Source organism: Leucopleurus acutus (assembly GCF_964270905.1).
Source record: "Leucopleurus acutus genome assembly, chromosome: 3".
Lineage (NCBI taxonomy): Eukaryota > Metazoa > Chordata > Mammalia > Artiodactyla > Delphinidae > Leucopleurus > Leucopleurus acutus.
This window is the reverse complement of record NC_139145.1, coordinates 171,044,289-171,116,377: the sequence shown is the minus strand read 5'-3', so window position 1 is coordinate 171,116,377 and position 72,089 is coordinate 171,044,289. Positions and strand designations below refer to the sequence as shown.

The 72,089-nt window shown below is 47.8% G+C and overlaps 1 protein-coding gene across 1 annotated transcript; it reads left to right on the top strand.

Annotated features, from left to right (window-relative positions):
• Positions 1-26,898: 26,898 nt before the first annotated feature.
• Positions 26,899-70,552, top strand: UBE2QL1 (ubiquitin conjugating enzyme E2 QL1; the record flags this gene model as incomplete). Its single annotated transcript, XM_082835845.1, has 2 exons — positions 26,899-27,675; positions 70,421-70,552. The coding sequence occupies 2 exons, from the start codon at positions 26,899-26,901 to the stop codon at positions 70,550-70,552; spliced, it is 909 nt and encodes a 302-aa protein (XP_082691971.1).
• Between the last annotated feature and the right edge of the window lie 1,537 nt (positions 70,553-72,089).

Sequence of the window (72,089 nt, the reverse complement as noted above, 5' to 3'; positions counted from 1 at the left end):
TGTTCATAGGGTCCTGTTTTAAAGAAGGAAAGAGGGTCTAAAAAGAAAAGAATGTTTATTTTAATATCAGCTCAGAAAACTCTTGGGAACAAGCCGGTGGTCATAAGGGAGAAAGGTGTATTTCCCAGTGAAGGAATGACTACAGTTCCAAGCTCAGGTCTCCTTCTGAGACTTCACGTGCGGGCTGCCGGTCAGCAGAGCCTGGGGCACCCTGCACCCTTACCTGCAGCACCATAGGTCCGGGGCCAGGACGAAGCAATGGCGTAGTAGGGAGGGTGGCAGAGGGACACGTCAGCTCCTTGACAAAAGCGACCCTTGAGATGGAATAAGTAAACCCCTCAGACCCTCTAACTTCAGACACTTGGCAGAGCTCACCGAGAAGTTCATTTCTTCTCCCCCATTGGGTGGCCCCTTTGAGGATTTCAGTGGTCGTGTCTAGAATGGATTCCTCTCAATATTCCAATTCCAGAGCAACCTCATTTAAGAAAAAAAGCCAGACCAGACTATCAAGACTGATCAAGCAGGCATGAACGAAGCCACCACCGTGGTTTCTTTACAATTACGATAGGACGATGGGACACCCACAATGTCACCAGCCCTGAGCATCACTGAGGTACAAACCCTGCCTCCTCGCTCGGGACATCACCACCTTGCCACAAGCCTGGGCTGACCCGCCCAAGTGAGTATCAGCCTTGTTTCCCTTTTGCCTCCAAGAGTGTAAGGGCACAGCCAAGGCCATGTGGAATCCATGGGGGTAAAAAGTGCTTCCTCTCCTATGGAGAGATTCAACATCAAGCCAGTGTCACGAGTAAAAGCTGCTGCACTGGGGGATTTTAAATCAGAGAAACAAAATCCAAATCTCCCAGGTGGAGCTCAATGAATAACTTCCAGACCCGAGTCCATGTTTTTGATAACACTGCTGATAATCCCATGCAAACACCTAACAGGAAAAAAATGCACCTGTAAAGGTTGGGTTTTCAACAAGATTGTTCCCAGCACAGGGAACTGAAATAAATGATAGACAGAAAGTGGATTTGAACTGTCACAACCCAGCCCCCCAGACCTGGATAGCCCTTTAAAGACATAAGGCTCTGTAGCAAATGCAGGAGGCTTTTGACACCTAAGAGAGAGTTTAACAATAGTTTGTGACAGATAAGTTTGAATGTGCAGAATTGGAAAAGATGACGTTTCTCCACTGTTTCTTTAATGATAGCTTTGAAAGAGGAGGTTGTCAGTTCCACCCTCATTCAGGAAACTGTCTTGTGATGTCTCTGTTTGCTACAACTGTCTCCATATTGTCAGGGAGGCTCCCAATTTCCCAGCCTTGCAGTAGGTCTCAGGCTGGGGCAAAACCTTTGGTCGGTGCGGTTCTCCAAAAGAGGGCAAGGTGGACAGGCCATCCACTCAGAATCCTGTAGCCCCCCTCTTGCCTTTGACAAGAAGCCCCATCAGCACAACTGCCACGGCGTGCCTGTAGCACGGGCCCCCTGGGAACCAAGCACCAATGTCTGTCATGGTCATCACTGAACAAGAACCGCTTGCGCCACTGATGTTTTCATCGCCTGTTGTCTGCAAAGGGATAAGTTCGGGGAACATATGGACCCACCTCCCATAAAAGCCCTGCTCAGGAAAGATTCCAAAAGGTCCATGTAAATACGTCCCCCTCAGCGGGTAGAACTTAACTTCATGCCTGCCCCACCAGGGTGTGAGCTCAACTCCATGACTTGATTCCAAAAGACAGAATACGGAAAGAGGAGAGAATAATGTTATGGTGGAGAAATCTGGCAGACTCCAAACGGTCAAGGTTATGATGCCCGGGGATGTCATGTCCATACCAGGTGCCCCTGATGTGCTGCACTACAGGGGACTTTCACCTTTCTGGTATGCTTTCCCAAAACATCCCCAGCATCAACATGAGAAAAAAACCTCGAAGAAGCTAGATTGAGGGACATTCTACAAAATACCTAACAAGCACTCCTCACAACTGTCAAGTTCATCACAAACAACAAGACGACTGAGAAACCATCACAGACCAGAGGAGTCTGGGGAGACACCATAGCTGAATGCAATGTGCAGTCCTGGTTGGTATCTCAAGAAAGGGCAGGACTGGGGAAACTGGAGAAATCCAGAGTCTGAGGTCTGGTTAGTAGTGATGCAGCAGTGTTAACCTTACTGCTGGCAGGTGCACCATGGTCATGTAGGATGCTGACATCCGGGGACTCTGGGTGAAGGGTGTCTGGGAATGGGGCTGGGACCAGGCATCACCAAGCAAAGCACCTGGGTGCAAATTTAGGGAGGGACCCCCTCTGGGGGTCTTTCATGTACCAGCCACGTGTGACCCCGTGTGGAAACTCTCTGTGCTATATTTGCAGACTTTCTATAAACCTAAAATCATTCCAAAATAAAAAGCTTATGAAAGAAAAAAGTTCTGTTTGGAATCTTTCAATATCCTTATTAGGATATGGAACAGAAATCTTCCTGGCAAGGAAAAGGGAGAATCTGGCGCAGTGGCCATGCAGGGTCTGCTCTGCTCTAAGCCTGTGAGTGTAGGGCTCAGCCTATTACACCTGCCGTGCAGATACACACAGACAGTGACATTAGGCAGTCCCAGCGATGGATAATAATCCAGCAGGGGCTCCCCAGGTAGTACCCGTGTTTAACAATACCCAAAGGGATACCTTGGCTCAGAGCTTTACAAACCCAAAGAAGCCGTTGAGTGTGAGAAGTGTATTAACGGACTCCACTTACAGCTCATGACTGACCAAGCATGACATGTTGTGGATTCTGCTAAGAATCCTCAAAGAATTAACTACAGCCCCAAATCAGGATGGACAGCATCCCATTGGATCCAGACTTGTGCGATCCATGTTATTCTGCCCACACACTGTCTGGAATGGTTGAGTGGTACTATTGCCTGGTGGCTCCATGCCTGTTGACCATGGTGCTCTCAGCCTTCTCTTAGGAATCACAAGAAGGAACCACATAATTCTACAAGTATCTCTCCCACCTTCCTATGTCTGTGGTCCCTCTCAACAGGGGACGTTTCATCGGCTGTGTCCTTCTTAGGTTGCAACCAGGCATGGGGCAGGAAGGAGGGAAGGAGGGAGGAGAGTCACCTCCTACTTGAACTGAGAGCTTAAAAAATGTTCTCCCATTTGTGCAGTGGCACATAACTTCCAGTGTGATGTCACAAAATAAACCCTCGTGGAACACAGAGGCCAGTTCTTCCCCCTCCACTGCCCAGCACCAGGGGAGGACCGAGGGGAGCTGACCCAGCCCTGGAAGCTGCCAGTGCTGATATGGATGTGGCTACAACAATGAACAAATAAGCAGTTTTTAAATTGACAAGGTGAAAAACATGTAGGATTGGGGACTGTTGCCAGAGAGAAAGCTGAATGTCAGTGAGGAGAAAGAACACTGAATAAACCCAAAATATGTTTTAAGGAAACCCTGAAAATGCCTTCTGTATAACATTAGCTCCCTCTGCTAGAACTGCCAATTTTTAGTTTTCTCACTATTTTTATTTTCTTGAGAACTGATCATTTTTATAAATAGCTTTCTAAATGTCAAACTAACTTGCATAATTTCTCTCTCCTTCTTATGCTGAATAACTTAATCCTTGCTTAATTATCTTAGGCTTGATTAAAGGGGGGCAGTCATCAATGGCTGGAAAGTGGTCCTCTCTTTGATGTCCTGTTGACTTTGGTCATTCAACAGTCACAGCCCACAACCAAGGTCAGGTAACACAGATTGAAGCCACCAAGGAGCCACTGGCCAGGGGCCACGGGAGTGCTTCCCCTGTAGCCACAGTGAGACTGTGACCCCGTTGCTCAAGGAGCGGAGGCCACTCTCATACATCTGCCCAATCCAGGGCACTGTGGACATTTGTCCACTTGGGTGTTCTGGTCTCCTCTTTTGGGGCTGCAGAACCAGCCTGTGGCCAGGATGAAGTCCAAGAGATTTAACTTGAGCTAGAAGGTTGTTCTGCAAGGGCATGCCTCCAGCATCAGCATCACCTGGGAACATGTTAGAGATGCATTGGCTGAATCAGGAACTCAGGGTGGGAGGGAGACAGTGACCTGTGAGTTAACATACCCTCAGGGCCACTCCGATGCACCTTCAAGGGTGAGGACCTCTGGTCTGCAACCCTGGTTACCTGGTTCTCAAACCTGGCTGTACATTAAAAAAAAAAAAAAGCTGATGTCTCTACGGAGCCTATGATTCATTAACATGACGTGTGGCATGGACAAAGGTTTTCAAAACTCCTCAGGTGATTCTGATGGGCAGCAAAGTTGGAGGACTGCTGGTCAGGAACAACCCAGAAGCTCTGAACCCAGGTCCTGCCCCAACTCGTGCACCGAGGGAATCCTGCAGTGTCTTCTAGGTCCAAAATACTCATTTTTCTCCAAAGATTGTTCTAGAACAGGACTCACTATTCTCCTGCACATTAGAATCATCAGAGGAGTGCTCAGAGATTTTCATTTGTTTTTAAATTATTATTTCTCAGGTCATTCTCTTGTGCAACCAGGGTTAAGAATCAAGGGTTAAGGACACATGCCCCATTCTCATCTGGGTAGGAATTCTCCTTTCCCAGCCAGACTTTGAATCACCTCAGAAGTGGGCTTAGGTGGTGTGATACTGTGTTTTTTTAATAAGAAATAGATTCTTTGTCTCTCCCTGATTCTGGCACAGAGCTCCTAAAACCCTTGGAAGTTCTTGTGTCTCTTGTTATGTTAATGAGGTGACTTTGGAAAGTCACCACCTGAGGAGGAGGGATGGTTACCAGGGGACCCATCCTTGTGTTTTAGATGATGAACCTTTCATTCCCACCTCCGACCCCTGGGGAGTGGAGAGGGGCTGGAGATTGAATGATTTAGTCAATCATGCCTATGTAGCAAAGCCTCCATTAAAAAACCCAAAAGGACTGTGTTGGGAGAGCTTCTGCGTTGGTGAACAGGTGAAAATTCAGGGAGAGTGGTGCTCAGGGGCCTGAGCACTCCCTTCCCCTTCCCCACACCTTGTCCTATGCATCTCTGCTTTCTGGCTCTTCCTGAGTTATAACCTTTTATAATAAACCAGTAATCTAGTAAGTAAAATGTTTCTCTGAGTTCTGTGAGCCATTCTAGCAAATTAATCAAACCCAAGGAAGGGGGCATCATTGGAACCTCCGATCTATAACCAGTAGGTCATAAGCACAGGTGACCTGGCGTTTGAACTGGCGGGGTGGCAAGGGTAGGCGTCAGTCTTAGGACTGAGCCCTTAACCTGTGGGATCTGGCACTATCTCCAGGTAGATGATGTCAGAATGGAGTTGACTTGCAGGACCCCCAGCTGATGACACAGAATAGCTTCATGGGGCGGGGAGCCCCACACATTCCAACTAGAGTCAGAATAGCCAGGTGGGAACTCCCGCCAGAGCACAATGGATTAAAAGTGCCGTTTGCTTTGTTTGGGTCGATTGAATTTGAGATGATTTGGGTCTTAGTCATTCACAAACCACCCCTCCTGAGTGACATTTTAGATGAGCCTTGGGTTCCTGCACCTGCCCTGAGACCTGGGATCACAGAACATCAAAGACACCTGAGAAACGCCTTCCGGGGTCTCCCTCCTGGGCTGCCTCTCCGGCAAAGCCCTTTAATTCACCGCATCCTCGCTTCTGTAGAGAGACGAGAAAGATTAATATCTCCCCCCTGAATGATCCCTGTTTGTATTCAGGGGCATCCTTAATTAGGGCAATTTTACTAAAATCCTTTAAATAAATAATCCCAAATTTCATTTTAACATAACCAGTTTCAATGTAATTAAAGTGCCCTGGTAGATGTGAATCACCCGGAGGAAATCAAGGTCTCCATTTAAATTTCTAAAACAAGTGTGCAAATTCTTACTTAAAAGCATCTTAATTCAACTGTCACTTCCTCCAGGAAGCCCTCTCTGACCACCCCCAAAGTAGACAAAGCCCCTGGTCAAGGGCTCCCCGACTCCGTAGACATTTCTCCCTGTCACTCAGCATCTGTAGCCATTGATCCCCCTCTGCCTGCTAAGGACATGGCCAGCTGGGTGGCCCTCTCTTGCATCTGTGGGGTTTGGCCCAGTGGCTGGCACAGTCATCAAGGAAAAAGAGAGCTCTTCCTTCTACTCCAAAGAGCGTGTGTCCTTTCTCCCACCTTGCAGCCTCCTCCAAGTAGGCGAGACGCATTGCACATGAAATCAAGAGGGACGCGGGAAGTTCATCACCGACAGGGAAGCTGAAAGCCAGGTGTGGGAGGAATGCTGCCACTTCAGGAGGGCCAGCTGCACAGCCGGGCAGGGCCGCTCGGTTTCATTCATTCCATCTTGGGTCTTATTGCTCAAAATGATCAAACACGAAGCAGGGGACATGCCATAATTTGACAGGTAGGGAGCCCCAAACAAGACATTAATAAATGCTAACAAGGGGAGGGGGACGCTAAGAAGAACAGACATTATTCAAAGCCGGGGCTCCTTCTCCTGATTCCCTGTGATTGATTGTATCTTGGAAATTTCTGGACAGAATTATACTCTTAGCATTTGTCCTTGACTGAATTGTGTCCTCCACAATTCATAGGTTGAATCCCTAACCCCCGATGTGACTGTATTTGGAGGTGGGGCCTTTAAGGAGGTGATGAAGCTTAAATGAGGTCATAAGGGTGCGGTCCTAATCCAGTGGCGTCCTTAGTAGAAGAAAAGAGACACCAGAGTTCTCTCTCTCTCTCTCTGTCTCTGAGCACACACAGAAAAGGCCACGTGAGGACACAGCAAAAAGGCATCATCTGCAAGCTGAGGAAAGAGGTCTCTTCAGAACCCAACCTTGACCTCAGACTTCCAGCCTCCAGAACTGTGAGAAAATAAATTTCTGTTGTTTCAGCTGCCCTGTGTTTTTCTGCTATGGCAGCCCTAGCAAACTAATATGGGATTTTTCATTTCTGCTTTATCAAGAACTCCGTATTTGATTTCATCATATAAACATGGGAAAATAAACAAGATGATTGACTTTGGAAGGTGGAACTGTTCAGAGGTGAAATGTGTGTTTGGTTTCCTCAGTACTCCAGCATGAGGCATTTTGTATCAGCAGCTCAGAGTTGGCCTTAAGTCTTCTGTCCTTGCAAAATCCTTTACCCTCTTCCTATAACCCAGAGTTTTGCAACTGGGGGCAACGCTGTCCCCCCGCAAGGTTACTTGGAAATGTCTGGAGACACTTCTGATTGTCACAGCTGAGGGAGGTTGCTACTGACATCCCCCCTGGATAGGGGACCTGGATGCTGCTAAATGTCCTACAATACAGGACAGCCTCCCAAAGAATGACCCCACCCCAAGGATGATCGTGCTAAGAAACCTGTCCCAACCACCCACAGATTCAGGTTCTAAGTTGTCACTATGTTTTCAGACCCCAGATTCATCCGACCAAACCAATCATTATTAGCTGAAGAATGTAAATAATTACATTATAGAGACCAAAAGAAAGTCATGTAAGAAAATAGAAAGCAAGGAAATAAGTAACCATCAACTTTCCAGTTGGCATTTATTAAACTTAAACAATGTCTTATCACATCATAGTGCAAATAAAATATTAGGTACCAAATAAGACGAGTGTTCCTTTTTCGCTGACTTTGTCACCTTGACATGTTTTCTGATGAGTCTCACATTAACAACGGTGGCAAGAGCCCATATGACATTTGCCCTGTAAATCCAATGTCAGCTGACAGAGAGGCATGTAATTATACCCACAGGAGACTGAGCTTACTTTTCCAGCTTCACATGTTACAATTTAATAATACCTCATGTAATTATACATTGTTACAGCATGTGATGTCACAGACTCACTCAGAACTCTTCTTTTGGGGGGATTTTTCAGTTCCTAAGCTGTACCCAAACGCTTTCCCAAGCTTCAAGATGTTCTAATCCTTTTATAGATCTAACTAATAAAAATAAAGAAATAGCAAGGCAGCTGCTCAAAAGGGTCTCTTTACATTGACTGTCTGTGCCCTCACTGGTGCTTGAGTGCCATGGTGTTTATGGAAGTGATGCTTGTCTTGTACTGACCATCATGTGGAAGGTACAGTGGAAACAATCCCCAACTTGGGTAGCATCTGACAAATCCGTGGACTGATCCCTGCTTTTGTGATGCCCCAATACCTGTTTGTGAGTTTCCTGGGGCCGTCGTAGCAAAGTACCAAAAACTGGGAGGCTTAAACAGCAGAAATATATTGCTCACAGTGCTAGAGGTCAGAAGTCCTAGATCAAGGTATGGACAGGGCCATGCTCCCTCTGAAGGTGCTAGCCTGTCCCAGGCTTCTCCCCAGGACTTGTAGATGGCCATTTTTCCCCCTGTGCATTCCTGTCCCAGCATCCAAATTTCCCCTTTTTATGAGGACTCCAGTCATGTTGGATTAGAGCTCACTCTAATGACCTCATGCTATGGACAAAATGTTTGCCCCCAAATTCATATGTTGAAGCTTAAATCCCCAATGTGATGGTATTAGGAGGTGGGGCCTTTGGAAGGTGATTAGGTCATGTGGATGGAGCCCTCACAAATGGGATTTGTGTCCTTATAAGAAGAGGCTGGAGAGAGCCGCTTCCTCTCTCTGTGCCCTCTGCCATGTGGGGATGCAGCAAGAAGGCAGCCATCTTCGTGCAGGTCCTCAGCAGACACTGGATCTCGTCTTGGACCTCCCCCTGCAGCCTCCAGAACTGTGAGAAATAAATGATTGTGGTCCACAGTATTCTGTTATAGCAGCCTGAGCTAAGACACCTCACGTTAACTTAATTAACTCTCTAAAGAGCCCGTCTCCAGATAAGCTCACATTCTGAGGTCCTGCTTGCATTGGTTTGTTCCTTGATGAATGTGCTGGGGTGGACATGGTTGCTGAGGGCCAACAGAGCACTAGGCATTGTGCAAAGTCCTCTGTACACGTTCTCAGAGTTGACCCCTCCACAAACCCAAGGGGGTAGGTTAAATTTATTCCCCCTGGTACAAAGAGGCCGAGAGGACACCTAAATGAGCTGATCCACTCACACAGCCAGGTGTTGTAGAATCAAGATTCAGAACTGCGTCTAACCAACTCTAAAGGCCATGCCTCTCCCCAGTCCAACCTGCTGCTTCCAACTGCTTCTCTTTATTCTGGTAATTAAAGTTAGGTAGCTTTAATTGAGCCCTTATAAGGAACTGAGAGCCCTCAGCGCCCCTAGAGAAACCCAGAAGCCCCTTATATGTCACTAACGTGTCACCTGGAGACCTACTTCCATGATTTTATATTTTCAACATAGGAGACAAGTCCAGCCTTTCAGCTTTGCAGTGATTTTTCTGAGTCTTGTCATTACGGTATTGGAGAGCCGGCATCTGATTATTTGCTTTCTGTTTTTTCTAAAGACAGAACTTCTTGCCTTTGAAGCAGGAAGCAGTTCTGCACAACTCCAGGGGGTAAGTTCATACTGTGATGCCAGTAAGGAAAGCTCCCAGGGCAGTGGGTGTTGTCATACGGACCTCAGATGGATGGGGCCCTTAGGGGCCCGGACTTTGAAGAACGTGCCTGAGGTCAGGATTCCGGGGGACGTCATCGCTTCTTCCTTCCTCGTTTCCACTCTCACCTGCCCCGTCCCCACTTCCCAGTCCAGCCAAAATGCAGCTCGACTCGGAAGACAAGACTGTGTACTTAGCCCCGCAAATCAAGACATTCGCCTTCTGCCGATTTAAGTTATGTCCATGACATAATACCATAGGGACAAATGGAAAATCACTGTCCTGGGAGTTCAATGTATTTCACGGGGCAGTGGTAGCAGGTAGAGGGCTTCTGATGGTCAGCAAGTTCATATAACAAAGGCCCCCTCCCGGGCCCCCAAGATTCTGTTCACCACCAATGCCATCTCCTTCTTACTCTTTCATTCGTTGTTTGCCACCTTCCATCCGCTGCTATTTTATTTTTTCTCACCTTCTGTTGTGGGTTGAATCGTGCCCCCCCAAAAGTCCTAACCCCTGCTACCTGTGAATGTGCCCTTATTTGTGAATAGGCTTCTTTATAGATGTAATCGGGTTAAGAAGATGCCCTTAGGGCAAGTCTAACCCAAAGAGTAGTGTCCTTAGAAGAGGAGATGCCATGTGAAGACACAGACACACAGGGAGGTCACCCTGTGGTCACAGAGGCAGCTGAAGTGACCCAGCCGCAAACCCAGGAACGCCAAGGACCGCCAGCGCCACCGGTAGCCAGGAGGGGGCAAGGAAGGACTTACCTAGAGTTTCAGAGGGAGCTCAGCCCTGCCGACGCCTTGATCTCATACGTCTGCCCGCCGGAACTGTGAGGGAGCAAATTTCCATTGTTTCGAGCTGCCCGGTTTGTGCCGCTTTGTTACTGCCCCCCCAGGACCTAATCCTCCTTCTTTCAGCCAATCACCTTGCCTGTTGTGAGTCAGCTGGGGTCCAGTGGGGAGGCACCGACCATTTAAATAAAATTCATTGGAGAACTTTTGCTAGTGGTAAGAAACTGAATTCATCGTAGACTAAAACCAAAAGCAAAAACCAAAATAACACCTCCTTTGAAAATGACTGATTTCCTAGTATTATGGGCTGGTCACAATATTGCCACTGCTCCCTGCCCAGCTGTTTTTTCAGGAGCCGGGACTTGAGCTTGTGCTCGTGGTTGTGGAGTCTCTGAAGGGGACCTGGGACGGTGGTACAGATCAGTACCCCGGGCAGAACACTGCCGGGTCCTCAGTGGGAGACCGTCCATGGGCACTTTTATCACCAGTGGACCGGCGGCCTCTCTCTCCTTCAGCCATCTTCCTGAGTTATTGCCAACCTGCCTGGATCAACTTCTTCCATTAAGAAAAAGCTCTCACCGGGGCGAGGTTTTGTAGGTCATGAAAATGAATATGGCCTCAAACTTTGAGGGTCAAAGAGAAGGTCACGTAGAAAACAGGAAAGCCCTTACTGTATGTAGTCACCTACAGCACTGCTTCTCCATCCCACCTCGGACCTCCCCACCTGCAGTGTGCTAGGAGGGGCTGCTTCTGTGGAGCACTTGTGTGTCTATCAATCTTCTTAATAATGGCCATTCATTGCCCAACAGTTTCCATCTAGGACAAAACAGAGGAGGGAGGGAGTGCTGATTAATTCTTTTCCCAAGAAGCTTCTAAACAGCGACCCGACGCTGCCATCTCTGCAGCCCTTCTTCTTCTCGGCAGAATTCCCAACTCAGGTCCATGGTCACCGGGGCAGCAGCGGATAGCTCACTGCCCTGTCTCGGCCAGGTGCGTGAGTCCTGTGGGAGACACTCTACACCATCTAGGACAATTGTGTCTGACTCACCACCAACGCCTGGAGAATAGACCAGGAGTGACCCTCGGGTGACCCGCCAGCACGAGCAGTTTATGCGATTGTAGTGTTGAGTGACACGAGTCGTCCCTCTCTCAGAACCTGCCCTGTGCCCAGCTAGTTGCCTTTGGGGTTCCAGAGCCAGTGTACGGCCCTGGAGGAGAGCACTGTCCACTCGGGGCCACACTTGGTTCCAGCCACTCAACCACAACACTGGACATTTAAGTCACTGCCCAAGGCACAGAGGGTGATGGTTTCCTGCCTGTCTCACCAGGCCAGCAAGCCCAACCTGGCTACACGTGACACTGGAGGAGTTGTCAAATTACCCAGATCTAAGCCTCACCCAGGAGGTTCTATGTTATTGGCCCTGGAGGAGTGGGCATCAAATTTTCCCAAGACAGCCCCACATGCCCACCCAGGTGAGCCTGTGTGTAGCCAGGTTGAGATGGCTGAACTAGAATATTAACCCCTGAAGTTATGGTGTTGCAGTCTATACATTTCTTTTAATTATTGATATAAAAGCCGAGCCTAGTCTATCACATTTAACAAAAATATTCCTTGAATGAATGAATGAACAAACGAATGAATGAACGAACAAACGAACAAACGAATGAAGCCTTATGTGCCTTCCTCAGGTTAACAGGAAGAGTTTGTATGTGATCTGCCAATTCTGAGATGTAAAGACGAAGGTTACTTTCCTGCTAAACTGTGATTCGCTAAAGTTTGTTATTTGACAGGAAAAGGGCAATGCTCTATGAAAAGTGAATAACACATTTTTCATGCCTGCAAAATTACCTAACAGCAGACCTCGTTTGACCCAAATAAACCAAGAGTAATTTGACTTTGGAATAAGATTAAATATGGAGAGTTGCAGACATAAGCCACAACCAGGGAAATGGAGGCAAATGGAGATCTGTGAGTAAAACGGAATTTCTAATAAACCATTTGTAAGTGTGACCGTGGCAGTGAACTTCCAGGGCCGTGCTGGAACTTATTAAACTTTCTCATTCTTTGACCAGGAAAAACCTGGTTAAACGACATCTTACTTATCAAGCTTCAAACAAACAACATCTCATTAAATTCAGCTCTGCATCTTTAATTCCTCTGACCATTCCATGAAGAATTTGGGGCTCCTACATTGGTTGATATCACATAACTTATTCCTACTTTCCTTCATTACTTACACATTTTCAAAATTATTTCTCAACGTCTTGATTTTCTGAAGGATGTTTTCCTACTGTGTAAATGTTTGAGTCCAGAGGAATTAAAGACGCAGAAAATTCCCAGTACCAAGTATTTTCTTTAGGGATCGTCACAGCCTCAAAATCACATGATTTGACCCAAATTTCTAACAATACCATTCAGTCACCCAGTAGTTTTCCATGGAGTCTCTTTTCTGTGCTAAGTACCCATTCTTCTCTTGGCAAAGACAGGCTACCAAGGAGACGAGGGAAGGAGCTACAGATGTGGCATCTGGGGAATTCTCCAGACTGGCTCTATTCCTGAAGTTCCATAGCTAGAAACTCTGCCCTTTTAGGTTAAAGCAGTGTTCTCGCCCAGGAGCGATCTTGCCCCCAGGGGACATTTTGTGAGGTCTGGAGACATTTTGTCATCACGACTGGAGTAGGGGTTGCTACTGGGATCTGGTGGGTGGAGACCAGGATACTGCCAAACATCCCAGGATACACAGGGCAGCTCCCATAACAAAGAATTGATTGGCCAAAAATGTTAATAATATCAAAGGAGAAAAACCCTGGATTGAATCAGTGAAGTTTTAGACATCTGGAATGAAAATAAAGCTAAAAAGGAGCATTAATGATGTCTTTTAGATCACTAAGGGAGGGTCCACAGATATTTACTGAGTGGCTAATATGGGCTGGGAAACTTGGAAAATTTATTGTATCTAATTTTATCGCAATCCTTTGGAGGTAGGTATTATCCTTACTTTATTGATAAGGAAATTTAAGTTTCACGGAAGTTAGATAACTTGCCCCAAATTATGTAACTCTTATCGTGATGCTCCAAAATCAACCCAACCATTTCACCAAAATGTCTCTATTTATCAAATCAAAAAGCTTCAACAAAGCATGAAAGATGAAAATCTAAGACTGAAAGAAGGATGGCCTCACATGGTTGTGAGTAAGTTTATGGAACTCAATACTCACAAAAGTCAGTACCAGCTAAGCATAAACACAGCCACACAGACACTATATAAATTCATTTATAACATTACTAATGGCATTCTCATGGGAAGATAGGCTGTTTGGAGCACGCTTCTGAAATTGACATCAGAAAGGACAATCACCTCTTTCCGGAAACTACCTTGAGATTGAGGCCACATCCTGCATCTCATACTCAATAGTCAAATAACAACTGCGTGTCAAATTAGTCTGAAATTCTTGATGTTCTGGTCAAAGACAAGATTCAGTGGAATGGGTCACAGAGTTTTACTTGACAATTTCTATGTTTATATGTTCTTAGCTGGAAGGAAGGGAGAGAGAGGCAGGGAGTGGGGAGAGAAGGAAGGAGGGAAGGAAGGAAGGGAGGGAGGGAGGGGGAAGGGAGAAAGAGAAAGAAAGAAAAAGAGAGGAAGGAAGCAAGGGAGGGGGAAGGGAGAAAGAAAGAGAAAGGAAGGGAGGGAGGAAGGAAGGAAGGAAGGGAAAGAGAGAGGGAGGAAGGAAGGAAGGAAAGGAGAAAGAAAGAATGAAAGGAAGGAAGGAAAGAAGGAAGGAAGGAAGAAAGAAAGGAAGAAGGAAAGAAAGAGGGAGGGAGGAAGGATGGAAGAGAAAGAAAGAAAGAAAATTAAACTGAGAGTGGATGAATTCCACTTGTATAGTGAACAGACATGGGGTAGCTAAGTTGAGGAACACATAAACATGTCTCAACTACCAGTTCAGGGAACTCCTCTTGAAGACAGGGTAATGTCTACAAGCATATCAAGACTTTCTCTATTTACATATTTTTTCTAGTTTAACACTATTTTCATACCTGGATATTTTAATATTAGTCCCAAATCTAAATATTATAAAATGTTCCTATTTTACAAAATCCAACAAATCCTAGACCTTTAACAAGGGAGTTCTCAGGTGTCTTCATGACCTCAGACTTGGTGACGTTTGCAAATAGTCATGAAATGAATCACATTTTCCACTCTGCATGCAGACTGTTCTATGTCACAGACACAGCTTTTGCGTATTACTTTTAAAAATAGCTCACTCTGTTTCCTGGGCTGGCTCGTCCTTCCCCTGGGCTGGCTCATCCTTCGCTTCTGCATTCCTCTGCAGAGGTTCCCAGGCTGGAGGGGCGGCAGGGCTGTGTGGGAGACTCCGGAGCACAGCCCAGCCCAGCCTGGCCCTTTGCGGCCCAGGGCTCAGGGACCCCGCCATCAGCCAGAGGTCCAGGGCACTGCTTTGACTTCCACCCCTGAAGCCTTTCCACGAGGAACTTCCAACTAGTAGGAGCTTATCTCTGAAATCTGGGGTTGGACTAGATATGTTTTCAGGGCTCATCCATTGGCAGATGGGGGAGCAAGCTGCTCGTGGCCCAGGAAGCTGACTCTCCTCCCCCCACAGGTGCCAGCCTTAGCTTAGCAGGGTGACCCCTCTCTCTGCCTTCCTTCCCTTCAGAGCCCTTAAGGCCTGACCCTTCCTCTCTTCAACAACAGTGCAGCAGGACAGGGGAGAGAAGATATTTTCTCTCTCTGGGTGCAGTTGTCCACGTTAGGGGAGAAGAGGCCGGAAGGTCCCCTCTGCTTCCACACCCCCCACTGAGGTCACAGCCTCCATCAGCACAATCCCTGGGTGCCTGGTGCGCACCTATGGGCACCGGGTGCTCTGCTGGGCATTGAGGGCTGCGGAGGGGAAGGTGAGGTCGCGACTCATAGGCAGTCAGTTCATAACCCTCTTGGAGAAAAGAATAGCAGAACCATCAGTTAAAGTGATGTGCTTCTAAACAGCAAGGTGAAGACAGTCCTGCAGTACTCAGCTCCCCCCGCTCTGCCCCTCTGTCCCAGGTCCCACCTGGGTGGCACCCAGAGCCCCAGCACCACCTCCTGGGATGAGCCCAGGGGAAGCTACAGCGGTCCCAGCAAAACACAAAGGGTGAGCCATCCAGGGCTGGGGATTAAGTGTGTGTGTCTGCCTGAGGGTTGTGAGGAAAGGCGCAGAATGAATGGCCAGGGAAGAATTCCACATTTCAGGTTTCGAGGACCACTGTACGGCGGTCTGGGCACATACTCTGCACACAATAGTGTTTTAGGGACAAATAAAATGTGTGCTGTAGGGGCTTCCCTGGTGGCACAGTGGTTGGGAGTCCGCCTGCCGATGCAGGGGACGCGGGTCCGTGCCCCAGTCCAGGAAGATCCCACATGCCGTGGAGCGGCTGAGCCCGTGAGCCATGGCCGCTGAGCCTGCACGTCCGGAGCCTGTGCTCTGCAACGGGAGAGGCCACAACGGTGAGAGGCCTGTGTACTGCAAAAAAAAAAAAGGAAAAAAAAAAGAAAAAAAATGTGTGCTCTAGCAGACTTAAAAGTGAGCCTTGGTGACACAGTGCTTCCTAGACTAGCTGGAGAAGAAGTTTGGAATTAGAAGCCATGGCCATGCAGAGCGGGCCAGGACTCTGTGCTGAAGAATCCCACCCCCTCTGTGCAGGGCACAATGGGGACTCATTGGGCCAACAGGCTTCTTCAAGGGTGCGGGCGTGGGTGTATTCGTTTACTAGGGCGGTCGTAACAAAGTACCATGTTTTCACAGTCCTGGTGGCTAGAAATCCAAGATCAAGGTGTTGGCAGAGTTGATTTCTTCTGAGGCTCTCTCCTTGGCTTATAGACGGCCACCTTCTCCCAGTGTCCTCATGTGGTCATCCCTCTGTGCCTGGGATCTGTATCTTAATCTCCTCTTCTTACAAGGACACCAGTCATATTGGATAGGGGTCCACCCTAATAACCTCATTTTACTTTTATTACCTCTATAAAGGCCTTATCTCCAAATATAGTCACATTCTGATGTATTAGGGGTTAGAACTTTAACATGTGAAGCAGGGTTGAGGGACCCAATTCAGTCCGTAACAGGGGAAAATTGTGAATGGGTGTCTTGAGGCATTCATAGACCTCTCCTCACCCCCAACCCAGGCTCAAGTTGACTAATTCAAATAACTGGCGCCCCAGGGGGTCACAGGTAACTGGGGAAGGTGAGCTGAGGGGTCTCCGGGAGCTGTGAGCCTCTGGGGCTGGGGGCGTCATTTTCAGGCACAGAGAACATAATCGGGTTGGGGTGGGGTGAGGGACAGGCCGAACCCAGAGCAGGGAGGAGCTCTGCAGGAGGGAAGGGACAACGGGGCTGCAGCGTGGAAATAAGGTCTGGATCCCACCTGCTTGTCGTTAGCTCAGAACTGGCCCTGCTGCTTGGATGAAGCTGGTCGTTCAACATACACATCTGAAATGAGTGGAATGACTGATAGCAACCAAAAGGGATCCACACCTCAACTTGAATGGCTCCTCTACCTCTTGAAAAACATATTCGCAAAAATGTTCTGCCCTGCAAGACAAGATTCTACATTCAAATTCCTCTATCCCAAACCCCAAACATTGTTTATATAATGAGTCTGAAAATAAAAGAAAAATGTTAGAAGACATTCTTCATGAATTCTGATAAGGATGTGATTCTTTTTGGAGGCATCCTAATTAGAAAGCTACACAATAAACCCCAATTCCAACAGAGTTATTCTCCTCTATCGGGTAGATGGTAATTGCTTTTAAAAATATATATATGTGCACCACTCGTGGCTCATCTGCTTAAGCTATCTGTTTGGGGGAAGTAATATCTAATCTTCTTAAATTGCCTAATTTTTTATCCTGCAGAGTCTCACTCAGAATAAAATCTCTTTCCAAGAAAAAGATTGCTGCCTAGATGAAACAGCAGCACTGAAAATATAGAATATTTTCTCAGAAAAGACAATAGCAGATTGTCAGAGAAAAGTAGTTCAGTGAACACACACGTGAAACTTCTGCCACAGAGGCTGGAACTATTTCAGACTGAATGAAGATAAAGGACAGGATGGGGACCCCAGACAGTCACCGAGGTGATCCAGGCTGTGTCACAACAGGCAACATTGGAAGATGCACCCAAAGTTAGGAGAAAGCATGGGTGCAGCTGGAGATCCCGGGATGAATTGGAAGCTGCTTCCCTGGATGACCAGTACCAGTTCACTCCTTCTGGAAGCGTGCCCTTCACCCTCAATCACGGAAAACAAATTCAGAATCAGCCTTGCATCAGGTTGCAAAGTAATAGATTCAGAGGGGGGTCTTATAAGTGTTTGCTCCCCAGCTACTTGTGAATGCAAAGAGCAGCAATGAAGTTTTAGGCTCTTCAGCCGCTCGGGCTCAGACACATTGGGCAGCCTGGGATGGGGGTGGCCTCCAGGCTCATCCAGACCCCAGGAAAGGGGTGGGGGAGTTCCAGGCATTTTAGGAGTAATCCAGTGTTGATTACCCCCAGGGTCATAGAGGACCATGACAGTAGAAATGCTGCAGTGCCTGGATTTCTACCCAAGGACCACTGCACAAATACAAACATTTCCAGCCAGGCAGTATCACCGGTGGGATTGCTTTGATCAAAACACAGGCTTTTCTATTTGAATATTCATGACTGGATTAATTCATTTATGCATGTATTCGATCATGCAGTAAAAATATGTTCAAATATGCCATCCACTGAAAGACAGAATAAATTTTATCTCACATTGCTTTTGAAGATATTTGTTATATATCTTAAAATCTCTTCTGTTGTTCTTTGAGCTTTGTTTCCTTGGATGTTAGTTCTTTGGTTAGGGTTGCTTTTCCTCAAACATTTGGTGGTGTTTTATTCTCTGTGCATGTGGGATTGCTCAGGAATCCCTGCTCACCCCCTGGGGAAGGCTGATTCTGAATTTGTTTTCCGTGATTGAGGGTGAGGGGCACGCTTCCAGAAGGAGTGGACTGGTACTTGTCATCCAGGGAAGCAGCTTCCAATTCATCCTGGGATCTCCAGCTGCACCCATGCTTTCTCCTAACTTTGGGTGCATCTTCCAATGTTGCCTGTTGTGACACAGCCTGGATCACCTCGGTGACTGTCTGGGGTCCCCATCCTGTCCTTTATCTTCATTCAGTCTGAAATAGTTCCAGCCTCTGTGGCAGAAGTTTCACGTGTGTGTTCACTGAACTACTTTTCTCTGACAATCTGCTTCAATCTGCTATTGTCTTTCAAGGATGCCTCCAAGTTTCATGTCCACTAATGATTCTCTTTCTTGTTTTCTAGCAGTAATGCTGGTGGAAGTGTAAAACAGTTCAATCAACATGGAAAAGAGTTTAGAAGTTTCTTGCGGAGTTAAACATATGCCTAGCCTTTGACACAGCCATTCCACTCCTTGTTATAACCTGAGAGAAGTGAAAACATATATCCAAAAAGTCGTGCACCTCGGTGAGCATAGAAGTTATATACACAATATTCAAAACTGGAAACAACCCAAATGTCCTTCGACAGGAAAATGGATAAACATATTGTGGTATATTCATGCAATGAATACTACTGATCAATAAAAACAACTACTGACACATACACGACATGGACGAATCTCACCGTGAAATCATATACTGATTATATATCACTGACAGAAGCCAGATATAAAAAAGTACATACTGTATAAGTCTATTAATATAAAGTTCAAAAACAAAAAGCAAAACTACTTTATGGTGATAGAAATCAGAACAAAGGTGCCTTTGGTGGAGGGTTAGGGTAGGCTTGACCTCAAAGGAACGTAGGGGAACTTTCTGGAGTGATGGAAATACTCCATATCTTGATTGAGGTGTAAGCTACACAAGTGCATACATTTTTCGAAACCCACTGAGTTGTGCAGTTAAGATCTGTACACTACACTGGATGTAAATGAATCCTCTATTTAAAATTTTTTGAAAATAAGATACTATCTGAGTACCAAATTTGCAGAGTTCATTTTTCATTCTATTTTTCAAAGCTGACATGAGAGCAATAAGACATGTATTGTCATACACTGCTGTTACGATAAATAGCAAAAAAGGTTCAGAAGATTCCGTCATACTCTAACGCTTTGAAAATGCATAAGATAAATATAATACATGTTCTCAGTTTCAGCTAATTACAATGTTTCACTCACCACCCCTCAGCTTGCCAGGAAGCAGAACTGACTTTTCTTTCTCAGAACACTATATTTGGACCTATCTTTAGACCTAATATTTAAGGTAACAGTGAGTAGAGACACCACCTTGACACACAATATCAGCTGTCCTTTCACACTTCCACACAACCAGAAAGTAACTGTCTTTGCCTCAAGCAAAGATGAAAAGGACAGGAAAAACGAGATGATTATCTCTGGAAATCTCTCCAGGACCAAGCAGTTTCTTCTTCAGAAAAGAATGCATGACTCATTTCATCGGTCAAGCATGCCTTCAACTGCCAGAGAAAATCTAAATTCCGTTATTACAAAAGCCATCTTCTGCACTCAAAAAGCTAAGTAGAGCCCAGGAGGAAGCCTTCAGAGATCGTCATGGCGACAGTTCACACGGGTCCTCCAGGCAGCCCGCACGCTGACCCGCGTTTGGACTGGACCACCTGACTTTTGGAAGTCCTGAATGAACAAAGGGGTCAGGATGCTCCGATAGCTTCTGAAAGTTGCTGCAGAGGGGAAGCAGCAGCAGGCTGAGGTAGCACATGGGGACAGCACACAGCACCTCTACAGCCATTTCTGGCACTGATGGCATTTCTGGGAGGTGAGCGGCTAAAACCTAAAGGCAATACCCTTCTTTCTTTTGGCTTCCTCAGCATCCCTGTTTCTTCTTTTCTCAAACACTTCAGTGGCTTTGTAACCAATTATCTGGATTAAATATCTCCTGTTGAAACACTTAGCCTAGCTCTGTGCTCCTGATTAGACCCTAACTAATACAGGGCTTAAGACCAGGAGTGGGTCCAAAGATTGAGATGACCAGCTAATGGCTTTGACCTCGAGCACAATGATGGAATCGATGCTGGCGGAAAATGGAAAATTGGTAGTTAGTGTAAAGCAGCATCACAGCTCCGTAATGATCACCCCCTGTGGTTGCCTGAGATGTGGGACATACTTGAAAGGAAGGTTTGGGGAGAGCAAGTAACTGCTGCACTTTACCGTGACGGTAGAAACGCTGATGACAGTGGAAAGGCAGACGATGAGCTCCTCTGAGCAGTGGAGAGAGAGCTCGCAGAAGGAAAACAGCAAGCTCAGAGATCAGAACACTCAGTCCAAGAAGAATCAGAGCAGGCGGGACACTCCACAATGGCCCCGTAAGACTGTCATAACCCTTAGAGCAAAAGGACTGGTACGGCGCAAGACCAGTCCCCAAATATGATTCTTGAGGATACAGGATTAGGAAGTACATTGAACTCACAGCCTTGCCAACGCTCTGATGTAAAACTCTGAGCATCGACTGGGAAGAAATAGCAGCCTGAGAACTGAAACGGGCCCCTGTGGGTGACTCAGAAAGCTTTGAGAACCCGCAACCCTGACACTCCTTGCCTGTGAAAGTAGTCTGTCCACACCTGAGTGAAGCACTAGCTCCTTTGCCTGCAGACCCCATGCTAATCTTGCCCAAGGGAGCTGCCTTGCAAGGGAAGGCCTGTTCTCCCCAACACTCAGCCACCGCCCCTCACTGCCACCAAACCAGAGCCCAGCTCACCCCAAGGGGACACAGGCCATGTCTGACCCAAGAGGAGAGAGCTTGTACTCCAAAGAAATTGCAACACAGTGTGAGCTTACACCAAATCCGAAGGGCAGAGTGAAGAACTGCTCAGGTACAGGCTAGAGAAAATGCCCGATAAAGATCACGTGCACACACACGATCTGAACTTCTTCCCTTTGGTTTACTCTCCTAAATTAGCTATTAAGTACAGGTGGTAGAGACTTCCACCGGCCCCCCAGAATCCATACCTCCCTGTTTCTTTCTAGAGAGTTTAACCTGGCACACGCTAGCCAGTGAAAAACAACATCTCCCGTGCCGCCTTGGAGATGGGTGTGGAATTGGCTAGGAGTGGTCTATGGAATTCCCTGGACATTTAAGTACAGCTACATCCAGAATGAGCAAAAGGCAGCAGGTGAAGCCACCAGGGAGGCCATGTGGCAACTGCCTTGTCCTATTACATACAAGAGAAATCAACTTCTTATTCGAGCCCCTAGATTACTTTTTGTTAAAGCAATCTAACCAGTGCTCTACCTAATACAAAACATATTATTTCAAAATAAAAACACTGCTGTATATTATTTAAAGTTTCATGTGAGTTAGTTTGACCAAAGTCCGCGCACCAAGACCAACCCCCATGGAGCCTCCATCTTCTAACCTGAAGTTCTGTTTTGATGTGTCGGATTGGCTGAGGCCAGGTCCCATGTCTGTGCCTGGATGCAAGGAATCTGGGAAAGCACGTTTCTGGCTTGGAGGAAGTGAGAATCAGAAAGACCTGTACTGTATTGGTTATCTATTATTGTGTAACAAGTTGCCCAAAACATGACGGTCTACATCAGCAGTGTTCTTTCTTACCCCTCACAGTTTCTTTGGGTGGGAAAATCCGTCAGGGCACAGTGGGGATGGCTGCTTTCCGCTGCTCAGTAACTGGGGCCTCAGCTGGAGGGCTCAAAGGCTGGGGGCCAGAACCGTCTGAAGACAAGTTCACTCACGTCTGGTCCCTGCTGCTGGCTGTCTGCAAAGACCTTAGCTGGGTGGATGGTTGGACACCCACATGTGTGGCCTCTTTGGGTTTCCTCAAAACATGGTGGCTGGGTTCCCAAGGCGAGCATCCTGACAGAAAGCCGTCAGAGCCCTATCTTCTCATAGCACAACCTATGGAATTTGAAGACTGCATTGTGATAGCACTGGATGAGGCATCAGGCCTGGGGCTCCGGGCTCCCTCTCCATCACCTCCTGTGACTCTGGGCAAGATCCTCACTGCTGTGACTTCAGACATCTGTGCTGTAAAATGAAAGGCTGAGTTTTCAATTAAATAACAAAATACATCTGCTTCCATCATGGGTCTTGAGCAAATGCAGAGGTGAGTATGGAACATTCCTTGACATCCTCAAGCTCTTTCCTTTAGAGCCTGCTAGAACAATTTTCTATCAAGTGCTCAGAGGGTGATAAAGACATCCTCCCCAGAGCCCCAGCTCCAGGAGGGCAGGATTTCTTCACTGCCGTCTCTGCAGTGATGACTGCATGTAGTAGGTGCCCACAGAGCAATAGTGCAGCACCATATGAAACTGTCTGGGTTTGAATCCTGGCTTCACTGACCACTCACTGTATCATTTTGGACTAGTTACTTAATTTCTCTGTAAAGGAAGGCTAAACATGGTACCTACTTAGAAGGTGTTATGAAGAGTAAGTGAATATCTATATTTTTATAATATATATATAGTGCTTGGGATGACACTTGAGATATGAAGTCCCATCTAAGCACTGGCTTTGATGATCGACGAACGAATGCCATAATAGGTCAGGTGACCTGGTGACACCAGAGATCAACACTATGCTGCCTTGCAGTGAATTCTAGCAGAAAATGTTTCTGAATTTTGATAGTGATCTTAACACCTTCGTTCAAGGGAATAAACAATGTGTATGAATTGGGGGCTGATATTTTGAGCTAGTCTGGTTGATGCCTTTATGAGACTGGGACTCCTAAAGAAATAGGACCAACTGGAAAAAATGGGGATGCAGTCCTCTGAGACAAAGAATAAATGGGCAAACCCAGTTCTGCATCTCTTTATAAAAACTGCCACTGGAGACAGCAGGCCCCTGGCACCATTGATTCAAATGCTCATGGGAGGATCACTGGCAGGTACAACACAATTCCCAGACGACGGACGACCGTGATAACCAGCTTCCCTCCCTCCCTGCCTCCCTCCCTTTCTCCGCTTCATGGCAGATTAGCCTCAGCTCTCTCTGCAGAGATCCCCTAGCCGTTCCCCTCCCCACCCCATCACTACTTGCGAAGGGAGGAGGAGATAGAGACCCACAGCTGTCCTTAGAGATTATTTTATTTTGCTAAACACTCTCAATTCAACTGTCTTAATGTTGTAAACTTAATCGCCAATCAGCCAATTTTTAAAAACTTGCTAACAATTTTTTTCATTGTAACTGCAATATATTCTTTTTCAGAGTGTTTGAAAATCAAATAAAAGAGAATAATTTAAAAAACAAAATGCAACCTCTACACATTGCTAAGGTGGGTAGGTGCCCATTCATTCCACTGGTGACGTGGAAATTTCTAGAATCTCCTGGGATAGGAGAAGGAGGGGGCCCTTCTTCCCACTGCTGCTGCTAGCATCCCGTCACTGAAGCAAATGTTTGAGTCCACGGACTGGAGGGTTGAGGAAGGGGTATGTTGAGAATACCTGTACTAACGTAATAATTGTTACCATTTCAATTTTCCTCCTTCTTGTCTTTTTTCCTACATATAGCTTTATGCAGTTGTAGCTATAGTGTATATAATTTTGCACTCTGCTTTCTTACTTAAAACTATTATGTACATCATAAATATTTTTATTTTGCTATATAATCTTCATAACTGTAATGTTATTGCTGCATAATATTCTCTCAAGTGGATTAGGTATAATTTACCTTCCACTTATGCTATTGTTGTAAATTTAGGTCGTTTCCAATTTTTAACTAACATTTGCCTTTAGCCCTTTAAAGAGTTGATCAGAGATGCTGAAAGTGTGACAGGTAGATAATAATTAAGATGACCTTTATCTCACCTGTCAGTCTGTCCTGCTTTGGCCTCTTGTTCCAGCATCAGTATTAACTGTGATCCTTTCACTTTCAGAAAAAAAATGCCCTGCATCCCAAGAATAAATTATATGATCACCCTAATAATACTTCCAGTCAGAATTAAAGCCCTTCCAGATGGCTGCCTGGGATTTCAGTTAAACCATTCCCAAACCACACTGGATGACGCCCCTGCTTCAGGTAGGAAACGTTTCTCCAAGGCCTCCCCCTAGGTCAGCTGGCCTGTGGGGATTACAATCACACCTGTGGAGACTTTCTCACCTCCACTTCTGGGACTGGGACTGAAAGCCAACCCCAGCAGAAACCCTGCAGGGCAGTGTACTGTCTGGGGCAGCTGGTCAACCTCAGCACAGGGCTTGGGGGCACAGGGACCAGGATGTAGGTCCCAGCACATGGCTGAGCTGGGCTAGCTGCTGAGCTTCTTTGAAACACAGTTTCTTTACCAATAAAATGGGTCAGATAAAGCCCGAGATGGCTTCTGTGGCCGTGAAATGATAAAACATGTAATGCCTGCCTGTCCCCACCAGTGTCACCTCCCGATCTGCTCACATCCCCTCTTCCCATAGGTTAAATGAACTCAGGGTACTTTACAGACAGACATTGTCATCTTCCTGATCAACCTCTCTTTAAAAATCAGAGCTGGACAGAACGGGCCACAAAAAAGCCCATGAGACCAGGACAACTAGATCTCAGTCAGTTGCAGCCAAGATTTGGTCACCAGCCACTGGTCTTGCCTGGTCTGCTGCACTGCCCACTCCCACCCACTGGAAAGCAGCCTCCACGGAAAGGCACCTTTATATATAGTCACCGATCCAGGGGACCACGTCCCAGGGTTGCATGCGCTTGCCACAAACCGGCGAGGACTGGCGGGCACCTCACTCTACCGGGAAGCAACTCTAGAAAACCGAACCACAGGCCCGTTAGGTCTGAACTTAACTTCCGCGGTGATCTGAAGAGCTATTTTTCACAGGGAAAATTTTTAATAATTTATAAAAAGTGAAAATGGTAAAGACGTTTAAAAACAATCGTCACGGTGACATCAGAATGAACGCGCTCTGCTGATGAATTTAGAGGCTCCTCAAGATGAACGCCAAACCAGGAACAGCGGTGAAGTTTGGAGTCAGTCCTTGGCCATTTGGGTTTTCGGGGTGATTCCTCCTATATTGCGGGGATCATCACCGCCCCTCCCCATTGCGCAGCTGGGCCACAGACACTAGACGATGCGCGGCGGCGCGATTCCTGCAAACGTTGGACTCTTCACGGCTTCCCTGGTTGTTCCAGCTTCTGGGGCTCTGAAAGTGCTTTTTGCTTGAAATTTCACCAGATAAAAATAAGTTTCAATGAGTTAAAGGCAGAAAGGGAGGGGAAGGATGAAAGCGTCCAAGTTGAAGGAGGATCCCCACCCCTTCCGCGGCCAGTCCCGAGGTTACCCGCGGGTACCGGGGACTCCAGGGCCGCAGAGGGCCCGCCCCGCGCCCTGAGCGCCCGCTGGCGCCAGAGTCGGATGCGTTTCCCCGCAACCTCTTGGAAATAACTCGAAAGCCAGTGCTCCGTGGTCCCTTCCTTCCCCTTTTGGAACACAGGGACCCCCCTGGCGTGGCGGGGAGGAGAGGAGCCAGGCCCGGTCGCAGGGGTGAATTCGCGGAACGGTCATCCTTTAAAGTCGGGACTCGAGGGGTTCTTTAGCGGGTTGCGGAGAGCACGCTTCCCGCATCCTCCTCCCCAGGCCCTGATTCTTTGATCAGTCCTTAGGAGAGCACTGGTTCCGCAGACCCCGGTCCAGGATTGCGGTGTGAACACTAGGCTCCATCTGGTACACACGGGATTCAATAAACAGGTTGCTTTCCATCCTTCTCCGACGCCCCTTCCCCTCCGGATTGCTCCAACTAGGTTAAGTGAGGTCGGAGGCTCAGGCCGGGGTTAGAGCCTGGATCCCGGGCAGAAGGACCCGGAGCCTCCGAGACCCTCATTAGCGCGCGCACACACGTGCCCCTTCTCGCCCTGCTCCCCACCCTCGCTCCGCTCCGGCCGGCCGGTCGGCTCCGCGCGGCGCTCCCCCGCAGCCCGGCGCGCACCGATGTCTCCCCCCAGCGGCCGTGCGCGTGTCGCCGCAGGAGCCGGGCGGCTGGCGGGCGGCGGGGAAGCGGCGCGGCGCAGGCAGTCCCGCGGCTCCGCCCCGCGCCCCCCTCCCCGGCCGGCAGGACCGCCCCCTCCGCGCCGCGCTCGGCTCAGACTGAGCAGACGCCTTTGCAATGTCAGCAGCCGCGGCGGCGGCGGCGGTCGAGGCCCCGCGGTAGCGGCCAGCGCAGCACGGCCCGGCGGGCGCGCACGGCGCGAGCCCGCGGCCGCCTCGCTGCCTTCGGGGCGCTGCGGACGGCTCGGCGCGCCCTGAGGCGGCGCTCGGACTCGAAGCCAGCCCGGCTGCGGCCGCTCACAAAGGACCGCGGACACCAGGCTCCGGGGGGCTGCGCGCAGGGACCGGCCGGGGGACGGCCCGCCGCGGCGCGTCCCCTCCACGCTTCCCCTCCCCGGGCGGCTGGAGCCCGAGCCAGAGCGGGCCCCGTCATATGACAGCGGCGACCCAGCGGCCGGCGAGCGCGCGTGCTGCCCGCTCGGCTGCGCCACGGCCGCCGGCGCCAGGGGGGGCCCGCGCCGCGCCCCGCTGAGTGGTCGCCGGTCGCTGCCGCCCCGCGCCCCCCGCGCCCCGGCTCTCGGGCTCCGGGGGCAGGAGCCGAGGGGAACCCCGCGCCGGCGCCAAGCCTAAAATGGCCACGCTGCTCCGCAAAATCGGGCTCATCCGCCTGCACAACCGGGACACCGAGGACCCCAAGCATCACCACAACCACCGCGGCGGCGGCGGCGGCCAGCAGAGCGCGTCGCTGCGCGGCAAGGGCGGCGCCAAGAGCGGCGGCCACAAGCCGCAGCAGCAGCATCCCGCCGGGGGCGCGGGCGACACCAGCCCCGGACCCGGCAAGGGCAAGGGCAAGCGCGCGGCGGAGCTGGCCCAGCGCGACAAGCCGCCGCAGCCGGCGGCGGGGGCGGCGAGCGGCGGGGGCCCCCGGGAGCGCGCGGCGGGCGCCAGGGCGGGGCCGGGCCCGGCGGCGGCGGCGGCGGCGGCGGCGGCGGGCGGCAGCCTGGTTCCCGCGGCGCGCCAGCAGCACTGCACGCAGGTGCGCAGCCGGCGGCTCATGAAGGAGCTGCAGGACATCGCGCGCCTCAGCGACCGCTTCATCTCCGTGGAGCTGGTGGACGAGAGCCTCTTCGACTGGAACGTGAAGCTGCACCAGGTGGACAAGGACTCGGTGCTGTGGCAGGACATGAAGGAGACCAACACCGAGTTCATCCTGCTCAACCTCACCTTCCCCGACAACTTCCCCTTCTCGCCGCCCTTCATGCGGGTGCTCAGCCCGCGCCTGGAGAACGGCTACGTGCTGGACGGCGGCGCCATCTGCATGGAGCTGCTCACGCCGCGCGGCTGGTCCAGCGCCTACACCGTGGAGGCCGTCATGCGCCAGTTCGCCGCCAGCCTGGTCAAGGGCCAGGTAAGCTGGGAGGAGGCCGGGGGCGCGCGGGGCTGGCCCCTCGGCGCTCTCGCTCCTGGTGCGCGCGGGGCTGTGTCTCTACCCCAGCCTGCCAAGGGGAGACGTTCCCGAGCGCCTCCGCTTCTCTTCCCTGAGCGTTTTCTTCTTTCCCTACTTTTCCATCCCGTCTCTGCGGGTCTCCCGCTTGTTCCCGGTCGGTCCCCATCTCTCTAGAATACGCTCTCTCCCTCTCCGCACACCCTCCTCTTTTTTCTCCTCTGCTGCTTCTCCCCTCTGGCTCTGCCCCTCTACCCTCTGCCCTGATCTCCTGACCCGCTGTCCCCATGTGCCCTCCCTTTCCTCCTCCTCCGCCCCCGCCCCAGGCTTCCGCTCTCTCCCCCTCCCCCTCCCTCTCCCGTTTACCCCCTTCTCCTTTTCCTTGGCTTCTCCCCATCTCCTGACCCCACAGTCTCCCTGAGGGTGGAACTTCACGTGGACTTAGGAATCTAAGTAACCAGCCCAGTTTATTGCCCCCTTCCCTGCCACACACGCAAAGTTCCCCCCCCCCCGCAACAACAACTCAGGGGGGCTCTGCAGGTGGGGGGCTCTGCAGGGGGCCTGCTGCCTGCTGGTGAATCTGCTCCCCTGCTCTGCCCCCTCTTGACCAGCATGTAGCGCAAAGGTGAAAATTTTGCTCTTGAGAAATTTCACTGGAGAGGCAGAGGTGTGGTTTGAGTGTGACGAGGCCAGATGACCTCAAGGAAATGCATGGTACCTGACTCCTTCCAGAACCATCACCTTCTGGGTAGTTGTTCAAGGTCTTGGTCTCTCTCAGACCTGTTTCTTCCTTCCGGGTTACCCCTGCGCCGGGGGGTTAAATCCATTATCAGAACTAAAGATTTTTAACTAAATACTGAAATCAGGGGCAGGCTTGGTGCCTGAATCTTCTCACCTATTGCACCAGACGGCAGCTTTACCAAAAGAAACCCGAGAACTTGAGAGCAGAGAATGAATGAATCTTCTGAAATTTGTCCCCCCCACCACCAGCTGCAGGCAGAGGCATGATGGTTTTATCTTCCCACATTATATGCTCCTGATCATGTTCAAGTTGGTTGATGTTTTCCCAAATCGCTATTGAACATTACTTAATAAAATTATAATTTTATATGGGTGTCTTTTAGATTTATGAAGAATCCCTGTTTTGTTTAGGAGTCCCGAAATGACCTCGATTTGATCTTTCTACAGCTAGCGTTTCAGAAGCCATCAGTCCCCTGTCACCTGCCTCTGTCCCTTTCACGGCAGAATCTTTCACACTAATCAAATAATGCTTGTTCTGCCAATTTCACTAGAGGTGGAGCCCCTGGGATTCCAGGCAAATCGCATTGTGACTCCAGTGGAGAAAGGCACTTAATTCTTGACTGAGGTCTGTTGTTACCAAGTACTATCTTGCTAGTCCATCTTTTCTGGGGTTTAGCTTCCGCTTATTTCTCGCGTTCGAAATAGGAGGGACCTGGCGGCTCTAGAAAGGTGAGGTTTAATGCTTTAACATCAGAAATTCAGTCTGAAGCCTGTGGTTCAGCGCTGGCTCTGATGTGAAGAGCCTGTGATTCGATACAAGCCACGGGGGTGGGAGAGGGTCCCGGTTTATGTTATTATCAGGATTTATACAAATGATGGGGAAAAATATTTTGCAGAAATGCTTCTGTTATTTTTTCTGAAAGCACTGCTAACCAGAACTCTCTGGAACACTCTCTTACCTTCTTTCATTCTTCACAGAGATGACTTTGGGGATGAGGGGCAGAGGAATATCATTTTGCCTTATAATCACAGAATCATAGCATTTAGATTTGGAAGAGATCCTCAACCACAGCCTGCATTTTGAAAGATGTAGGAAAGTAAAGATTTCAAATGAGAAATAAGGACTTTTTTTAAGGAGAGATATATGTCAGTAAGTTAAGTGTTTTCCATGTTCACATGAATGCTGTGATTGACAGTTCTCTTGGTGCCCCTGCACTTCTATTAAATTAGGCAGGTCCTTGTGTATATATGTCTTTTCTTTGTAATCCAAATTGAGAGTCTTCATACAGTCAGCAAGTCAGAGACCTTATTGTTGAAAGTAATTATGAATATTTTTATTTATTAATTTCAAAATCTTACTTAGTTGAACTCAGGGCCCTCCATGTAGCCTATTGTGTTATATCACCTATTCTAAAGTCTAGTTATGAAATATCTGAAAGGGAGGTGAGTACTCAGTAATTTATAAAAATACCAGTTCAGTTTCTTTGCACTTTTCGTGCTGACTTCAACATCCAAAAGAGAGTCGTGTAGGATATACACAAACAACTCGAAATGCAGTGTAAGAACAGGAGGAATGAATGTTCATCAGTGTTTCAGGATTCTGTGCAGGAAAGGATCCTAATAGTGTCTCAGGGCCCTCAGCGTTATGGTGCCTTTCCTGCTTTTGTAAATTTCCTACCTACAGGTTGTTCATTGCACTTACTGCAGTTACCGAATTATTTCTGTAGTTGAAGGTAGTTAAAGGACTTTGGGAAAGCAATCAAAATACCTGTTTAGGTATTCAAAGAGAACCAAGAGTGCTACCAAACCAATGATTACTTTAAAAGGCAGAACCGTTCCGTTCTAGTTCCATTCCTCCATCTATTGGCCCTTTCGTTTTTCTTAAGCAATGAGATTAGAAAAGGCTCGTTTTCCTCTTTCATAACTACTAAGCGTAACTTTCTGAATTGGGGATATCCTAAGTTGATTTTGTTTCTCTACCTTTAGAGAAATCATAAAATACTTCTAAGGGTTTCATCGGTCATATTAAGAAAAGATCTGCTTAACCATTTTGTGTATAGTATTAATGTTTGCGTTTATCTCACGGTGTGACAGATTCAGTCATTTCACGAGACCTTTACCTGACTTTTGGGGCCCATGTTATCAAAATCTCTCGTGTGCTACCTTATGGATTGTGGTTGTTTTAAATTAACTTAAAACTTTCTTGTATGATATGTTCTTTGTAGAGATAATGACATACACACTTCGCCTATTTGTTTATTACTGAATCCTCTTTTGACTACAAAGAGACATTTTAGGTAACTCTTGGATCCTGTAATTAAATGAAAACCCCCTGTACCTGGGAGGGTCCTGCCCAGGCTGGGCCTCGGCGTTCACTGGCATGTGTACCAGGTCTCGCACCTGGGATGATTGATGATGCAACAGAGACCCTCTCCTTGCAGCTGTGTGAGCAGAAGGCACCCAACAGTACCTTGAGGGCGCACTAACTCAGGGTTCTACTTTCATATCAGTTCGCCTCCTGAGTGTCCCCTTTTTAATTAGTTAGACATCGCCAGGGGCAGGGAACCAGACGGCACTTGGAAGACAGTTCCTTACTCCTCCTCTGTCCCCTCAGTGCCAACCATGCGCCTCAACCCAGCATGAGGACGATGTGGCAATAATAGCAGTGGCGTTTACTGTTTGCTCCATGCCAAGCTCTGGGCCAGCGAAGCACTTAGGGTGTTAACCTTACCTGATTCTACTGTTTCCGTGGTCACTGTACAGGTGAGGAAACCTCAGCTCCACACGGTCAGGTGAAATTAATGAAGCCTCGTGTTCTAACACTAGCAATGAGTGCGAGCCTCTGAATACCAGTCCACATTAGTAAAAGTCAGCGACGGCAGAGTCACACCCAGGCCACCTGAGCCCCTGGCCATCTCCAGCCAGTAGTTGGCGGTGACCGGTGTGATCATCATTTGTGTCCACAGAAGACAGGTACACAGTCAGCTGTCAGCAGAAGAATGAAAACAACAGGACTAAAACACCTTCAGTTCTTAGTGTTTGAATTAAAAATTGCTAAGCGATTCCGGAACAGTTATGTTTCCTGACAGCACTAGTTTCTGGAATTTTTGAACACAGAAAACTGGTAGATGTTGCCACGTGTCAGTGTGTGATGAAGAAGTAACAGGCTCTGCAGATCAGCTCTGTTTGACGATAAAGTGCATCTCTGAGGTCGACTTTAGGGCTTAAAGTGTTCTGCACCATGGGTGTCACTGAGAATCTTGCACATGGGCGCACACACACACACACACACACACACAGCCTGTCTTCAGAGCCTCTTCCAAAGTACTAGGCATGGAAATAGCTTTTTACTTATGGCTACACAATCTCCAGGTTTTATCAGGAAAAAGTAATGAAGATAAACAGCCTTGTGGGTTCCTAAAGTTTATTTGCTTCTGAACTATTATAATTCACACAACATTTTTGAAAGCCCTGTGTGAGTGTGCTAGGGCTACTGTCACAAAGTCCCACAGACTGGCGGGCTTCAACAACAGACATTTACTTCTCACAGTTCCGGAGGCCAGAAGTCTGAGCTCAGGGTGAGAGCAGGGTTGGGTCCTTCCGAGGGTGTGCAGAGGATGAGCTCCAGGCCTCTGCCCTTGGCTTGCAGACGGCCATCTTCTCCCTGTGTCCTCACGTGGTCTTCCCTCTGTGCCTGTCTGTGTCCTAATCTCCCCTTCTGGTGAGGACACCAGTCATATTGGATCAGGGCTCCATCCTAATGACCTCAGTTTAACATGATCACCTCTGTAAAGACCCTGTCTCCAAATACAGTCACCTTCTGAGGTGCTTGGGAATAGAATGCCAACATATCAATTTTGAGGGATCACAGTGCAGCCTATAACAAGCCCAAACAGGAATTTCTTAACCAATCCAACCTCTCATTTCTCTAGAGGCTATTGCTGGTTTGCAAAGTTACATAGATGATGCCCATCCGTGTGAACACAGGACCACACCGAGGAGACCCCAGGAGGGCCTACGTGGAATAGAGAGATGGTGGCCGCTTTAAAGGGAAGCTGGGAGAACCTAGCGTGTGAACCGTGGCAGCCAGGGGGTGGGTCCTGCCGTGTGACTCACCGAGGAGAGTGGATTTGTGGAGGAGTCTTATGAGTCAACCGTGTCGTTGTGTCCTGTGCCCATGTGTAGGTGAGGGAGGTCATTACCACACAGGATGACTCTGCAGCTTGAGGTCTCCATGTACTCGATGGATCGGAGAAAAAAATAGCTTGTTCTGGTATCAAGTGGGACGGGGCAGGAGGACGCAGACAGGACTCTGCATCCTAAAAATAGTGCTGCGCCGACTTGGCAAGCTCCCACGTGCCCGCTCCCTGGCGAGTCTGCTCATCCCAGGGCTGACGGTGCAGTTAATAATAGTAGTGGCTTACTTTACCCAGAGTTGTAAACTTTTGAGAATCTAAAGTTGCAAAAAGAGGATGCAAATGCATTTGTGTTTACTTTTCTGATTTATAGTGAAGGGTGTGAGAGGATTGTTTTCCTATTTAAGGGTCAGGAGAGTTTGGGGGGGTTTGTTTGTTTGTTTAATGGAAAGTACCAACATGAACACTAAGTTGAAGTTTGTTTTAACCCAGAATCCTGCCCTTTCTCATGCTCACGAACAGGCGTGTGTGAGTCCAGGTTTAGAAGGAAGGCAGCCTCAGTGGTACCACTCTGGGGACAGCTAAGGAACCAGCCAAATGGCTTTCATGGCTTTTTTTTTAAGCAGCCACTAATAGTGGGTTCTTTGAGCCACATTTCAAGTCTCCTGAATCCTAGATTTTTGCTGTGTTGATAGGGTTGTGGGGAGATGGGGCAGAGGATGGGGACGAGGTAACTCCTTTTCTCTCTTTCCTTTACTTATGGCTACACAATGGCCGGTGGTCCTCAGCCCCAGGTTAATTAGATGCTTCCGGGAACCTTTAAATTATTCCAATGCCAGGCCCTTTCCTCGAAGATTCACACTTCTTGAGGCTAAGATGAGGCCCTAGTAGAGGCCCGTTGGAAAATCTCCTACGTTGATTCTAACGGACAAACCAGGGTTGGAAAAACCACCCTGGACCAGAATTACTCATCACGTCTACCACCTTCGGTACATCCTCCCACCAACAGCCAGAACAGGGAGCTTCAGCTGATGGTGGCTGTAATGAACCCCTTACCTTCCCCCCCCCCACCTTGATTGGACTCACTGTCCTGTGTCCACCCCGACTAGCCCTCTGGAAGCCCTACTTTTGTAGAGGAGCTCATCATACAACCCAGTCCTTCCTCCGTGGACCAAGAGGGAGTGTAAACCCTGAAAAAGGAAATGTGCTCAAGAGAGTTGCTCACCCCCGGATCAGACACTGTTGTGAGGGCTTAGGTGCGCGGACCGCCCAGAACTGTGGGTAATTAGCTAGTTCGCACAGCACAGGTACTGAGCGTCCACTCTGTATCAGGCACACACTGGGCACACGTTGGTGAATCAGATTCACGGAAAGTGCCAGCCACGGAGAACTGACTGTCTAGTGGGGATAAAGTGCAACCCACTCACATTTGTCTGTGATGTACCAGGCAGCTCCGCGGTTATCGCTTGCTTAGTATTTGGGTGAGTGCCCATTCACTGGTGCAAGGGGACTGCACACCTGGCAGTGGCCTGTGGATGCGCCAGGGACTTGAGCGAGATGGGGTCCTGGGCTCAGCAGCGTCTTCCAAACTTCTGGGTGACGTTCCCAGAAGGAATGCTCATTGTTACGTGATTGTAACACTGAGGGTTAGCCTGTTTCTCTGAACATAGTTTCCCTGCTAATAAATGGGACGATCAGGCATTTCCCAAAACAGACAAAGGAGTCATTGTAATGGCAGAAATATTTCCAATAACATCTACGCTTTCCTACCCAAGGAGTCAGCAAACTAAGATAAGGTTTAATTGTTTAATGCCCCATCGTCACACACTTCATTCCTTCTTTCTTTCCTTCATTCGGGACCCGTTTGCTGAGGGTCTACCATGACTTGGGCACTGAAGACGCATGGTCTTCAGCACTCCTGTGGCGACCTTCCCCCATTCTGTGGGTCGCCCCTGGTCCTCTCCGCTAAGGACAGGAGGACCAAGGCCCCCAGATCGAGAACCTCTGGGGAGGAAGCGGAATTGGGACCAACCAGGTGGCAAAGCCTTGGGAGAGGAGGGCTGGGCGGGAGCGGGGAGCCGGGAGGAGCGCCAGAAGGTGCCCTTCCCCACCCGGCAGGCCTAGGTGTGGTCAGGCAGCAGACTAACCGGGCCTCCTCGGTCACGTTCCCAAGCCTGGCTTTTCCTCTCCTCCCTGCCCTCCTGTCTCCTTAGAGGCTTGTCATCCCCTGCTTGGATTCCTGGGATGCCCCCGTCCAACCTCTCCATCCCTTTCCATCCTCCCTGCTGCCACCTTCCTGGGTCCTCTAAGACGCATACCTGGCTTTCTCACACCCTTGGTTAGACGAGGACAGAATACATCCAAGCGCCCCATCGCTGCCCAGCCTGGGTGCAACTCTTCCACCTTCCACAGCCCCCAGGAAGCCCTTCTCCCACCAGCCCCGCCAGCCACGGCACACCAGCAGGTCTCCACGTTTGCTGAGCTCACAGGTCCGCCCCCATTGGGAAAGCACACCCTCATGCATCAGTCGAGCCCTGCCATCCCTCAGAACCCTGCCGAGACGTCGTAACTCCTGCAGAAGGCCCCGCAATCCCTCCTCCAGTAAGGGCATCGGCTCCCTCCTCTAAACACCTCTGCGTTGTCTGGAAGGTGTTCATTTCTACTCTCATCCTGCTAGACCGCGTGTACCTATTTCCAGCTCTGTTTCCCCTTCCCCTCGCCCAATGCCCAATACATTGTATGTGCCGAATAAATGTGTCCACTGTGCAACTTGCACAGCTGAACACACACCCCATCCCCTCCCCTCGTCCCTATTTGGAATACGGTAAGATTGTGAACTTACCAGGTGCTTGCCGTGGGCCAGCTGCTGTGCAAAACGCTTTAGTAGGTCATGTGATTAAATGCTTTCAGCAGCCTATGGGGTGAGCGCTGTTGTTATTCCCATTTTACAGAGGAGGAAACCAAGGCTCGCTTAGCCTGGGGAAGGCAGAGCCCTGCAAATCTGCGGGTTGGGGTCTTCCGGAAGCCCCTTCCTCCAGTGAATGCCTGAAACTAACCCAGATGAGCTGCCCACAGTGGCCACTGTGATCCCTCCCCTCACAGAAGTGCTTGTTTTTCCTTTGCTCACTTTTATAATGTATCCTATGAAGTATCATAATCTTAGAGAGCTCATGAAAGACGAAGTTTCTCTAACTGTAGGATCAACGAGTAAAATTACATAAAGCTGAAAGGAGGTTGGTTTAATTCATAACTAAAACTAATCTAATAAAACGTGGCTTTGAATTCTGCTGGATTGAATTACAGTGATTTTTGTTTTAGTAGTTTTATTTAAAAGGGGATCCCGGCATCTGCCTTTTCACTGACAAGGGAGATGGATGCCTCTTGGTTATTCTCTCAGATCCGAGAAGAACCAGAGGCCCCTTCCTGCCACCTCTGACCCCAAAGGCCACCCCCAGCATCTGGGGACATCTGAAGACCCCTTCTCAGAATAATGCTTTTAAACGCACAAAATAATATTCATAGGCTTTCAAAGGAAAACAGTCATGCTTAGAAATAGTTACTGCTATTTTTAAAAAGTGATGAACTAAAATATGAAATTAAAAAGCATGTCTTTATTAACACATTTAATATCAAGGTCTAGTTACTGTCCTAACTGGACATAGGAAGGAGAACTGATGACATTTCAAGTTGTCTACAACAACTGTCATATGATTTTTAAATGTCTGGGGTTTCTGTTGGTGATAAAATCAAGGCAATGCTAAATCTCTGCGTTGTTACTTCCAATCGCAGTTAAACGAAGTGCTGGACTACAGTTAGAGTTAATGAAAAGAAAGACCTTTTTTTCCATCCAAGTTTGTGTTCCCTGGGGATGCACGGCCCCAAGAACCCCAAGGTGGTAGATGGCTCTAAGTGTTGACAGCTGTCTTGGGAAAGAACTTAAAGTTTATCATGCAGCTCATGGCCAGAACCTCTGGGAACGAGGTTTTGGAGCCCAACATATAGCTCAGTCCTGCCGTGATCTTGTTGGGTGGTCACAAAAATCACAGGGTAGCCTCCTCTTTGCCCTCTCAGAACTGCCACCTCTCCTTGTGGACTCTTGTCATCACCTCTGTGGACTCTCCATCATCAAGTCATTTTGCACCATCAGGTGTCAATTTCAGATAAGAACCACGGTCATGTTATTGACCAAGCACAGATCTGAGAGCTGTGTTTTCACCTCCACAGCCTTGCTCTCTAAGAATCCTATTTATTGGCAGTATCTTTAAATTAGCTTATTTTTTTGCTGCCGCTAAGTTAGAAAATTACATAGAAGAATATAATTGTTTCAAACATTTACCTTTATCAACGCACACATTGATACTGTTCCACAGTGTTGAGATTCTTTCTTTATTACAGAACACGATGTTCACTTGAAAACTTTTGAGCCACCATTTTGTTTCAAGATGAAAAGCCGGTTCAGAAATCAAACGTAAAATTTTTTTCAAATGCTGTGGATTCCATCAGTTATCACAGGTCACACAGAATGAACACAGATTGCCTCAGTACAACTGAAAGAGAATTTCACTGAGTCAGTGATCCTTTGCCTGACTGAGACCTTTAGGAAAGGCTTTTTTCTGTAATGAAATTCAAGAGAAATCTAGTTGAAATGTTTGACCTACATACGTATATGTGATATTTTGACAATTGGAGGCTAATCAACAAAGAACACCAATCTTCTCTTATTGCTTAGCAGTTAAGGCCCTGAGCATCTAGGGTAAGTCTTCCTGCATTTGGTAGGAAAGTGACTAGATGTCTCCAGGGTTCTTTCCAACTCTTAAGACTTAGATGAATGCAGCCAGCATTCTCACAGGGAGCGGGAACAGTATACGGTTCATTGGTCCTCCAGGATTCTTATGCTGTTTTTGTTGTACGCTCACTGATTTCCCCATAGTTTAGCAATGTTGAAGTCTGAAATTCGACCTCTGAGATCACTAGAGACATGAAGCATCCTCCTGTCCCCCGGGGTTCTCAGCCTGCAGTGTGTATCATTCTGAGAAGGGGTGTTATCTTCTTCGTGGAAGTGGAGTCTGTAACAATATCTAAATCAGTGCGTGGGCCTGGGTGGTGTTGCCATAACTACCACGTTAGGTTGGTAAAGTTTTCAGCATCATAGTCAGCAAATAGAAACGGTTCTACCCAGCACTGCTCAGGTTGTTTTTTTCACATTTACGTATGTCTCTTTTTCCCACCTGTAAACTAATTATTTGGCTATCATCAAATCTTTTGACTGAGGTCATTTCAGTCGCCCTACCCTAAGAAAAACATCCATCTGCAGCTTGGCCCTGACCATGTACCACTTAGAGTCTCAGAGGCCGGCTGGTCTCCCCATTCAGATAAGGATGCACCCAGCAGCTGTTGGTCCACACCTGATTTAATTGCCTCTGGGGCCAGGATGCTGCACAAGAAGAGGTGACCCTTGTTTAACCCTTTCAGGCCATTTGAAGAAAGGATAGATGGTCTCACGCCATCTCTGTGGCCAGAAGAGCCCCGGAGACTTCAGAACTGGGTCTTGGTCAGTGCCCAACCCAGAAAGACACCCATGGCCCTGAACTCTAAACCCAAGTGTAGGAGGAGATGTATGAAGGATGCAGCCAATGGCAGGATGTAAGAGGCATGGGTCTGCATGGAGGAAGGAGTGAGGGTGCTGCCAGCAGGTGCTGAATGCGGGTCTGTGATTGAGGTGGGCAAAACAGACCCCCATCCTGGAGCAACACTTGATCCACTGTTTGCTCTTTACAAAGCACTTTACCTGTGTGGTTTCCTGGAGGTCCGAGACGGCGGGGAGTCCAGCTGGGGAGCCGGGCAGGCTGGCAGCCCGGAGGGCACAGCAAGTGCCTGTTTTCTTGAGCTCCCAAGGGCAACGTGATTGAACCAGACCATCATTCCTCAAGTAGGAACTAGGGGCTTAGTGAGACTTTCCAAGGGGCATCTTCTCTCCCTATTGTCTCATTTTGTAGCATCATTAAGCAGAAGTTGTCAAATATTCAAGTCTGAAGGACCACTAACTAGAAAGAAGACAGTCTACCCTGAAGGGCTGGACAGAATGAGCTTGTTACAGAACTCAGGGAGGTAAAAAATGCCCTTGCTAGTGTGCATTCAGGACAGAACGAGCCTCGTCCAAAATTCCTGGGGACAGTCGCCATAGAGTCAATGAAAACTTACATACTGTGCCATTAAATTAAGTTGCCCCGAAAGGCTGAGGGAAATATTAAGATTTCTGCTGCAAGGAAATGCTTCTGACATGTCTGCCTTCGAAACCTACAGTGAATTTTGTAATTTGTTTGGTCTTTAGAACAATGCAGTGATACTAACTAGTCTTATAAGTCAAGCATAGTTTGAGTGAGTGATAGAAAGAAGGGAGAGTTTTTCATAAGTAATCTTACCTTTCAGACATATGAATGTCTAAATCATCCATTTATTTGCTACTTAGTATCTTCCTTTCCTTTTCATGTTATTTTCTTTACATAATTACAGTGAATATTGGTGCATTGTACCCAATCTTTATTTTCTTCATTTCTTGCCAGTCTCATTTATCCCACTACTTTCTGCTACTCTTCTAAGTTAGTAAGTCACAATATTTACAGGTCGGTAGCATTTCAGAAAATTTTTCAGAATGTTCTAGAAGGTTTCACTCTGAGGTTGGGTGAGTGAATCCTTTAAAATGTACTTCTTGCAAACCTTCAGCATGTACCATGTGTTCAATTTATAATACAGTGATTCCAGTATTTTTTTTACTTAAACAATAAGACTTTTACTTATTACAGATTTACTTACCTAGTTTGCTTATTACAAACCAGCGCCATGTACAACAGAGAGTCTGGGGAAAGAATACGGGTTTAGTAGTGACTGGAAGGGAAAAGAAAGCCATCAATGAAGAGGAGGGTAGTGTTTCCTCCGAGCTGGGCCTTGGGTGGGGTGCCCCTCCATTTCTCTACACTGGCGTAGACTGCAACATTGTAGGCCTGCAGTGTGGCCATTACCTGCTCCCACACTGCCCGGCCCTCAAGCCATGGTCAGGCCATAGAGACTAGGTGTCAGGCCTTGATCCAAAGATCTCCCCAAACCTAGTTAGGCTTAGCATTTGTGCTATGATTTTTTTTTTTTTTTTTTTTTTTTTTTGTGGTACGCGGGCCTCTCACTGTTGTGGCCTCTCCCGTTGTGGAGCGCAGGCTCCAGACGCGCAGGCTCAGTGGCCATGGCTTACGGGTCCAGCCGCTCCGCAGCATGTGGGATCTTCCCAGACCGGGGCATGAACCCGTGTCCCCTGCATTGGCAGGCGGACTCTCAACCACTGCGCCACCAGGGAAGCCCTGTGCTATGATTTTATGCTGAATTTTTGTTCCAGAATATGCTAAGCGTTTTTTTTTTTTAAACAAATTTGTGGAATCTTGGGATTAAGCAGAGCTGGGGAAACACATAATCCCAGATTTCAGTGATGCTTATTGAGCTGTGATAACATTGGCATTTCCTTGCCATGCAAAGCAAATTCTGTCCCCAGTATAACATGGTTTAAAATCCTGTGCTAGGAACTCCGAAGCTACAAGAGATTTGAAATCCTGCACCACACAAAATTCCAAAGTCACGGTGGTGAGTTGTCTCATCAATGAAAAAGAAATGGGAAATAGCCCCAGTCAGTTCCAGTAGAACTGTTTAGCACACAGATTCTCCGTTTGTTTGTTCGTTTGTAAGGTTCTGAAGTCCTTTATCAGAAGTAGCTGATTTCACTCTCTCATATGTGAGGGTTCTTGTCCACTTCTGGCTGCTTTTCTCAGTTACAGCTGGACTGGACTGGTTATGTGGAGGTCAGAGAGAAAACAAACTCCTACCAGCCCTCCCTGGGGCTCAGAGGGTCTGGGGTCTGGGAAGGCCACCTTTGCAGGCCTCACTGCTGGGCTGCACAGCCCTGCCCCGAGTGTACACACAAGCTTCCGGTCACAGCCAGTGGGATGCTAGCACCTCCCCAGGAGGAGCATCTCCCCACAGGGGGAGCAACGCCCCATGGGGGCAGCAGTTCCCTGTAGATGGAGCACCTCTCCTGGGGCGGGGGGGAGAGCTATTTGGTGGGGCTCCCAGGGGGCGTGTGGGATCCAAGGGGACTAGCCCAGCCCTTGACCCTAGTAGGCAGTCCACAGCTGTTGTAGAATGAAGTTGAGTTTATGACCTTCAGGTACCGCAAGACCGTGAATCATCAAAGAAAGATTAAGGGTGATGAGTGCACTGTAATTGCAGTGTCGGGAAAATGGACGTTTTTAGCAACAGGCACTCAATCAAGATGGCGTTTTCTGGTTGATGCTAAGTACCAAAATAATTTTACCCTCTGCACTGTGACCATCCCATGTGATTTCAATTTTTTGTTTTTCTCTAAACACTGAATTGATTGATCCTGGTGTCTTAGTAAGTGAGAATTCATTTTATGAGGTTTTGTTTTTGATCATGTGCCCTTGAAATGTCATTATTCTATTTGCCAGAAAATACATCAGGTGGACACTGGATGGAGGCTGGTGTTAAGGGTCCAAGAGACAGTGGGTGAGGGTCCCTGCCCACTGTCTTCCGATGATCAGTCCACACGTAGGGTTCCGTGATGATTTCGTCAAGCAATTTTAATAGGAAGGAGCTTCCCTGTAACCATCTCTTTTGTTTCTCTGTCGTCTTATCATGATTGGAGGTTTCCGTGTTGCCATATAAATTCATTCTCTCCTCCCTCCCTTCCTCTCCCCCTCCTTCCATTCAGCTTATCGGAGCCTGGAATGGCCTATACTATTATTGGAGGGCTCACACCTAGTCAGGGTGGCTAAACAACAGACATTAACTTCTCACAGTCCTGGAGGCTGGAAGTGTAAGATCAAGGTGTCGGCAGGGTGGGTTTCCTCTGAGGCCTCTCTCCTTGGTGTGCGGACGGCCGTTTCTTCCTGTTTCCTCACATGGTCATCCCCTCTGTGTGTGTCTGTGTCCTAATCTCCTCTTCTTACAAGGACACCAGTCAGGCTGGACCTGGGCCCCCTCTACTGACCTCATTTTACCTTAATTACCTCTGTATAGACCCTGTCTCCAAACAGTCACATTCTGAGGGGTTAGGACTTCAACATGCAAATATTGGGGGACACAATTAAACCCATAACGGATTCTTCCTTTCAAAGCATGTAAGTTTTAGCCATTTGTTTTCCTCTCCTGACGTTGACCTCCGATTCCGCATCTTCCCGTCGTTGTCCCTGTACCTCCAGGCCCCTTGACTGAGTGACCAGACGTTTCTCATCTAAGCAGCTCCTGCCACATCCACACGTTCTGCTCATCACTGTTAGGTTTCCCACGTCTCTTCGTTTTTCCTGGCATTTTCAGAATCTTTCTTTTCTACTTTTCCCCAAAGACGGCAATTGCCTTTGCTTTGTCACGCTTTCCTTTTCTTCTCCACCTGAAGGGTTTCTTCTGGCTTTGTTTGCTGTGGGCTTCTCCCCCTACTTTTATTAGAGCCAGTGATCAGGGGCTCCCCGTCTTCTCTGGCGCCCTCCCCCAGCTCCCCCTTTATCCCTGCGTGCCTTGTGAGTTTTGCTTCACTTTTCCACATCACAGCTCCTGTAAATCTCCCCATTTCTGCTCCCACCTTGCTCCTCCCATTTTTCCGCGGTTGACCGGAGTGTTCCTTTCTTTCCGTTCTTTCCAGCCGTCACTGTCTCCCGCACCCGCGTCCACACTGGAGCAGCCGTCCATCCTTTTGCCTCTCTCTGGTTCAGGATTCCCTCTCCTCCGCTTCACCGGGGTTCTGTGCCTTCTTCTCCTCCCGGTCATCTCAGCCCTAGGGGCAGGCGGCTGAGGAAAGGAATGCTCTGCTCCGTGCATTTTCCTGGGGGCCTGTAGACAAAAAGAGGACTCTGGGCAAAGCCACCTTGCAGAGGGGATGGTGTCAGGCGGGCAGTGTAGACATGCCTGGTGGACCTAAAGGGAGAGATGCTGATTGGTTGATGATTATTTCAGATGATGGCTTGGGATTCAGTGATCCTGGAAGGCCACACTAATGGACCAGTTGAGGTCAAAATTATAGTGAATATGCTTTAATTCAATTGATTTTTATGCTGATACACCCAAGTTGATGCATGTTTTTAATCAAAAGTGATTTTTATCATTTTAGATGTCTTTAGATGTAGGAGGCTTTCTGAAAGCCCTCATTTCCATTCTTCTGGTATTTTATTCATTCAGTTTAGTTACGTGAGAAAACAATTCTTCACTGGTAAATTTATTGATCATGTCTGAAACAAGCACTTAAGAGTTTGAGGGATACATCAGATCGCAAGGCTTATCAGGGAGAACAGTTTTATTCAGCCATTTGCACTGTGCATGCATTCTTGTCTTATTGAAAAGTAGAGGAATTCATTAAAATATCCCACAATATCTCCACCAGCCTGAGAACAGGCTAGGACAGCCCTTCGTGATGATTCCTGGCAGAGGCAAACGTGATTTATACACACAGCCATCCCTGTCTCCTTCCAGCATCCTTGAACTCCTCTTGTTCTGCTCCGGTCCACCTAAACGATCCCTCCTATCTCTGGTCCTCTTGGAACCTGGAATTCTGTAGAGCAAGACAGGCTTGGTTTTATCACCAGCCGTGACAGAGGACAGTAGCACTGTTTGAGCCCTTCCTGCATCTCTTCAATCACAATTATGTTATTTCTGTGGATCCAGACGAAATGCATTGCAGATGACACTCAGCATCTTTGCCACGATGGATTGCCAAGGCCAACTGACCCCAGATGTTACTTGAGTGGAGGGATTTTTCCACAAACTTCACAAATATCAGAGTCTAACAAAATGTCATGAGACTGAGCCCTTAATACATGTAATCCAAGGTTTCTTATAAAATAAAAATGCATGTTTAAAGTTTTAAGGTAATTTTCTTACTCAAACAGCATACACTTAGAGGTTTCATTTTAATTTCAGGATGATATCGCCGACTTTCACAGGATCATAATTAAAATGATCGGTGGGGTTTTTTTCTTCCACTAAATGCATTTAACCACAAAAAGCTAATTAAATGAGAAATAACAAATAGGTTTTCTCTGTTGCTACTGACTTTGATCTTCCCCCATGATGATAATGATTTATTAGAGAAGTAGATGGCTTTAATTCGGTTCAATTTAACAACAGTCATTGAGTTGGAATCAAATGCCCTTCTGCGATGAAAGTGAGACCAGGAGATGTTTTATTTTTTTATCTTTATTTTATTTTTAATTGACTTTATTGAAGTATAGTTGATTTACAGTGCTGTGTTACTTTCTGCTGTACAGCAAACTGATTCAGTTCTATATATGTATATATATACATATGTATGTGTGTGTGTGTGTGTATATATATATTTTTTTTTTCTTTTTTATATTCTTTTCCACTGTGGTTTATCATAGGATATTGAATACAGTTCCCTGTGCTCTACAGTAAGACCCTGTTGTTTATCCATCCTATATATAGTAGTTTGCATCTGCTAATCCCAAACTCCCACTCCATCCCTCCCCCACCCCCCTCCCCTTTGGCAACCACAAGTCTGTTCTCTATGTCTGAGAGTCTGTTTCTGTTTTGTACATAAGTTTATTTGTGTCGTATTTTAGATCCCACATATGAATGATATCATATGATATTTGTCTTTCTCTGTCTGACTTACTTCACTTAGTATGATGACCTCTAGGTCCATCCATGTTGCTGCAAATGGCATTATTGCATTCTTTTCAATGGCTGAGTAATATTCCTTTGTGTATATACCACATCTTCTTTATCCATTCATTTGTCAATGAACACTTAGGTCACTTCCATATCTTGGCTATTATAAATAGTGCTTCCATAAACATAGGGGTGCATGTATCTTTTCAAATTAGAATTTTCATCTTTTCCAGATATATGCCCAGGAGTGGGGTTGCCGGGTCGTATGGTAGTTCTACCTCTAGTTTTTTGAGGAAGCTCCATACTGTTCTCCATAGTGGCTGCACCAGTTTGCATTCCCACCAACAGTGTAGGAGGGTTCCTTTTTCCAGGAGACATTTTACGGTAGACACTCAGGTAAGAGCCCGCATTGGTCCATGGCCATCACAGGCCAAAAACGCCAAGGGGAGCCGAGGTGCAGGTGTGTTTCTGTGCACCAGCACTGAGTCCAGAGACTCGAAGGTCCTTAGAAGGAAGCACATGGTGTAATGCCTTTGTCCCCTAAATGCAAGATGGTCCCTCAGAAGATTGTCCTTCCCAGAGGGCAGTCTGGGAATGGCCTGTGTCCCCTCGAGGCGGGGATTGTGATGAGCTGGTTATAAGATGCTATTACAGCTTTATCATCATCATCATCATTAATTTTTTCGATTCTTACCATGACTATCAGGGGCGCAGGATTTCCTGAAGGGGCCACGAAATGCATAGATTTTGTGGCAATGTACAAAATGTTAATGTTGTATGTTATTCTGTTTAATGTGTAAAATTCTTAAGTTTTTTCTGATTATAGAAAGTAGTACATGCTTATTGTACAAAATTCATGCAGTACCAGAAAGTATAAAATAGAAAAAGAAGAGATCTGTAATTCCACCTGCCAGAAATAATATCTTTTTACACACACGCACACCACACATACACATACACACACACACACACACACTCAACACACACAGTTACACCAGTGTAACAACTTAAACAGTAATGGAATTATGCTCTGCGTGATGGTCTGAAGTTTGCACATCTTTTCTCACCAGTGCATTGTGGATGTCTGAATATTAGGTCAGCTGATCTAGATAGAGATCACTCTGAAAGGCCACGGAGGACTTCCCTGGTGGTGCAGTGGTTAAGAATCCGCCTGCCAATGCAGGGGACACGGGTTCGATACCTGGTCTGGGAAGATCCTACATGCCACGGAGCAACTAAGCCCATGCGCCACAACTACTGAGCCTGCACTCTAGAGCCCGTGAGCCACAACTACTGAGCCAACGTGCCACAACTACTGAAGCCCGAGGACCTAGACCCCATGCTCCACAACAAGAGAAGCCACCGCAATGAGAAGCCCGTGCACCGCAGCAAAGAGTAGCGCCCGCTCGCTGCAACTAGAGAAAGCCCATGCACAGCAACAAAGATCCAATGCAGCCCAAAATAAATAACTTTATAATAAATAAATACATAAAAGCCCACCGAGCACCTGGATGTGGAATCGTGCATTCCTGATGTGTCCTCTGGGCAGCCTTCCCTCTTATCTTTCCTGTACATCACAGTCACTCACTTGCGCTTCTGTTACCATGAAAGACACTCCCAGAAGCGGGTCACTGGATCAGAGGGTGTGGACACTCACATATTGATGGGAGAATGTTGTCAAATTGCCTGTCATCAAGGTTATGCCAGGTTGCATCCCATCAACAGCATGAACTAGAAGCCTCCCCCCACCTCAGTAACTATTACTCCAGTCGTACTTCCTAATCTCATTGACGAAACAGATCTTTTATTTTCTTAAACTCTGCACTTAACTGTCTCTCTATTTACTTATTTATTTATTTAGTCTGTGTATTTGTATTTTAATTGAAGTATAGTTGATTTACAATGTTGTGTTAGTTTCAGGTGTACAACACAGTGGTTCAGTTATATATACATATATATATACACGTGTATATGTGTGTGTATATATATATATTCTTTTTCAGATTCTTTTCCCTTATAGGTTCTTACAAAATATTGAGTATGGTTCCCTGTGCTATACAGTAGGTATACAGAAATGTGTATCTGTTAATCCCAAACTCCTAATTTAGCCCTCCCCGCCTTTCCCCTTTGGTAACCATAAGTTTGTTTTCTATGTCTGTGGGTCTATTTCTGTTTCGTAAGTAAGTTCATTTGTATTTTTTTTTTAGATTCCACATGTAAGTGATGTCATATGATATTTCTCTGTCTGGCTTACTTCACTTAGTATGATAATCTCTACGTCCGTCCATGTTTCTGCAAAAACAGATCTTATTTTTAAACTTACGTATTTCTTATTTTATTGAGGTATAGCATCTGTGTTCATTTGCTAGGGCCACCATAACAAAATACCACCGACTGGGTGACTTAGACCACAGCCATTTATTTTCCCACAGTTCTGGAGGCTGGAAGTCCAAGTTCAAGGTGTGGGCAGGGTGGGTGTCCTCTGAGGCCTCTCTCCTGGGTTTATAGATGTGTTTCCTCCATGTCGTCATGTGGTCATCCCTCTGTGTGTGTCTGTGTCCTAATCTCCTCTTCTTATAAGCACACCAGACCTATAGGATTAGGGCTCGCTCTAGTGACCTCATTAACCTCAATTACCACTGCAAAGGCCCTATCTCCAAGTAGAGTCACTTAGAGATTAGGGCCTAGATCAGCTGGGGAAGACCTGATGGGGCGAGGACCTGCTTCCAAGATCACTCACATGGTGTTGGCAGCGTCCAGGGGCCTGGTGTCTGCTGGCTGGGCCTCCCCTGTTCCCTGCACCTGGGCTTCTCTCTGGGCCAGCTGGCTTCCCTCAGAGGGAACTGGTGAGAGAACGAGAGAGAGCCCGAAAACACAGAGGCGTAATCTCAGAAGGGGCATCCCATCTGTTCTGCCATAGTCTGTTCATTAGAAGCAAGTGACAGGTCCTACCCACACTCAAATCACAGGGGCATGAACACCAGGAAGGGGATCATTGGGCCCAACTTAGAAGCTGCCCATCACAGGATGGGCAGTACTTGCTGGTTTTGTCAATATGGCTTTTTTTTTTTTTCCTTGCGGTACGCAGGCCTCTCACTGTTGTGGCCTCTCCCGTTGCAGAGCACAGGCTCCGGATGCGCAGGCTCAGCGGCCATGGCTCATGGGCCCAGCCGCTCCCCAGCATGTGGGATCTTCCCGGACCGGAGCACGAACCCGCGCCCCCTGCATCGGCAGGCGGACTCTCAACCACTGCGCTGCCAGGGAAGCCCCAATATGGCCTTTTTTGATTACATTTTCTAAACATTTATTATTGATATATAGGAAAGCTATCAAATTTTCATATACACATGATGTATTTACATAGATATGTATCAACTTACACCTCATTTTTACTGTGACTTTTTCTTTTTGCCTCAGGTGCAGAGAGAATTAGGTTAATCATGGCCCGCCAGTCTTTCTCTCTCTTCTTTTACTGAAGAAATGATCGCTAATTTTGCAGTAGTTTCATTCATCCATCTTTTCACGGCAAGAACTGTTTGTTAAGACCCATTTCCTCACCCTATGTCACAAGATACACCCCTATGTGGTCTTCCACTGGCTTTATAACTCTACCTTTTGCATTTTAAGTGTAACCCGTTTGCTTTGTGTGCCATCAGGTAGGAGCCCAGCTTCTTCATGTACTGAAGAACCACCTGGCCGTCTTCTACTGTCTTACTTTTTTGCCATTTTTGTCGTGTACAAGTCCCATACAGATGGGATTCTCTTCCGTTCCACTCATCTGTCTCCCTGCTCCTGCATGAATATTATTCTCTCTTAGGAATACGGCCTCCTAGTCTGTCTAACAGCGGGTAGGTCAGGACCTCCTCTATGCTCTTCTCAGCTCTTTGTGGATCATTCGTGCTCCATGTGAATTGTTTTCAATTGTCCGTCAAGAATTTTATCATAGTAGTGAGCTCTCGTTTCTACAAGAGAGCGTCACACATCACACATCACGCATCAGTATCACACAATGGACTCGTATTTCCTGCACACACTCTGATGTGGGCTGGTGCCCCTCTCCATCTTGTAGCATCTCCATCTGGAGCATGTGAAGCAGATTCCCAGATTCCCAGCAATGGAGGCTGAGGATGGGTGAGCACAGCAGCTCTTACTGCCCACACTCAAAACGGATATGCCCACTTCTCACCATCCACTGGCCAGAACTAGCCACACGGCCACAATCCGATGCCAGGGAGGTGGGAATGTAGGAGAAGCATGTGGCTGTTTCTGGAGACCCAATGCTCTCTACCACATCAAGTTCCTCAAAAATAGCCATGTCTCAGACTCACCAAGTTGTACACGTTTAAATACGTACAGCTCGTTGCATGTCAGTCATACCTCAAAGTGGTTGAAAAAAATTGCTAAGCCGTTAGGATTTTCTGCATAGGCAATTGTATCATCTACAAATAATGAGGTCAACAGAATATTGCATCCCATGGCACAGAAAACCTCTTAATACCATGAAAGGCAGGCAAGCAAAGCCAGAGAGAAATGATTATTTTTGCCGCTTCAAATATCAAGATTGAATAAGCTTGGGCTTCCCTGGCGGTGCAGTGGTTGAGAATCTACCTGCCAATGCAGGGGACACGGGTTTGAGCCCTGGCCTGGGAAGACCCCACATGCCGCAGAGCAACGAAGCCCGCGAGCCACAACTACTGAGCCTGCGAGCCACAACTACTGAAGCCTGCGTGCCTACAGCCTGTGCTCCGCAACAAGATAAGCCCCTGCAATGAGAAGCCCGCACACTGCAAAGAAGAGACACGCACACACAGCAACCAAGAGCCAATGCAATCAAAAAAAATAAAAGGATTGAATAAGCTTGATTTTTGTATATTTGAATCTCAACACAAGCCAACATAAATATTACATAACAGAGCCAGGAAGTTTTGAAAAATTACCCTTTTACCATTTAAAATATCACTGCAAAATATACCTGAGATTAACTTTCCCATTACTGGGAAAAGGGCGGTTTTGCTGATTTATTCCTTCACTCCCTTTGACGTGTGATTAATGCCTCCAAAATAAACCCTCCCCCAAATTATTGACTGTAAACGTCAACCCGTTTTATGAGGTACTTTCAGTAAAAGTGAAAGATTTTACTTTGAAGTTTGTCTTCGGAAAATGTCGACTTTGTTAAAGATTCGTATTGGAAAGCTCTGATCAGAACTGGCGTGCTGGTTGGTTTTGAGCCCGCAGGGCTAATATTGATGTTGGTCTGTGCTCACAGTGTCTGGCTGGTACCATCCACCACCGCAATCTGTGACTCCGTGGAGATCACCCATCCAGCATGGAACGCTAGTTCTTAGGCTGTTACTAACGACTGGTGCAAGCAGAAGGCAGTATGGTGGGAATGGGGTATACTGTGGTCAGATAAGGTTGGGATATCCTGGCTTACTCAGAGCCATTAAAACTTCTTAGAGCCAATAACATGATGATATTTCTTGTGAAAGTTCAGACGCGGCTCTATGATGCAAAATTTGGCATCGTGGGTTTCAAGTCTAATTCCGGCAATAGTTGCTGAGGCACACTTCCGTTTACTACCTCTGCTGCCACAAAGAAGTGATTTGCCCCTTCATTCTCCACTGGATCATTTGCCAAAGGACGAGTGTGTCCACCTCCCGGGTGAGGATCAGATGAGCCAGTGTGTGAAATACTGTATGGGACAGATTTTGGGAAATGGCAGCCCATGTACTACCTTTTCTTTGGAATTCTGGCTGGGACGTAAAGGAGCCTTCAGATCAGTGCTGATAATCCTATAAGATTCCTCATTCCCTCCTCAGGGAGTGTGCTGGTGCACACGCTGGGTGCCGGTTATGTAGTTGTGTGATGCTTTCATTGAGGCCTTGGGTACCCAAGACAGTGAGTAGAGATGCCATCGCCTCACATGTTCATCCTGACACATAATGAGAAGTGGTTTTGTTCACCTCCAGCCTGTGCCCTGTGTTCACAGGCATACGAAAACAGGTGACTGTGGGAATAAAATACATAATCAGAGCTGACCTGAATTTGCCTTAGAGACTAAATCCATACATTATATCCATGGTTAAAATTAAGTATCCAAAATTGAAATATAATTCCCTTAACTTACAATAGGCTAGCAACTGACAGCCAGCATGGCTTTCTCATTTCTTCCCACAAATGTTACCGAACAAAACTTGGGTCTGCTCGCCCGCACGCGGTAAAGCCAATCCACTGACACCGGGTTGTGGTGAAGGAAAGCACCGTGTTTTTTCCAAGGCATCCAACATGGGGCCGAGCAAGGAGAATGGGTAGCTCGTGCTCAAAAGACCCGAAGTCCCCGACGGCTTTCAGGGAAGGGTTTTTAAGACAGTGTTAAGGGTGAGGGTCAAAGGGTGCCTGATCAGCTCATGGACATTTTTTTATTGGTCGGAGGTGAGGTAACCAGGTGGTATTTCGGGAGTCAACATCACCAACCTTCTGGTTCCAACCGGTCTGGGGTCTAGGTGCTTGTGGGCAGCATGCAGTTAATTTCTTCTACCTGGTGGGGACTTAGTATCTGCAAAACAGCTCAAGGATATGGCTCAGGATGTTAGCTGTAGCTCTTGAGAAGGAACTAAAAGTCCTTGACTTTGTTTTATGGCTAAACTATTAGTATTTTGTCTTGCTTGACCGTTTTCCTTTGTTTCTGCATTTTTCACTTCTCTGATTAGATTTGTTCTTTGGGACTCGGGGAGGGCCTAGAAGGCTAAAGCTTTTCTATAAACAAGAGGCGGGGCTAGGGGAGAGAAGTCTGTCCCCCAGAAGGCCCTGCAGTGTCCAGCTAGGTTTCAAAAACTGAAAAGTAAGAATCTTCAAAATATTTGATGTATGCTGTTGTTTAATTAGAAATCTAATTTATAAAAACTGCCTTATAATTTTATTACATTTTAGATGTCTTGAGAATATATTTGTACTCAATTTATATAGTTTTTATGAGGCTTCATATAAAGGCTGTCATTTAAGAAGAGTTCATGTATCTGCAAAACACAGTTTGTATGTGTCGTGTGTGCAAACATACCTCTAGGATTTTTTTCTCGAATGCTGTGTCTTTATAGAGGCACCATTGGGCTCTCTGTGGCTAAATCAGTTTTCTTGGCTACATTAATTGTTATTGTGTACAATTATATTGACCAAATAGTTACCCAACTTGATCTTAATAAAGAAAACTAAAGTAACTGGATTTGCCATGGTGTAGTCTTGACCTTGAGATTATGTTGCTAATGATGTATGAATCAGAGGGTCCTTTTGGTCTCACTTCTAAAATTCCCCCAAATCTGTGGGGTTTGGTAGCACCTAGGAAGCTGCTGCTTACTGCCTTAGATAATGTGGGAGGAATGTTTAGGAATCCGATGGGGGTCCCAGCTCCAGCCCTGACTCCAGCATTTCTTGATGGGGTGACCCCATTCCCCACCTGCCAGCCCCCACTTCCACCCTTTTTATCACGGAAGGTAATAGTTGCTCTCTCTGCCACACCAAGGAGCGAAGATGCAAATGAGAAAGGTCAGTTGAAAATGATGGAGAAACCGTAGCAAGCTTTGCAGGGATTGTCCTCAATTTGTAAAACGGGTCTCGTTTACACAGCATTGTAAAGCAGAAGTAACCCGCAGGTCGATCATAAGTCAACCTGGCAATTCTGTCTCCATTACAACGCCTGCCCTTTGTGCTTTGGCGTGCTCCTTCAGCAGGGATGTGTCGCACACGCATCCCTGCAGGTCTGTGGCTGCAGTTCTCAGCACTCACACGGGTTTTGATAAAAGACAAGCTCCCCGACCCGTCACGGGCAACAGCAGGTTCGTATGCTCATGGAAGAGGACTGGAGGGAGGGAAAGACTTCTTCCTCTGGCTCCAAAGCTCAGTGCCTTCGTACAAAAGAGGAAAATTAATTTGGGGAAACAGTGAAATGACACAAATATAATCCTGATTGAGATGAGAGGAGGTGGTGGGGCTAGGAAAGGACCTAAGAGTCTGCTATAAATAAATAGTCTGATATAAATAAATAAAATCTTTTTTTTTAAAGGGACTGGCACAATTGGGCATATTGCCTGAAAATTCTATTTAGCATTTAAATACGATTGTGAAATGCTCAATTAAAAGTTGGACCGATGTCGTGCAAACCTGCTGATAATCTAGGTCTATATGGGGCTGAGCCACTGCAGCCAACCACCCAGTACGTATGTTTCCATCACTGACGGCTGCTTTCTCTAGTACAGCAGAGCACTGAGGGGCAGGGACTCTGGAATCCAACTGTGCCAGTTCAGATTCCAGCTCCACCACCTACCTGCTGTGTGACCTGGGACAGTTTAACTCTGAGCCTCAGTTTCCTCATCGTGATGGCGGGTATAGTGATCTCTCTGTGGTGTGGATTGAGCGAGTTTATACATGGAAATCCCTCAGAGCTGTGACTGAAACAAGTTTTACCTATGTCGTATTACAAAGTATGTGTTGTTTGAAGATTCCCTGTGATGTTTATAAAAATCACTGACTGAATTCTTCTCTCTGCTCATTATGATTCTGAGATCATCAAAAGGAAAGGATTCTGTAGCAGCACGCGTATACAGATACAAGAGCTGAAATCAGAACATCCCTAAAGTGATGACCTAAAAGTAATAATAGCCATCCCAGGTGCTTGTAGAAAATCACTTTTTAATTTTTATTAGGTCAACCAAAATCAGCCCCTCCGTTTTCTAAGCTTTTCTGACAGAGACCAGAAATTTGAATTTAGAACCAACTTCCTTTCTTGATTACAATCTTGAGACTATTTTCTGGGAACAGAATACCACGTTTTCCAGAAAGATCCCCACCCCCTTGCTTCTCAACACAGAGCAAGCTCCTTCATGCCATATTGTTGCCCTGCATGTTCTCACAAACAGAAAAAGCGTGTGTTGGGTTTCCTCTGCACTGGAACCAACACGTGTATGACACCAGCAAATACAGATGACAGTATGTAGCCCTGAAATGGTTTGCATGCCTTACTTTTATCCAGGTCTTCATAGCACATGGCTAAAGGGGCTCTTTGCGCCCCTAGTGCTTTCTTAATTTAACAAGAAAATGATGCAAGGAAGGCAGTGTAGGGAGGTGGGATGGGGGAAGCCAGGGGAGGCAGGGACACGATGCAGGGAGCAGTAGACTCCAGCCTTGGATGTGAAATGCTGGCTTGTGACGGATGCTCGCGGGGCAGAAACGCACAGGCTTCCAGCACCCGCCCCAGTTATGGGTGCTGCATTTCACCCCAAGACCCTCCAGAAAGTACGCCTGATGAAACGCATGTAGCTGTTCAGATCAAGTGCACTGGGATTCCTGTGTTAGGATAAGGTCTTCACACCCATTGACGTGGCTCCTGGGGAACTGCCTGCTTGGCTATCTGGGGAGTATCTGCAACCTCGGAGGGAGGGGGTGGGGGAGTGTTGGTCGCGCTCACACTTCCCTCCTGCCAGCCTCCCTGAGCACTACCTCTGCCCCCGGCCCTGCCCCTCATTAGCACTGCATTGACAGCCAGCGCACAAGACGGTCAGAGTCAGTTCTGGGGCAAATACACCAGGCGTGCGCAAGTTTACTACAAAGTGCTTGCTTATTAAATGTTTTCCAGCATGTAGCTGGCCACTTTTCCCACGGGGGAAAGCACCCCATTTTTTTAATTGGAGTATAGTTGATTTACAATGTCGTGTTAGTTTCAGGTGTACAGCAAAATGATTCCGTTACACATATTACTGTTCAGATTCTTTTCCCTTATGGGTTATTACAAAATACTGAGTAGGCTTCCCTGCGCTATACAGTAGGTCCTTGTTGGTTTTCTCTTTTATATATAGTATTTGTGTGTGTGTTCATTCCATCCTCCTAATGTATCCCTCCCCTGCTTCCCCTGTGGTAACTGTAAGTTTGTTTTCTATGTCTGTGGGTCTATTTTGAAAAAACCCATTTTAAGACCATGGGGGGTTGCTCGGGGGTCAGGGAGCTGCTGTGTAGGCGGGACCTGAGGAAGGATGGGGTGCAGGACCCCACTTTGACTCATTATGGGATGGAATGGAAACTTGGGGTCCCCCTGAATAGGCACAGTGCATCTCACAAGTGTGCAAAACCCACCCCAAACCTACACCAGTGTGCGGACATGCTGAGAAAGGAAAGGAGCCCCGTGAGTGACACGTTCCTGGTGATACTTTTCTGGCTCTTTTCATTGCTAGGAATAATGTTTCAGGTCACATCCTGTTGGCGATGCCCACCTGCCCACGAGTCTCCTTATTTTGCATTTGTGCAAGCAAACCACGATTGTCTTCGCTGGACGCTAGTTGCCCCCCTTAATGGTTGCCTTTCACTGGGCAGGAGCATCCCCCCGACCTTGGTGTAGAGACAGGTGTAAACATCTCTTCCCCAGCTCCAGGGGCTCAGAAATCCCTGCTCTGCCCATCCTCAGCACGTGGTCTCACCTGTGAGCCCTGGGACCACCGGGTCACATCGGTGCTGAAGGTCCATGGTCACATGGCGGGGCGGGGCAGGGCCAGCAGGGCAGACCCTCCCACGTTCCCTGCACCCCGATTGGCCTCCTGCCGCAGACAGTGCCTGTCTGCCCGTCTGCCACCTCCTGGGCTTCTGCCCCCACCTCCGAGTGCCCTCCAAGCCTCCCCCCGCCTCCCAAACAGAGCTCGGCTCGGGCCATGACCCCTCCCAGCCAAACTGATGTAGGAGGTGATGTAGGACGCTTTCTCAGGCCAAGTTCATGGGCTCCTGGTTTCAGCGCCATTAGGGATTCTTGGTGCACTGTCCCCGGCACCCAGCCCTCACACAGGCCACCTGCTGAGATTCAGGGCAGGTGCACTGGCCTGAGGTGGGGCTTACGGGGAGCTGCACACCTGCTCCCTCCCAGGACAGGGGTGACCAGAGCCCCCAGCACCTTCAAACTGGAAGGGCTGGCCCAACAGGCCTCCTAGGCTGAGGGAGGGGCTCTGGGTGACGTTCCAGACTTTGAGAAACCGTTGACTAGAAAGTTGGCGGGTTTTGTGCAAATTGGGGAAGTGGGAGGTACAAGCTATGCAGTGTAAGATACACTCAGGGGGTGTATTGTAGAACACGGGGCATATGGCCAATATTTTGTAATAACTGTAAATGGAAAATATCCTTTAAAATGGTATGAACAATAATTTTTTTTAATTTATGTATAAATAGAAGGTCAAAGTAAAAATAGGGAAGTTAGAGAGAAATTCTTTAATCAGGAAGGTAATGAGTTGTATCCTAGCAGTGTCCACACAGAGGCAGCAGTGGCTGGCCTGCGGCACGTGTCCAGCAGGAAGTGACCGGCATCCAGGAGGGAAGGGGAGGCTGAGGTGTGGACTCCAGAGACCCCGCACAGGGCATGTGTGAACCATGACCTGTGGACTGGAGACCAGTCTGTGTGGCCCTTTAGAGACAAACTGCACATTCAGGGCTATTGTCCAAGGCTTCATCCACGTCCCATCACAATCGTTTCCATCTTTATCCAGTGCTTCAAGAAAGAAAACCAAGCTGACCACAGACCCTGCCCTCTTGTGCCCATCCTACTAGAACCAGGTGAAGGGCAGGAATGAGGCCTCTCCAGTGGGCAGAGCTGAAATTTCACATCTCTCTGAACACCACTCCTTTACAGAAAATCAGTAAAGTAGCAGAGAATAAAGTAATCCACACAGAGTCTTTGTCTTGCTGTACTTTTTCAGCAGAAACAGACTCTTCTCAAAAGTAATATATATTAGAGAATTGGTGCTCAAATCATCACATTTTCACCTTTGAGTTTTTCTGGAAAATACCTCTTGCGACTTCCAGTGATTCCAGAATCTCATTTATTTTTTTAATGTGGCAGAATGTCCTTTAGCACTTTGACGTTCCTGCACCAACTGTGTCATGCGGTGGGAACTTTCTCTGTCACTAGGTCACATTGCTCGTGGAAAACATTGATGCTGGGAGATGTCACCATAAATCGCAAAGACGGACGTGCCTCCTGAAACTAGAAACCATCAAGCCATCCCGGGAGTGAAAGCATATGTTACCTTGGCTGCCTGTGAGAGTCTTGGGTTACTTCTTGATGTAATTTCTCTAGAACAACACAGTTTGGGATTATTTCATCAAACTCTTGAAGCTTCTGCTGGCAGGGCCGAGGGCAGAAGGCGGCTGCCCTCTGTTTTGACAGGTTAATTCCCTGAGCTGATTCTTGTCACCTTTCCTAGTGACAGTCTCAGTCTCCTTTATTTCTCTGGACTTCCCACCGATGGCATGGCCGTAACTACTGTCTGTGCTCACACAGAATTGCTTCCGTCGACGGGAGTGGGTAACGAGAGTGTCCAGGTCACCTGGTTTACTGAGGGTCATAAAATCAACAGCAGACCCCCCAGAAGGGCATCAGCTGGAAGCAGATTCTCTCCCCCCAGCCCTGTGCATGTGGGGTGAAGCTGCAGGAGTGAGCGGCCCTTGTCAGCACGGCCGCTTTCTCTCGGGAGGGCACGGGGGCACGAGGTGTGGGGAGTGGGTGTCTCCTCCCGCTGGCAGCCGTGAGCTCTGGCCACCCCAGGATAAAGGAAGACCCGGCCTCTCCAACAAAGCCCCCCCCGCCCCAGCCCATGCACCCCTTCTTGCATCTCCCCCAGGCAGCAGCAGGAAGGATCCGCATCCCCAGTGTCTGGTCCTTAAATCAAGGCTACGTGGCGGAACAGGGGCAGCCTCGCGTGTCATGGGGCCCCAGTGGGTGAGTGGCCGTAGGCGGAGTCAGTGGGGTCCCACCCCCAGAACAGGGGGCTGCAGGGAATGGACAGGTGGACTCCAAAACCAGTGGGGTGCTGGGGGGATGAACCACAATTCTCGTCCTTCTCAAAATGTGTTCCCAGAAGGGAAAACGTGGTGCCCTTGGAAGGTTGCCTGTGTAGGACAGAGGGTTGGATTCTGACCTGAGAAGTCCAGTTGGGTAGGAGAACACCACCGATCCCTGTTCACTCGCCAGGTGCAGGGCACACATGGAGCTGTCCCAGTAAGAAGGCTGCTAAGCGACCGCGTGCTTGTCAGTGGAGCCAGCAGGGGAAGCGCGCCCATGATGAGCTGCCCCCGTGGGGATTGCCCGGCAAGGCAGAGGGCGCACTCGGGAGCTTTTCTAGAGCGCCACATGCCGGCGGCCGGACTCAGCTCGCAAGTAGAAAATCTGGAAGCTGTGGTTGTGTTGTGTTAAACAGGCACTTCAACCTCGAGAATGGAACACGCCGCCCTCCGCTCGGCCTGTGGCCAGCAGCTCTGCCTACGTCCTGTGCGCAGCAAATGGAAACCACAGGTGGCCGGCGTCCCAGGGAACAGGGCGTGTGGGTGAGGGAGGCCTCGCTGAGCGAGGCCCCCAGAGCTGGGCAGGGGCCCGAGGTCCACACGACTGTGGCTGGAGGACCAGGCTTTTGGTGGTGAAGGCAGATTTGGTGCTGAACGGCTCGGGGTTTCCACGTGGGATGGAGGCCCGGAGCTCCACGTTGAAAGGAGGCTGCGGTGCAGAGGGATAGAGGGGTTCAGTGACCCCGGGGCCCACATCCAATGAGGGAAGGCCAGGCCGGGCAGCGTTCTCTGCAGCGGAGGGTTGGTATCTTGTTCTCTCGCTGACACCTGCGAAACTTCTCCATGTTCTGAGAGGCGACCTGGCTTTGGGGTTCAGGGCATGGCCTCCGGTCCTGCGTGGGGATCCTGTGTGGCTTCGAGCACGTGATTGGCTTGTCTGTGCCTGTCTCCTCATCTATAAATCAGGGTTGACGGTAGCGGAGCCCACCTGGCGGGGCTCCAGAGAGGGTTTAAGGAGTCTGTTCGAGCCCAATCCTGAGAACACTGCCCAGCACACGGCAAGGACGAGACACCACCACCAAGATTGCCTTTAAAGAGTACGTCCAGCTGCCACTGCCTGTGTCCCTACACAGCTAGTGAAACCCACTGGGACCCAGCCACTTAAGCAGAAGTATTAGTGGAATCTCCAGAAAACATAATTTCGAAATGATTATCTGATACAGTTTAAAGTTTTAGCAAAAAGTTCCTTCTCCCCTGTTTGCTTCTTCCAAGAAAATATAATCTGTCTTAAAACAGATTCCATAATTGCTAGAACTTTCTTTAAAGTGTAGAAGAAAGAGATGCTTATGTTTTGCAAGAATCAAAAGTATCCATGAGGTATGCCTTTGATGCTGCCAGTGGCTTGAGGATTTTTTAGTGATAATGAAGTTGTCCCTTCGTATCTGCAGGGGATTACATTCCAAGGCACCCATTGGATGCCTGAAACCGCGGGTAGTACCAAATCCATATACTATGTTTTTTCCCATGTACTATGTGGAGATGCTGGACAAAGGGATGACTTACGTCCCAGGTAAGATGGAGTGGGACAGGCACACTTCATTTTATTGCAATTCATAGATGTGTCTTTTACAAATTGAAGGTTTGTGGCAACCCGGCATCAAGCAAGTCTATCAGTGCCATTCTTTGTCAACAACATTATTTTTTAATTAATGCTGTTTTTAAATTGTTTTTTAGACACAGTGCTGTTGCGCACTTAATATGCTATAGTGTGGTGTAAACATAACATTTATACGCACTGGGAAACCAGAACATCTGTGTGACTGTCTTTACTGCGATATTTGCTTTATTGTGACGGTCTGGAACCAAACCTGAAATATCTCCAAGATCTGCCTGAGCGTGAGATTTCATCTCACTATTCAAAACAGTGTGCAATTTAAATCTCATGAATTGTTTATTTCTGGAATTTTCCATTTAATATTTTTGGACCATGGTCAACCAAGGGTAACTGAAATCACACAAGGTGAAACGGTGTCTAAGGGGGACTACTGGGTTAAATAATGTGGTTTCACTTTAATTTCTATTAAATATTAATATTATCCAGGTTATATAAAACTGATGCTGACTTTGTCATCCTGAGAGGTTCACAAAAATCAAAAGGAAATATCTGAGGACATTTATCGCCTAATAATTGGGAAGCTATTTTAGAGACTGTCACAGAGAGTCTGTCCTTCCATAAGGTTTCTCAATGGACAATTCTAGAATGTTCCACCAGGGAAATATTCCTTCCTGACTGCAGTGGCTTTGCATCCTGGGCATTATTCTTATCCTTCACCCAGATGAGCGTCAGTGCTGTGGAAAGATGGCCTGTGGTCCTGCCGGGGAGGGAACGCGAGTCTGGCCCGTGGCACTCATGTGTTTACTCCTTCATGCATTCCCACGGCTGCTGCCCACGAGGCCCAGGCCAAGCCCTGGACATCTCCCTCACCTGGCCTCACCTGGTGTCTCCAGCAACCCGCACGAGGTCTGTTCCGTGGCAGGCACTTACTAATCTGTGGGAAATACAGGTTGCTCTTTTGGGACTTTCTGATAGCTAAGCTGCACTTTTCCAAAGAACCAGATGTTTTTTTAACATGCAGTGATTGCTAAAAAATAAGGTCGAGAAGAGTTTTTAAAGTTCTGATTTTATTATGAATCAAGGGAGCACCACACTTCTGAGGTGACTGTTTCTTCCTGAGGGCTGGACCACAGATGCTCTTCGGGCGCTCGCAGGCACCCTTCGTGGACCGCCATCTGTGCCCGCCTCCCCGAGGTCCCCTTGCTGGGTCCAGCTGCTAAGCCCTCCGCTTCCTGCTTCTCCTCTTGCCTCACCTCCCACCTGCTCCCAAGGGCTCGTATCTTACCCTGGAACCCTGTTTCCTCCAGGGTCAGAAACTTGCTTCCTTCCCTCAACGACAGATCCCTCCCAGTCCTGCAGGCGTCGCCCGGCTGCTCTCAGCCCCTTTCCCTCCCTGCGAGTTGCCTCTGTCCCGGGCCAGGCCCTTGCCCATCTTCTCTGGGCGGTGGCAATAAGGCAGCTGGCCCCCACCCCGTACTTGACGGCCACCCACCTCCCAAGTGACCCATCCCAGAGGAAACCCGGACCCTGCACTCTGTCCCCTCCAGGAGAGATGCAGGTGCTGACCTTTCTGTCAGCCTTACCTCCTACAGTGGGGACAGTTGTGCCCCAAAGGTATATTGAAGTCCATCCCCTCCCTCCCCCGCCCCCCCCAACCTTGAACGTGTCCTTATTTGGACACAAGGTCTTTGCAGAAGTAAAGAAGAGATCATCCTGGGTCAGGATGGGCCCTAATGCCATGACCAGTGAGTGTCCTGGTAAGAAGAGAAAGGGTGACACAGAGACAGAGAGATGCATAGGGAGACGGTCACATGACCTGAAGGCAGAGATCGGGGTGATGCGTCCACAAACCCACGGACGCCTGTGATTGACAACAAACCACCAGAAGCCGGGGGAGGCATGGGACAGATTGTTCCCTGGAGCCTCCCGGATCAGCCCTGCCCACACCTCGGTTTTGGACTTCTGCCCTCTAGAACTGAGAGAAAATTAATTTCTGTCCTTTTAAGGCAGCCAGTATGGCCCTCGGTTACGGCAGCCCCAGGAACTAACCCACCTCCCATCCCTGCCTGCTCCGTCTCTGTCCTCCCGGGAGCACCTGGACACGTATTCCCCGTGCTCCCCCGTCTCCCTCCCTGTGTCCTGGATGGATCACTCCACTCGTCCTTGAGTCCAGCTCCTGAACCGCCTCCTCCAGGAAGTCTCCCCTGCCTGGCCCCCCAGGCCAGGTTTGGCGCTCCATCTGCACCCCGCACAGCACGCTCCTTGCATAGACTAGAGCAGGCTATCTCAACGGGAAGCGATTCTGCCCCGACCCTTGGGGACACTTGGCGGTATGTGGAGGCATTTGTGGTTATTACATCTGGCACAGGGCCGCTATTGCATGCAATGGTTAGAGGCCAGAGATGCTGCTAGACCTCCTACAATGCATAGGACAGCCCCACTACCAAGAATGATCCATCCCCAGTTGCCAGTAGTGCCCAGGCTGAGACTCTCTGATCTAGAGAACACTCGCTTCTGCAGAGATATATTGTATGTTTCCCTGCTTGTCTACCCCAGTCCCGGTGGGGACCACCCTATCACCCACGGCTGTGGCCCAGGTCTGCCCGCCACATCACCTCCCTTCTCATAATTGGGCTACAGGTCGTAACGTCAGACAGTCTTGTTGGCATCCGTAGGAGAAAATAAGCATTTAACCTCTTGGGTACAGTCCCTTCCGTGTCGACGACTTTGATAGACCCAAGCGTGTCTTTAAGGATGGGTCAACCACAAGGGTGACGCCCCTGGACGTGTGTGCAGTGAAAGGTTGTGTCCTGATGGGCAGAGAATCACAGCTTCCTTCTGGGTGTCCCCAGGGGTTCACTCAGGCATCTTTCCAAAACACAGCATCACCTGCTGGCGCCCTGCCTGCCTCGGGTGGACACACGCAGCCCACGATGCACTGTGAGAACATTTCTGCTAGGGAGAAACTGCAGCGCCTTTCTCCAGCAGACGGTATATCCACGTGCACACGTGCACAGAGCTTTCATCCTGGTCCCTGAATGGAGGATCCTGGCCTTTCCCACCTAAAACCACCCAAGAGTGGCTCCACTCTGTCCACCTGGCAGTGCGGCCCCTAGAGCTGCTCAGCACAAGTGCCCTGTCCCCAGCACCTTTTGTTCCTATGGAATGTTCTAGTGGTCTGTCTTGAAACTTGCTTTTCTAATAGCCTTTATGTGTGTGACTGTGAATTAGTGCCCAATGTCAGAATTATAAAACAGACCTTGTGTCCTCAAGGTGTAACTTCCAGGAAGATAAACTTAGCTTTTTGTTTCTGAGGTGAATATTTTGAGTTGACAATTTCTAGAATCTGCCTTACAGTCTTTTTTTTGTGATTTATATTATAAAAATAAGACCTTTAATATATAGTAGAATCCTTACAACATTTTGTGACGAGGATGTAGAAGTTTTATTTTTTTAATTGAAGTATAGTTGAGGTACAGTATTATGTGTTACGGGTGGTCATTATAGTGATTCACAATTTTAAAGGTTATACTCCATTTATAGTTATTGTAAAATACTGGCTATATTCCCTGCATTGTACCTTGTAGCTTATTTTATGCATAATAGTTTGTGTCTCTTAAACCCCTCCCCCTCTCTTGCCCTCCCCCCCACAGTGGTAACCACTAGTTTGTTCTCTATATCTGTGTCTGTTCCTTTTCTGTTATATTCACTAGTTTGTTTTATTTTTTAGATCATACAGTGTTTAACTTTCTCAGTCTGACTTATTTCATTTAGCACAATGCTCTCCGAGTACATCCACATTGCTGCAAATGGCAATATTTCATTCTTTTTTATGGCTGAGTAGTATTCCATTGTAGATATGTACCACATCTTCTTTATCCATTCATCTGTTGATGGACACTTAGGTTGCTTCCATATCTTAGCAATTGTAAATAATGCTGCTATGAACATTTGGGGTGCATATATATTTTTGAATTAAAGTTTTGGGGTTTTTTTCAGATATACACCCAGGAGTGGATTTGCTGGGTCATATGGTAGTTCTATTTTTAGTTTTTTGTATCTCACAAAAGGTCTTATCAACAAAATATGGGAGACTTCCCTGGCAATCCAGTGGTTAAGACTTCACCTTCCAATGCAGGGGGTGCAGGTTCGATCCCTGGTCGGGAAGCCTAGATCCCACAAGCCTCGTGGCCAAAAAACCAAAACAGAAAACAGAAGCAATATTGTAACAAATGCAATAAAGACTTTAAAAATTGTGCACATCAAAAAAGAAAATCTTAAAAAAAAAAAAAAACAAGATCTGGAACTAAATTACAAATAGCTAGGGTGGGGTGAGGGGATGGCGTTAAATAACTTTGCTATAGGATGTCGAAATAATGGAAGCAAATAGAAACATGAGCTTCTGCTTAAAACCCAAGGAGGGCACAGGGACCTGAATGCCCAGCAGAGGGATGGGACGCAGGGAAGGGCTGAGCCTCTGTGTCTTTGGACACACTGATTGACTGGAGGGAGCCCGCCAAGCCCCTCCCACCCCCACTAGCAAAGCCCTTTCCCTGGCGGGTTCCGTGCCTCCTGCGAGCCTGGCCATGAGGCATCTTTCCCTGGTACTTCGACCTCAAGGGGCCTCCGGTCATCACCTGGTGGTCTGGAGGAGGCAGCTGTGCTTGGGGGGATGAAGTTGATCAGTGGAAGCCCACTTTCCTGACCAGCCCTGATGATCAAGCTCAAGTGGAGTGTTGTCTGTGGGAGTTTAATGAGATACTACGTGTGAAAGCGGCCACACCACTGCAGCACATCAGCAGACGTGACCAGACGTGGACCAGATGCCATCGCACTTGTGGGCAGAGGCCACGTGGGGATTCAGGGAGTTTCACGTCGAAACCCAACACCAGCTCGTTGACGGCGTGTCCCCACCGCGCCATTCTGCCCCCCACTCCCTGCCCTTTCAGCAGCCTCTTCTCCCCACTTCGGCTGGTGCTGGGTGGGACCCCTGACAGGCAGCAGGTCTCCCCCCTGTAAACTCACCGTCCTCCTATTTGACGTATGAGGCCCGGGGCTTCCCTCGGGAAGGTTACTCTTGGGTTCCAGTCACTGCAAGGACCCTCACATCTCTCCCAACACTACAGTCACACACACACACACGTGTGCACATACAAACGCACATGTGAATGCTCGTGTACATACAAACACACACATGCATATGCACACTGGTATGCGCACATGTGAACATGCATGCACAGAAGCATATACACACATACACACGTTCTCAGACCTATGGTAAGGGCTGCAGAATCATATCAATGCATTTCCACCCGCAAGTGCTTCTCTTTGGTGCTCCATTGGAGAGATCCAGCAGAAGTCCCTCCCTCACTGGTCAGTGGCTTCAGAGTCATTGTTTTGATTTGGGAAAGAGTTTCTTGGAAGCAGTCTCAACCGTTGTAGAGTTTTATCTGCCCTTCAGAACTTGTAAGTTGATCTACTTTGAACAGCAGACCTTAAAAGAGAGGCAAAATCACTGCTGTCTCTCCGAGCGGACCTCCTTTCAAAGATGCTTGTTCCTGTGCTTTCCTCAAGCCGAGCGTGTGACCCATCTGAGCTTCTCCTCCACAGCCAGCGTCCTGAAGGGAGTCCACACTGAGCACAACACATGCTTGAAACCGGCGTCAGAGGGGTAAGGGTGTGTGAGCGCTTTTAGACTAAAAATTACACTTGCAAAGACTTTAAAAACAAGTAGCAGCAGCTCTGTAATTCAGCCCAGGAAATGAAATCCAATGCAAAATATTGGATTTGCCTGAAGATGTTTTTGTGACCAAATAAGCCAAGTCATGATATCCTCACGAAAGACAGAGAATTTTGTGTGTGTGTGTGTGTGTGTGTGTGTGTGTTTTTGTTTTCCAAGAGGGCAGAATGAAACTAACTTTGCCAGAGAATAAGGATGAGATCCTCTGTGATAGTTTCAAAAATAAAAATCCACATTTATTGTGTTCATCATGTGCCTGGCACTGTGCCAAGCATCTTATACGTTTTAACGTATTAAATCCCTATAAAAATTCAGTGTCATATAATCCTGTGACTATGCTTATTTTGCAGATGAGGAAGTTGAGATTCAGAGAGGTTAAGTAACTCACCCAGGGTCACACAGCCAGGAAGTGTTGGAGCAGGGATTTGAAGTCAGGTCTATTGAATTCTGTACACCCACCGAACACACACACACACACACACACACACACACACACACACACACACACACACACACACACACTGTGCCCTAGCTTTACCAAGTGTCTGCCCATCCTCCTCTGAATACAGCTGCATATTTCAACCACCACTTTTGGACCACTTATCTTCACCCACCATGACCTGATAAACATTTACTACCTGTATTTCAAGGCTCAGTTCAAGTGTCTTCAAATGTGGAAATCTTTCTGACCACACAGACAACAAACACTACCCCTTCTCTTTTCCTCTCCCCCAAGGTAGAATCCATCCTCCCCTCTGAGCTGTAAGTTCTATGAGGACCGAAATCGTTTCCAGTTTAGAAAGCCCTGCAGTCCCAGTAACCAGCACAGTTCCTAACCCGGGGAGGACTTGTAGCGGTGAAGAGATGGACTATCTCCTCCTTGCTCTGGGCCGTCTTTATTCCATACACCAGTGGCTCTCATTCAGGAGTGATTTTATCTCTGAGGGGACATTTGGCGATATCTGGAGACAGTTTGGATGTCATAGCTCAGGAGGTGCTGCTAGCATCTAGTGGGTGGAGGCCACGGATGCTGCTAAACATCCTATGGTGCACAGAACACCCCACGACAAAGAATTATCCAGCCCATGTTGTCAACAGTACGGGGGCTGAGAAACCCCGACATACCCCTTCTGTCTCAGCAGCGACAACACGCCGGATTCTCTCCCCGTAATGATTCTAAGGCCCTACAGGCAGGAGCCAGGACCATTTTGTCTTTCTAAGCCCAGCACCCAACATACTGAGTGAGTGAATGAATGAATAAATGAATGAATGAACAAGAGGTGAAGAAGTGACAGAGCCAGACTGAAATTCAATGTGCACATCAGGGTAATGAAAGCCACATAAGACCAGGTGGCCTGTCCGAGGACCTGAGTCTGGGGTCGCTTGTTAGCTGTGTGGAAATGTTTTCATGTTGATCATTGTGATTGGTTCCCCCAAAAAGCTATAAGCAAAAAAAAAAAAAAAGGTCAAACCAAAGCACCAACTAATGGTTTTGTTTGACAGATGCAGCCCCAGAGAACTGTGTTATCATTAGAATTGCTTGGCATCAATATTACTGAGAGATTTTGAGATTTTTAAGGTTTGTTAGGTCAGAATCCTATGGTTGCACATAACCCTACGTTTGCAATCTGGAACAAGACAGACTGATTGTAATCAGGAGAGAGAGTTTACTTTTCTAACCTCTTAATGCTTGCACAGAGCTATCACAGTGGGCTAAGCAAACTGTCACATCAGGTCCTTTCGCATTAAATACAAGTATAGGTATTTTAGGGAAAACAAGAGTATTTTGAAGGAAAATCTCCAGAAAAGACTCTCTGAGTATTAGTTACATGGAAATAGATAAGAGAGAAATATCAATGTTAGGAAAATAAGAAAAACTGTTCTTAGTTGGTTGTACGCACCTTAAAATTCTCAAAATGTTTTCAAATTCAGTATCTTATCTGACATTCATCATGATGCTGTAAAGTGGGTTTTGTCCCTGATTTATAGAGGAAAATACAGAGGGTCAGAGGAGTTAGGCTGAAGGTTTCCCCAAAATCCAGACTCTAGGAGACTGTACCCGGGAAGGAAGAACGGAGCTGCAACCTCGCTAATCATTAGAGGAAAGCAAATGAACACTACAGTGAGGCACCACCTCACACCGGTCAGAATGGCCATCATCGAAAAGGCTAGGGCTGCCCTGGCGGCGCAGTGGTTGGGAGTCCGCCTGCCGACGCAGGGGACGCGGGTTCGTGCCCTGGTCTGGGAAGATCCCACATGCCGCGGAGCGGCTGGGCCCGTGAGCCATGGCTGCTGAGCCTGCGCGTCCGGAGCCTGTGCTCCGCAACGGGAGAGGCCACAACAGTGAGAGGCCCACGTACCGCAAAAAAAAAAAAAAAAAAAAAAAAAAAAGTCTTCAAATCATAAATGTTGGAGAGGGTGTGGAGAAAAGGGAACCCTCCTGCACTGTTGGTGGGAATGTAAATTGGTACAGCCACTCTGGAGAACAGTATGGAGGTTCCTTAAGAAACTAAAAATAGAGCTACTGTATAATCCAGCAATCCCACTCCTGGGCATATATGCAGAGAAAACACCAATTCAGAAACGTACATGCACCCCAATGTTCATAGCAGCATTATTTATGAAAACCAAGACATGGAAGCAACCTAAGTGTCCATCGACAGACAAATGTATAAAGAAGATGTGATTGATATATATATATATATATATATATATATATACATGCAATGGAATATTACTCAGCCATAAAAATGAAATATTGCCATTTGCAGCAACATGGATGGACCTAGAGATTATCATTCTAAGTGAAGTAAGTCAGACAGAGAAAGACAAATATCTGATATCACTTATATATGTGGAATCTAAAATAATGATACAAATGTACTTACTTCCAAAACAGAAACAGACACACAGACCTAGAAAAGAAACTTACGGATACCAAAGGGGAAAGGTGGGGGAGGGATAAATAAAGAGTGTGGGATTAACAAATATACACTACTATATATAAAACAGATAATCAACAAAGACCTACTGTACAGCACAGGGAACTATATTCAGTATCTTGTAAACCTATAATGGAAAAGAATATATATATAATACACATATTCTGGGAATATATATATATATATATATATATATATATATATAAAAAACTGAATCACTTTGCTGTACACCTGAAACTAACACAACATTGTAAATCAGCTATACTTCAATTAAAAAAATAAAGAAGTTCCCTGGTGCCCTAGTGGTTAGGATTCGGCACTTTCACTGCCGAGGCCTGGATTCAATCCCTGGTCAGGGAACTGAGATCCCGCAAGCTGCATGGTGTGGCCAAGAAAACAAAAAAGAAAAAGAAAGAAAAGAATGGGAGTTGGTTCAACATGAGTATGGCCCTGGACCATCAGAGGCCCGGGTTGGACAGAGTGACCCTCCCCTTCTTGGTGCAGTGGGCACCTCAAAGGCATTTCAGCAAGAAGAGCACAGCCGCCCTGGTTTTTGAGCCCAGGGTGTCGCTGGGTGATGCTTAAACAGCCCATCAGAGGAGGACAGGTGATCTATGAAAAGATATTTGTTAGCTGCCAACGAGGGTGTAAGACGGGGCGAGGTGGGAGTGCTTTGTGGCCAGCTGAGCGCGGTGAAGATGCTAAGCCCTCCGAGTGCCACACACGGTCTCTGTCTCCCGGCTGCTGAATTGACTGAGCGCTGGTGCTCTATGTTCATCACTCTTCTCGGGAAGAAGAGGCAACAAAGACGGGTCTGTTCATCTGGGGGGTTATCTGTTGTTCTTCGTAACAATTGAGACTTTCACAAAGAATTAGCAAAGGCTATGTCCATGCCAAGAGCGTTGGAATATTCCAAGATGACTGTGAGCTTGTATTTTTCTGGCTGCTTTTAGTTCAGGATTCTCAAGTCATACCATAAATTTTCAGGATTCTAGAGAAGAATGGTAGAGATGGTTAGAATTTGCATTTTATACAAAACAATAGCCCTTGATACTCGCTCCCACTTATGTAAAAATGGATGCCGACATCCCTGCAAAGATACATTCGCCTGTGTTTAATGAAGTAACGTTGGACTTTGATCTTGACCCACATAATGATGATTATAAATGTATTAGCTTTTCATAGTCCCTTTTTATAAGTGTAACTACACCACCTAAGCAAAGCAGGAGAGACAGGGGGAAGTTTCTGTAAGCCAATAAATGGTGGTTTCCTGTCTTCTTTTCCAGTTTTCCTTCACCCTTTAGCAGCTCATTTCTTGTGCACCAGGCAGCTAATTAGAAGCGGTGGTCTTGCCCTTGATTGGCAGATGGAAAAGCTCAGCCAGAGGGATGTCCAGAGCAGCCAGAGCAAAGCAGTAGCTCTGGGTTTCTGACTCGCCACCGCCCCCCCCCCCAACCCCACCACCAACTGGGCTTTGCTCTGAGTCTCCACTGTTGAAAAGACAAATGTTAAAAAGGAACCATGAGCTCTGAATTTAAATATGTGGAACAGCCTCCCGTTCCCAGTTTGTAGGGATCCAGTGCCGTTTCCCCCGTGAATGAAGACGTCTTCCCAGGGGAGTTACGGGTGGGTTATCAGAGAGACCCAAGATGGGAGGATCTTGGTCCCCAGGCCACACAGACCTGGGTGGCTGCTGCCCTCAATTCTGTACAAGGGAACAGGTATGTGGTGTAGCCCATCCAGGCCCTGGGGGTGAGGTCCAGGTCCCGTTCAGGTCCCCTTACACAGATGGCAGATGCCCGCAGTGTGCTGTAACAAAAATATTACATGCCGAGGGCCTGTCCAGAGAGCATTGTTAGTGAAAGTTCATAAACAACAGGAGACTGCTGAGAACGGTGTGCACGCGTTTGCTGGTGGGTGAAACTCAGGGTGTTTCCATCCCACCTACAAAACACGCGCGTGGGCTGCTCGGGAAGACAAGCAAGTCTTCCAGGACGGGTGAAGGGAAGTCAAGTGCGAGGAATTGTAGCTGAGAGACTAAGAGAGCGTTTCTGTTGATGGGCCGTGAGGAGGCGGCGTGGGGAGCGGCTGAGCCGGGAGCAGTAAGAGTGGTGCCGACTCATCTGATGGAGGGTCCGGCTCCGCCCAGCCCCTCATGGTCCTCTGTCTGCCCATTCCCTCTGATGCCAAGTGTGCCGCATTCCCCAGGGCTCCCTGGAGGGGTGGCGATGGCCTGAGACACGGCCACCTCAGCGGTGTCTGCTGGTCCCTTCTCGCTCATGGTCCAGAGCTTGCGTCCATCCTGAGATGAAGCAGACCCTCTGGTCTCTGCAGACCCAAAGGCTCCGTCCTTCAGACCGGAGCATCGCTGGTCACTGTGAGGGGAGTGGACCTCTCCTGGCACCACCCCCCTACCACCGGCGGTTGTGTGAGGAAGCATTGGCCTCCCCTGGACCCCTCGCTGGGGACTCGAGGACAGGCTTCCGCCTCCGCGGAAATGGCCCTACCATCTTCTCAGGAACTGGTTCCCTTATGGCATGAATTACAAGAAAGTCATTCATTGCTGCTGAGCTTTAACATAAAAAGTTGGAGTTGTAAAGTGTGTGTGTGAATCTATAAATATACACGTCTATACATAAACATGTATCTCTAAGTTATCATTAAAGGCATTCTGTGGTGGGAGGGAAGGGAAGTTAGAACAGCATTTTGCCTCCGGGATAATGGGCTCCGTTTTGCATCGATGCTCTTTTGATAAAGCTGGTCCTTCCCGCTTGGGCGCGGGACCTGGAGCAGTGGCCGCCTTCCAGCATCCTGGGATGAGCTCGTTCTGAGGACGCCAGCGGCCCGCGTGTCTCTCTCTCCCCAAAAAGCTTGCCCGCCACTGGACCCCTCCGTCCATTTGGTAACAAAGCTGTGATGTTCCATATCTCCCCTTTCATCACACCGATTCAGACATCAGAAATGCCCGCCACTTTGTGTGCTCTTAACAACGAGGGTGGGAATTGGGATTGCTGATGGGTTCTAACCTGCTTTATCTTTTCCTCTCACTCAGGGGCGGATCTGTAGAAAAGCGGGCAAATCAAAAAAGTCCTTCAGTCGCAAGGAAGCCGAAGCTACCTTTAAGAGTTTGGTGAAGACTCATGAAAAGTACGGCTGGGTCACCCCGCCCGTCTCTGACGGCTGATGTTTGCAACGTGCGTTAGACGCTTCAGCCGCCTCTGCACACACACAGATACCCGACATCTCCTCCTCCACGCTGAGCATCCTTCATCCTTTTTCACTCCAGCCGGAACTGAATCCTGAATGCCAAGGAGACTTTTAAGTTATTTATGACCAGATGTGTTTACAGAGAGAAAGAGGGAGCCAACGCTGTTTGGGATTAGGTTTCAATTATAAATGAATGATCATCTCTAAGTCACTTTAGAACAAACGTCAAGATGGTGACATTCCCCAGCCCGCCTGCCCCTCCGCCCGCCCCATCCCTTTGGCCCTTAGCTTCTTTCCATGACAGCAACTCCAAAGAGCAGGCGGGAAACTCAGTGCCCCATTCTGGACCCGTTTACACGTAAAAGGCGCCGTTCATATGTAAGAGGAACGCCCTGCATCACCAGTACATGTCTGCTGTGCTCTGTATCTCTGTTTCTCTCCCTGGCAGGTCAACATAACTTGAAGACGTGTCTTCCTGTGGCCCCATGTCATGACATGTAGACCTCATTTGTGCTATGACCTTTGGCTCATGAAAACAAAAATTTAATATTGCCAGGTTCTAGTGATTTAAAACAGCAACTGCCCACTTGGTTAAACCGTGCTCCCAATGCCGACGCTGCAGTGTGTGTGTGTGTTGTCCACAGCTCAGCCCATGCCCATGGGTGAAGCCGGGCGTGCTGTGGCCATGATGGGGCACACACGGTGCAGATGCCAGGGGCGCCCTCCCTGGGGCTCAGAGCAACGGTGGTGAGATGCGGACAGTCTCTTCCAATATCCTGAGATGCTCCTACGACATTTGTGTTCCTGTCTTCTCTCTGCTGGTCAACCCACCACCAAAAGCAAAAGACAATGTCCCATTCACTGAAGTCACCTTACTCACTTTCTTCTGTGTGCTCGTGACAGGGAATGCCAGAACTGCCAAAGGAGACCCAGTGACCGTACGATGATTTGCATGGCCCAGTAGTCACTTGTGTGTCCCCGAGGCTGGGATGCGTGAGCACCCTTGCTAGGATATAAATTTCTGTTATCTAACTCCCCACAATTTCATTTTTCTCTTCTGTTGAGTTACTTAGAACTTTCTAAGAAAAACCATGAAATGAGGAAACACTGTTTATAATAATATGCGGAAAGAAGTTAAAATGTTCATTCCAAGCGGAAAAATCTTATTGGACACATTTTAAATAAAATCATGCATACCTGAATCCAGTCATTGTGGGCTATCCTTCCATTTAAAATATTTAATCTATTTTCAGAATTTAATATTTCAAATACTACAAATACCATGACAGCATTCTGCAACAAGGTGCAGGAAAAGAGTCTTAGGAACCCATGGTCTTTGCAAAAATCCAGTGGGTTAAAATCACCCCCAGAAGCAACCAGGGAGACAATTAGAAACTAACTGGAAGCATTAAGGGATGGTTTGGCCGAACTCTGATGTTGCCAATTATATTTTGCCACTATGAAGGAAGGGGAATTTTCTTTGCTGATTGTATTAAATTCTTCAGGCAATTTTG